The 72089-nt window shown below is 38.4% G+C and overlaps 1 protein-coding gene and 1 pseudogene across 2 annotated transcripts in view; both read left to right on the forward strand.

Annotated features, from left to right (window-relative positions):
• The first annotated feature begins 1689 nt into the window (after positions 1-1689).
• Positions 1690-58775, forward strand: LOC102425602 (annotated as a pseudogene).
• A 7846-nt stretch (positions 58776-66621) lies between these two features.
• MBNL3 (muscleblind like splicing regulator 3) overlaps positions 66622-72089 on the forward strand; it is a 126025-nt gene continuing 120557 nt past the window's right edge. Inside the window, exon 1 of one of the 2 annotated variants that reach the window (XM_023757900.1) lies at positions 66622-66712. The gene's annotated coding sequence lies outside the window, so the exon portion shown is untranslated. Of the gene's footprint in view, positions 66713-69144; positions 69390-72089 lie in introns of those variants that run through there. The other variant, XM_023757909.1, reaches the window with a different exon arrangement.

Genomic DNA, 72089 nt, shown 5'->3' on the forward strand with positions numbered 1-72089 from the left:
AAAAGTTGGCATGATGTAGTTGGGGTTGAGCCTCAGAGTTAGTCAGCCCAAGGGCTGAGCCCACACACAAACAGGACAACAGCAATTCAGACCCAATTAAAACATGAGGGCCACATAACCCACACAAGGGACATTCCTAGAGCACCCAGCTCATAAGGTAAAGGAGGCTACACCACTGGGTCTCACTACAGAAGGCCACTCCACCAAGACTGGGAGTCTTAGCAGTCTGATCCAACACATAGAAACAAACACAAGAAACAGCAAAAATGGGGAAACAAAGATACAGGCCTCAAATAAGAAAACAGGAGGAATATCCAGAAAAAAAGCTAAATGAAATGGAGCCAAGCAATTTATCAGAAAAAAAGTATAAAGGAATGGGTTTTAAAATGCTCAACAGCATGAAAAAGGACATAGAAACCATGAAAAACTGCGGTCAGAAATGAAGAATGACATATCTGAAATAAAGAATACACTGGAGGGAAAAAACAATAGGTTAGAGGAAGCAGAGGGTTAGATGACAAGGTAGGAAAAAATTACTTAATCAGAACAGCAAATGAAAGAATAATTTAAAAGCATGAAGGTAGCTTATTTCACATAGCATAATGCTTTCCAGATACATCCATGCTGTCACAAAGGTAAGATTGCCTTCTTTTTTTTTTACAGCAAAATAGTACATACATTTTTAATAGTGATTTCGGCTTCAGAGCCACTGGCCTTGGCACCTCAGGCAGCTTCAAAATCAGGAGCAGTGGGGTCTGTAATGGAAAAGAGTGAGAAGGTTATAGGTGCAGTCCATGGTCTAAGATGACAGGTTGTAAAGAGAACCACAGTCCATATGTAGAGGTCACTAGGTGAGGCCAAGTTACAAACTGAGAAGATACCTACAAAAAGTCAGAGTTGAGGATCAGAAACTAGGAGAAACAGCCAAGTCATTTTTCATCCCATGGCCATTTTGAACAGGCCATTAGCTTCCCTATGGTTATTGCTCGGATGCCTCTGAAAAACATTGCCTAGCAACTAAAATAAGGTCTCATATAACCTCAAGATTCTCTGATGATTGAACCCTTAGATGTCTATGGATAATAATGCTTTATATTTTGTTCCAAGCTTATGATAAGCACTTAAAGTGTTAAAGGAGCTCCATGTGGCATTGGTTATAATTCTAAGTTTAGAAAATATAAGATTAAAATAAGTACACATACTTAAAGTAGTGAGTCAGCCTCTAGAATAAAATCTTATGAGTTGAAAGGATGCTGGATAGCAAGGGGTGTGTAAGGGCAGGCACCTGTAGGAGGAAATACATTAAATATAGAATATTGTTTGTGAACATGTTCAGTTTCAAATTGGCATCTCCTGATTACAAAGCTGCATGTGACATTTCCTTCAAAGCTTAAACAAGCACACAGAGGACAGTATTTCAATCAATGTAAGTGTCCCAGAGCCTGTGGAATTGTTGGCAACACAACTACAGGATGTGGGGGAGCCAGAGCATTAGGTGGAGAGGAGACCAGGAAAACAACAGGAGGGTTAGAAACTCTCCCAGATTCTTCTGGATAGGAAATTCCATGGCCAGTCCTATCAGGCTTTTCTTTTTTTAAATTTCATTTTACAAATAAAGGCCCAATCTCCCTATATGTCCAAAGCATTATGCAATTAGGAGGAGCCAAATCCCTCCCACAAAGAGAAGTAATGGCAGTTCGTAGAACAGGGACAGGACCAGCAGAGCAATTGGAAGGACATCTTTCTTTCATTGCTCAGGAAATGTATTTAAGGTAAGAATTTAATAAAAAAATGAAATGGAACAGAAGTTTTCCTGGACTCCTGCTGGTTCCTCATCCTACTATCTTTGTTAGTGCCTAGTACTGGCTACATAAATAAAGGTCTTAATATGTTTGCTCCCCTTCTTGGCGCTATGTGTTTTAACCAAAGTCACCTCTCCGAGAAAGGTTGTTTCCCCAGGTAGGAATTTTTCCCTGAGGTTAGGGAGGGGATACAACCCCTTAATTAAGTGCCAGGCGGGTAGTTAAGCTACATAATCTTTACTCCCTGGAATGGAGATAAGAAACGCCCTAACCTTTGTAATAGAAATTGACAGGATTAAAATCGGCTGGTATAAATATGGATGTAACAAGACAATAAACATCAGATCCTCATCAGATCCTGATCAGTTCCTAACCAGAACTCCGACCAGAACTTTGGCTGGAGATCCTGGCTAGAGGTCCTGACTAGGCTGCTGATCAACTGATTTCATTGCTCAGGAAATGTATCTTCGCCGACTCCGTCCACAAATGAAATGGAACAGAAGTTTTCCTGGACTCCTGCTGGTTCCTCATCCTACTATCTTTGTTAGTGCCTAGTACTGGCTACATAAATAAAGGCTGGGGAAATTTTTCTTCTGACCATTGACCCACAGGGGGGAAAAAATCAATATCATTTAAGTAAAAAGCAATCTTGTTCATCTGGTTTTTAAATTAAAAGGTTATATTATATTTGCATATTATCTTTTAAAAAAACATTGTTCTATATTATAACCAATTAATGGAGGGTGGACAAAGAAGGATGAAGGGAACTAAAAATATATTAGAACAAGGATTGGGTAAGAAAGAAATATATATTCACAGGGTAACAAAGGCAGAGTAAAAAGATAGGGATAGAGATTGGCTTTTGAAAAGTTGAGCGTTTTAGCAATTTAAAAAAATTAAACTCTTCTGCATTATAAGATCATATTACTGCCTTTATTTTCAAATTTCAAAGTTGAATTTCCAAAGAATCCTTTATTTATTTTTTTTACAGGATCTTAAAGTCTTTGTATGCATGAAAAATAATGTGTTGGTTGTTTCTTTTGGAATCTTGGAGGTATTTTAAATTTACTATCTAGGCCTCCAAAGTCTTGTTTTGGGGGAAATAAATTGCCCGGTTATCTTATTAGCTTTTTTTTTCTATTTTCATTTCTTTATTTGCTTGCTTTGTTTCATTTCTAGTTGGACAGTCATGAGAAATAGTGTGACACAAAGATGAACTAAAACTCAATGTAATTACATTTAAGACCAAGTAGGCATTTTTCATGACTGGTTCCATGAACTGAAAATCTTCATTCTGATAAAGCTTCACTAGATCAGTCAACATTCATGGAACACACAACAGTTTAGAGATAGGTTAGCATCTCCTTACTACTATATCTGTCATTTAGATCAACATCTGCCATTTAGGTCACTGCCCTATTACTGACTCCTGTCAGTATAACATAGGTCCTCATAGTTCAGCTCTTCCCAGGGTTTACAGAATTGAGAAGCAAATTAAAAACACAATTTTAATTTTATTAAAAATTAAAAAGCAATCAAATGGTGTTTCTTTTCTTTTCTTTGTTTTTTTAAACCACCAATAAAAATTACAATATGGCAGTTATCTTTAGAAGTTGAATCCATATAAAAATGTAACATGAATTTGAAGATACAAAATATATAGGTAACAATTTATATTTTTTTTCAGTATCAAATATTGAACTAATTCTACCCTGGTTTTCTTTCCTTGGCCAAGCAATAGCTCCCTTAATCTCACCTTGGTCTTAAACTCAGTTTAATCCTCACAGTCTTGTCACTGTTAATCCAAATGCTAGTGTTCCTTTTTAAAAAGAGAAAAAACTTTGCCCAACTGCAGAGCATTATAACCTTATAAATGCATACTTCATCTCACTCACTTAGAGCATCATTTCTTAAATTGCCAGCTCACTCTGTCTACTCCGTGGGTCTACTGTGTGCTCATTTAGAGTCCTTAGGTTTTATGCTGTCATAAAATTCCCTCTTAACCCCACTCAATATCCAAAGAGTTATATACATTTTTAGAGAAAGGCCTGGTTTACTGATCTGCTGCACTACATGAAACATATAAAATTTATCTGTTACCAGAGAGTATATAAGTCATAAAAGAGCTTTTCAATTTTACTTTTTAGAACTTTGAAATTATTTGAACACACCAAAATATTAAAAACCATACTTTCTAGTTAATATATTCACAATGAGCATACGCCATTGTGCCTATTGGTACTTGCCCCACTGGTTGATAAAATTAAGTTAAAACTTGGATTTAATATTTGTTTTTCAATCCTTTTCCTTTATTCTGCTGATATATATATATATATATATATATATATATATATATATATATATGGCAAATTTGGTGACCCATCTAAGGAGTTGGAATAAAGGTTGACAAAAACCTCTCTCTGCATCATCTTGGTGGTATCTGATGAGCCTGTGCAGACAGGAAATCTTCCTCAGTAGTATCACTTTCTACTCATGAGAGAGTCAATATTTGCAAAGAACAGATATATTAGCCTAAACCTTAATGTGAGCAACATAACTGCCTGTGCTTTAAAGAGAATTTCAAAGTTTCTTTAGTTCCAAGGACATTATTTCCATTTCAGAAGGAAACACTCTCTGATCTATCTCAAACCCATCTTACCCATCCCATCTCATTCTTCAACTAAGAGTATATCACCCTAGAAAGATAGAATAATTTGCTGCCTTCCTGAATCTCAATCTTTGTGAAAAAGAAATAAAGAACAATGAACCCTTTTCAACTTGTTAATAGATATGTAGCTGCTTACATTTCCATGAATTTTTGAGTTGCAGGTGTTCTGAGGTGGAATCTGAATTTTTTTCTTGCTCTTTAATTGACCTGGAAGCTCATATCCTAAGGTGGTGACTGCTGTTTCCATTAAATTCGCAAAACCTAGTTGTCAAAAGAAGAATGAGGAGAAAAAGGAGAAGCAGGATAAAAAGGATAGGAAAATGATTGTTACTCCTTTTTTTGTAAACAGAATTAATTGATGCTCAGATTTTGTGTATGTTTGTTTGTTTTGGTTTTTATTTTGGTGTTTAAATTTCTGACCAAAAAAATCCCCACTATAATGAAAACTGATGTTCTTTGTCACTAGATAGTAAAGAATAGGGAGTGGGGGTTAGTAGAGGAAAGAGATGAAAACCTGTAGGTAGTGAATGCTTGGTGTGTACCACTGTGTTGAATAAAAGACTTGTTAGCCACTGTGTTAGCCACTTTTAAAGCAATTTAATTTAGATATAATGGACACACAAAAAACTGTTCATAATTAAAATGTACATTTTGATAAATTTTAGCATATTTATATACCCATGATTAAACTACTACCTCAATTGATATTATATTTAATATTGTTCAGCCCAAAAGTTTCTTCATGCACCATTAAAATCCTTCCCTCCCGCCCCTCCTCCCATCTCCTTTTGCTCTAAGCAATCATTCTTCTGCCCTCTATCACTACAGGTTAGTTTGTATTTTCTTTACTTTTATATAAATACTAGAGGCCCGGTGCACAAAATTTGTGCACTGGGGGATGTTGTCCCTCAGCCCAGCCTGCACCTCCTACAATCTGGGACCCCTTGGGGATGTCCAACTGCCGGTTTAGGCCCAATCCCTGTGGAAAGGATGGGATCGGGCCTAAACCAGCAGTCAGACATCCCTTTCGCAATCTGGGACCACTGACTCCTAACCACTCGCCTGCCTGCATGCCTGATTGCCCCTAACCGCTTCTGCCTGACAGCCTGATCACCCCCTAACCACTCCCCTCCCAGCCTGACCAAAGCCAAACTACTCCCCTGCTGGCCCGATCACCCCCAACTGCCCTCCCTTCCCTGCAGGCCTGGACCCCACAACTGCCCTCCCCTTCTGCCATCTTGTGGCAGCCATGTTGTGCCCACATGGGGTGGCCATATTGTGTGAGGGCATGATGGTCAATTTGCATATTACCTCTTTATTATATAGGATATTCATGCAATATGTGCTTTCATTTATCTGCGTTCTTTTGTTCAACATAATTATTTTGAGATTATCTAAGTTGTTGCATGTATCAGTATTTAATTATTTTGTAGTGTTTTGCCACAATTTATTTAACCATTTACCTCCTGATGGATATTAGAGTAGTTTCCAGGTGTGGGCCATACAAACAGAGCTTCTATAAACATTCTTATAAAGTCTTTGTGTGGAAATATGTTTTCACTTTTCTCAGGTAAATACCTACGAGTTGAGTGGATGGATAATATAATAAGTTCAGATTTAACTTTTTAACTAAATGTCAAAATATTTTCTAAGGTTGCACCTTTTTAAATTGCTACCAGCAGCATGTAAGTGTTCCAATTCTTCTACATTATCACTAACATTTCATATGGTCAGACTTTTTAACTTACTGGGTGTGCAGTGGAATCTTATTATGGTTAAAATCATTTACCAGCCCTGGTATTTTTGGTAAAGAAAAATCATTTACCAGCCCCCCAAAATATATTTTATTGATTTCAGAGAGGAAAGGAGAGGGAGAGAGAGATAGAAACATCAATAATGAAAGAGAATCATTGATCAGCTGCCTTCTGCAAACCCCCTACTTGGGATCAAGCCCGCAACCCAGGCATGTGCCCTTGACCAGAATTAAATCCAAGACCCTTCAGTCTGCAGGCAGATGCTCTATCCACTGAACAAAACTGTCTAGGGCTTACTTCATTTTTTTAAACAAAAAGATATTGACATTTCCAATGTTCCTTTCTTGGGGGTTAGTCTGTCTCATGATCATATTCAGGCTATACATTCTAGACTGGAATATTACATAAGTGTTGTGATCTCAGAGTAGTATATCTGAAGGTACACAATGTTCATATGTTCATGATTAATGATGTTAATGTTGGTCACCTGGACAAATAGTTGTCCAATTTCTCTCCTATATAATTACTCCCCCCTTGCAACTAATAAGCAGTCTATAGGAAGACATTAACTTCATGCAAATATCCTGCTCCTCATTAGAATTCCACCAAGATTTAACATCCAATGATTTTTATTTTATCCAACCTTTATTTTGCCTACAAAATACTGACCTTTCAACTACAACAATTCCTCTTCATTTACTAGTTAGCATTCATCATTGGACGATAGGCAAGAATTTTTTGTTTCTCCCTAGTTATTTATTATTGATATGACCTCATAATTTTCTACTTTCCCACAAGGGTTTATAATTATTACTTAATTATAATGATGCTCAAATTGTCCTAGATTTGGCCAGTGAACATACCTCCAAGTTAGTTCCTGTGTCCTGTGACATACCCCATTATTTTTTTTAGCACTGCATTGCTTTCTGATATAACAAGATGTCCCAGGCTTATCTTGTACTTTCCTTGTTCTATCCCTGGAATTAGCTATTTCTCTGTTTCCTTAGTTCCTTTAGGTGGAGAATGATGTTAGAGACCTTCAAAGTATTGGCTCAGATTTTTAAAATTTTCCAGCATTTATCATTTTGCAAATCATGAGTTTATAGTTGGTAAGTCTAAAATAGCTGTTTGGAGACTTACTAGCCTACTATGGTTATATCATTTTTCTCACAAATTATATGTTAAACATATGTTTTCTAAAATAATGTAATTTGTCTCAATTGACTGCAATGTGATCTGCAAACAGAATCTGAGAAAGCAGAGTTGTTAGAGCTTTTTAAATCTGCTACTCCATCACCTCATTTTATAGATGAAGAAACAGGCTCTGACAAGTTAAGTGTTATCTAAGATCATAAAATCAGTCAATAGCAGATATCACTCATTTATGTTTAGTGCTATTTCATGATACTCTACTACCAGCTGTATTTTTCTTTACAAAAAATACAATATTTTAAAAATAAAATATTTTAATACAGAAAATCCCTGTGAATACTAAAGTTCCATAAAGACTATAATCATAATTAAATAGCTACACACATTAGTTTTAGTCTTGGTATAGCTATCCATCAAAGGGTCAGCATTAAGCACAATTTCTTTAATAACTTTATTAATAATTTTAAAGAGGACAATTATTTATCAGGTTTTCAGCCTTTAGAAAACATAAGTTCAGAGCCAGAATTTTAATTACCTAAGCTCCACAGCATAATGTCAACTACTTCTACTTCTACCTCCATTTACTGAACAAGGTTATAAAAACTCAGAGAGCCCTGGCAAGTGTGGCTCAGTTGGTTGCAGTATTATCCATGCACTGATTAAAAGTTTGAGGGTTCCCTTTCTGGTCAGGGCATATAGTCAGGTTGAGGGTTTGATCCTCAGTCAAGGCACGCACAGGAGGCAACCGATAGATGTTTCTCTCATATCATTCTCTCTCTTTCTCTCTCTCTCTGTCTCTCTCTCTGTCTCTCTCTCTCTCTCTCTCTCTCTCTCTCTCTCTCTCTCTTTCTGTCTCTCTCTCCCTTTCTCTTCCTCTGTCTCTGAAATTAATTGGAAATAAAACAAGATCAACAGGCAAAATGACAATAAATGACATTTGATGTGAGACCTGGTGTCTCTTAATCCATATCCCTATAACTGGCTCCCTGCTGTTCACCTCTGAAGCATGAGGGTGGGGAACAGAGGCCATCCCCAGAAATGATTGCATATATTGACTCGGGGAACAGCAGGGCTGGAAAAATAAAATAAAAACTGCCTTGAGTTACTGCCTTTGGATGTGTGAGGCAGGCAGGGAGCTTAGAATGAAGTTGTTAAGTGCTGCCAGAATAGCTTGTGGAATGGGAAGTGTAAGCCTATGGACTTTCCTTTGCTGGAGGTGTTTAGGATGGGTTACATCACCCTCTCTCTGGAGTTACTTATGTATAATTTACTTGTAACCAGGGATTAGTCTAAATAACAGTTTTGCTAAATTTCTGACCACAGATCTCTTGATGGTGTTGGAGAAGTTGCCTAAAGTTACATGACTAATAAAAGTTTTCTGGATAAATAGTACATCATATTTATACTAGTGGCTCAGTGCACAAAATCTGTGCACATTAAAAGGGAATTAATTAGAGGAAATATTTTAATATAGCTATTTGCCCTTTCATCTAAGTGTCAGAGATGAAAGAAAATTAGTAAAATGTATAGAAAATCTTCCTCCTGTCAGGGTCTGGGGTGCACCACGGGACCCAGAGTCAAGTCCTCGCCCACCCACATGTATCTCAAAATTGCGTGATACCCAGACCCGGCTGCCACCCCCCTTTGAGCTAGATCCAGACCTGGCCGGTCCCACCCTTGTCCTGCTGCCAGGTGGGGGGCGCAGCCTCAAGTCCCCTGGCCCGGCGCTGGGGTGTGGGGGAGTGGCCTGAGGTCCCCCAGGCTGGGCCGGGGTGGGGGATGCGCCTTGAGGTCCCCCGTCAAACCCTGCCAGGTGGGGGGCATTGCCTGAGGTCCCCCATTAAACCCCACTGGGAGGGGGGCATGGCCTGAGGTCCCCAAGCCTGGGGCAAGGGGAGCAGCCTGAGGTCCCTTGGCCCAGCACTGGAGGGGGGGGGCGCACCTTGAGGTCTCCAGTCAAGCCCCGCCAGGCAGGGGGCACGGCCTGAGGTCTCCTGTCAAGCCTCATGGGGGCAGGGGGAGGGCGCAGCCTCAGGTCCCTGCTGATTGCTTGTTAAGGCTTGTTACGGGAACTCGGCCTCCACTGTGGGCACAACCATCTTGTGTTACGGAAACCCCCGCTTCCGCTATGGGCGCCGCCATCTTTGTGGCAGAGTGACAGTCAATTTGCATATTCACTCTTTATTATATAGGATGGTTTTATTCTTCAAATGTATCTAGATGTTGTTATCGATAAAATTGTTATTACATTCACTGTGTCACTGTGTATTTTCTCATTCAACAGATAGCAACAGTTCAAAATGTTATTAAGAAGAGTCCACAACTTTTATTAGGCGCATACTGTAAATGGCCAATGTCCTCTGGACTCTACAATAACCAAAATTTCCTTATGAAAAAGAATATTATTTCACTCATAAATTCATTTCTGGATAATTTTACAGAATCCACTTCCACCTATAATACAGCAAATAAATTGTTTGGGGATCTTCAGATCCAAAAAGATAAAACAAATTAAAAGGATTTCTGAAAAGTGCAATGGCATGATTAAATAAGAAATGGATTACAAAGACTTCTTATAAAGAAAATTGAATTGGACATGACTTTGAATCAGTATCAGCAAGGGGATAGTCAAGGAGGGGGTGATAGCATCATGATTACCTGGGGGATGTACATGCCAGGAATACAGAAGTATTATTTCTGCATATAAGCTAGAAGTAGGCTATGTGGGATTAAAGTAAGGAAGAGCAAGAAGTTTGCATTTCCCACAGGTACTTCCTTTTTCACAGTGATCATGACCCAATGAAATTCAGAAAAGGCAAAGAAAGAAATAAATAAATTCTTTGTGCACTCAATATTTGGAAAGGGGGACCATGGAAAAACTGTGTATGTCAAGAAAAAACTGAAAAGGAGAGTTTATAAGTTTAATAACTTACAGAATTCTGGACTATTTTCAAACAACTTATTGGAAGCTCAGAAAAATGTATGCTGGAGTTCAAAATTATTATATACTTGGAAAAGAAAGTTCTGTATGGCTTGATGGTGGTGAGAGATGGCCAATGCTTTCTTTTTGAAACTGTGGTTTAAAAAAACCTTTCATGAAATAAAATCTACCAACTTAATAATTTTTAAGTTTCATAGTGTTAAGTATATTCTCATCATTGTGAAACAGATCTCCGGAATATTTTTCATTTTGAAACTGTATACCCATTAAAAAACAACTTCATTTTTCCTCTCCCCTCCATTATAATGGCAACCACCATTATAATCTCTGTTTCTATGAATTTGACTACTCTAAGTATTTCATCTAACTGGAATCATACAGTATTTGTATTTTTTTCTTCTATATTTTATTGACTTTTTACAGAGAGGAAGGGAGAGGGATGGAGAGCTAGAAACATCAATGAGAGAGAAACATCGATCAGCTGCCTCCTGCACACTCCCCACTGGGTATGTGCCCGCAACCAAGGTACATGCCCTTGACTGGAATCGAACCTGGGACCCTTGAGTCCGCAGGCCGATGCTCTATCCACTGAGCCAAACCAGTTAAGGCAGTATTTGTATTTTTATGACCAACTTTATTTAGCATAATCTCCTCAAGGTTCATTCACGTTGTAGCATGTGACAGGATTTTCTTCATATTTAAGGCTGCATACAAATCCATTGTGTGTATTTACCACAGTTTGACTATCCATTCACCCACTGGTGGACATTTGGGTTGCTTCCACCTTTTAGTTGCTTCCACCTTTTAGCTATTGTAAATGGAAGCTGCCAGTATATTTACTTGTATTTGTCACAATTTTAATCTGTTTATATGAACACATACACTGTTTCCTATTCCTTCTGAAATCAAGGGATGGGGGATTAACTATTCAAAACTGATCTTTTCCCCTGCTAAGCAAACAAGCCAAAAAACAAGGAAAACAAAACAAGCAAAAAACCTCCCACCACCAACAGCCAAGCAAAAAAACAAAACAAAACAAAACAACAAACACATAGGCAAAGATAATACTGAATATTTGAGTGTTCTATCACCAAACAGAAGTAGATCTACTGGGTACTTGTTAAGATATAGGGTCTTTATTTTAAAGTATTTTTAATTTTTTAAATTGGAGAGAGAGAGAGAGAGAGAGAGATTTTCTTGTTCTACTTATTTATACATTCATTGATTGCTTATTGTATATGCCCTAACCTGGAATCGAACCTGCAACCTTGGTGTATCAGGACGACACTCTAACCAACTGAGCTACCCAGCCAGGGCTATAGGTCTTAAAGTTATGCTTTAAAAAAATGAAAGGGGCCTGTCTGCTAAAAGATAGCATATTAAAAATAATAATTACCTTGAAAATCTGTATTGATTATGAAGTATCACTTTTTTCAAAACATGGGGATAATGTAGCTTAGGTAAAATTCAGGTCGTTTGGCCATTACTTCTGTCTAAAATGGTGGTTGCCAAGACTGGTCAAGTACCAGAATCTGCTCAAGACCTTAAAACCTGTATTTCTGATTTCCACTATAGCTATTAAAAAAACAAACAAACAAACAAAAAAAACCTCTGGGATTGGGAACCACAGCTTTCATTTGATCTACAGGCTCTGATTAGAATGGATCATGTTAAATCATCAAATCATTTTGTTATCTTGGAATCTAAAGCCCTTCCAAAAAGCCTCTGGCTTCTTCTTTATCAGCCATGGATATAGATAGTTATTTTATTTCACTGTGGCTCTAATGCATTTCTGAGACTTCTACCATGTCAGCATTCCATCATTCTGGGCTTCCCTTCCATGCCCATTGCCCATTGCTCTCCACAGCCATCCTTGACTTATCATGTGACTACCCCCAATACAAAGTCCTCTGTTCCCTTCTCTGGGTCACAGCCTCTCTGATTTTCAAGATGGCAATTATATATAGACTAGAGGCCCGGTGCCGCTGAGGTGGGAGAGGCTTCTGCCACTGCCGCTGTGCTAGCCAGCTGCGAGTCTGGCTTCTGGCTGAGCAGCACTCCCCCTGTGGGAGCACACTGACCACCAGGGGGCAACTCCTGCATTGAGCGTCTGCCCCCTGGTGGTCAGTGCACATCATAGCAACCAGTCGTTCTGCCATTTGTTTGATTTGCATATTAGGGTTTTATTATATAGGATTTGCAGTGGCATCCTTTAGAGCAGCGGTTCTCAACCTGTGGGTCGAGACCCCTTTGGCAGTCGAATGACCCTTTCATAGGGGTCACCTAAGAACATCCTGCATATCAGATATTTACATTATGATACATAACAGTAGCAACATTACAGTTATGAAGTAGCAACGAAAATAATGTTATGGTTGGGTCATAACATGAGGAACTGTATTTAAAGGGCCAGAAGGTTGAGAACCACTGCTTATAGTCTCTCTCTCTCTCTCTTTCTCTCTCTCTCTCTCTCTCTCTCTCTCTCTCTCAACCTCAAAACCAGTACTATTTTTGTTGCCTCATCTAGGTACATTTTAGAATAGATGAGAAAGGGGAGGAGAGAATGATTTAATGTATTACTTATTATGCTTTAAATAATCAAATCCCTGGCCTACACACACCCATACTCAGCTACAGATGTTCTCTAAATTGTCACATTTGTCCTTCCTCCCCTCTCCCTCAAATGTTCCCAAACTAACAGGACATTAAATGAAAAAATGCCTTTCCATAAAATTTGCTTATTTTACTATTTGTCTCACTCAGTATAGCATCCTTCTCATCATTTGTAATGTGCAATCAATCACATACCCCACCCCCCTGGGAAGGTTGTTTATTGGTCATTTACATGATTAAAGAATGGAGAAAATAGACACGTCAAAGAATAGAGGTGTTTTAATAACCTCCAATTTGAATCTCTTCTTACTATGTACCCCCTACTGACATAATATAGCAAATATTATTACCTTCACCATCTCTGAAAGGAGATTTCAGATTCCCCCCTATGTGATGCAGTAATTAATTTATTAAGGGTGCTAGAAATATGCTAAGCTATTAAGCCCCATGGGAATCCTTATTCTGGCTGAAACAGGAAGATCACCATGGATACATCTCTGCTCTACTGGATGGTCAGCAACAGGTGTTGGGCTAAGCTTGGGAGCCCTTTCAGACTGCTTATCACACAAATTGCATTAGGTAAAACCATAAATGCCACATCTCAGAGTTGTAAGAATTATCTTCCAATAGCTTTGCCTGAAAGTAGAGTAGTCAACAATTTCCATAATCTCCCATACCTATTTGAAATTCCCTAATCTTCAATGACTACCCTGCTATCAATTAGATGGGTAGAATTCCTCTGTAATCGATCTTCACCTATAAGTTCGCCCAAGCATTGAGCTTAGCAGGTGGAGTAATGCAAAAAGGTGGGGGGAGGAACTACCTTCAACAGACAGCTTAGGATCCTTGCTTCTTTGATATCATATCACACATATGTATGCCTTCTGCCAAATATGCTTTGAGCTTTATAAGGGGGGATAGGGGGTAATATTAGGATAAGGACATATATGTAATAACTTAATCAATAAAGAAATTAAAAAAAGAGTGTTAGACTTGCTTTATGATTGTTGTGACCCACTTGCTTTCCAAAAATATGGTGAACCTCACAGAATCTGAGCTGAGTTGACAATCAGCAAAGAAGCAAAAGAGGTTGAGTGTCTTATAGAGTTTGGTAAGTAGTGAATTATGGCTTTATAGCATTGACAGGGAGCCCTAACCCTAGGATGATTTATTTACAGACCTCACTATTTCTGCTGTGCTTTGTTTTCCACATTTGTGACCAGCAGCCTGAGTTCTACCATAAGTGAGAGTTTCTTCTGTTGGTAAGGAGAAAAGTGGTGTTGGGAAGTGAACGTGATGGAGTTCATCTCAGAAATACCAATGAGTAACATTCTACTTTAGAGTAATGATTAAGTCTTCAGTAGTAAAGAGTGTGGTCTAAGAGTTAGAGCAGGGGTCCTCAAACTTTTTAAACAGGGGGCCAGTTTACTGTCCCTCAGACCGTTGGAGGGCCGGACTATAGTTTAAAAAATAAACTATGAACAAATTCCTATGCACACTGCACATATCTTATTTTGAAGTAAAAAAACAAAACGGGAACAAATACAATATTTGTATTTGCATGTGGCCCGCGGGCCGTAGTTTGAGGACCCCTGAGTTAGAGCAAAGGTGGAATCTGTGTTCTTTGCTATGAAGTCAAAGAAGGACAAGAAAATCTGATTTTCTTATAAGTAGTGCTCCCATAAATGGCCTTTCTTGAGAACATTACTGCATAATTTAAGTATACCTTAAAAGATATCTCCCCAGAGAAATCTTTACATGTGTAGCTTTGTACTAGACACTTCTATGAATAAGACTTAATAAAAAAAAGTTTTGCCCTAAATGGTTTGGCTCAGTGGATAGAGCGTCGGCCTGCGGACTGAAAGGTCCCAGGTTCGATTCTGGTCAAGGGCATGTACCTTGGTTTCGGGCACATCCCCAGTGGGGAGTGTGCAGGAGGAAAGCTGGTTGATGTTACTCTCTCATTGATGTTTCTAAATCTCTATCCCTCTCCCTTCCTCTCTGTAAAAAATCAATACAATATATTTTTTAAAAAGTTTTAGGGATATTACGATACATGATGGGGCAGTGTTTATGGAAATAGCAAAAGGGTAGAAAATAATAAATAAAATAAAGTTATAAACAAATCTATAAAAGAAAAGGTCAATTAAAAAACACATCAGTAGGGAAATCAGGAACACTCCTATTTTTTTCTATAAACACTGCAATCTGAATCTTCTGCAAGTGAATACACCAATGCTGAAAAACCTGTTTCAAGTGCACGATCTTAGTTGAAGATTTTCAACTAAGCCAATTTGTTAGATCAAAAGTGTAGCAGATGCTCAATCCAATTACTGAGTAATTGATGAAAAAGCTTGGGGCTGTAACAACTAAAGAAAATAACGCTATGTATGGGAGATAGGATTAATATCAAAAGGAAGTACCTAGGTTAAAATTGAGAAAAGTAGCCCTAAGATTCAATTTAAAAAAAACCTATAATCATAAACAAAGAAGAATTTTATATATTTCTTGATTAGAAAGACAGAGAAAACCTACATGCATTCTAATGTCAAAATTATTTAGCACAAACCTTAAAACTAGGATAAAGAGAAGTCCCAATGAGAGTGAACACCTGTGGAGTAGGGGTTTTATCATCAAGTTCAATGCATATTTCAGCAAGGTTTTTAAATACGAGTATCAAAGACAAAATCTGAAAAGAAGCAAAGTATAGAGATTTTTACAGTACCAAAATAAACATATTGTTCTTTTCAAGATATAGTGTAAGGGTCATTAAGAAAAGGACATGATCCCAGCCAGTGTGGTTCAGTGATTGAGAGTCAACCTATGAACCAGGAGGTCAGAGTTTGCTTCCCAGTCAGGGCATATGCCCAGGTGGCAGGATCGATCCCCAGTGTGGACATGCAGGAGACAGCTGATCAATGATCCTCTCTCATCATTGATGTTTCTATCTCTCCCTCTCCCTTCCTCTTTGAAATAAAAAAATAAATAAATATTTAAAAAAAAAAAGAGGACAGGAGATGAAAAAGGTAACAGAAATCTTAGTTACTGCAAAATGTTGAAGATCATTGGACCATTGACTCAACATAAAGGTGACATTTTATATGCAAAGTTTCCCACTCTGGGATTTTAAAATCTAGGAACAGGGACAGCTTTATGGGTCTGTGAAGTGTATAGTCACTTAGGGCTTCACACTTAGAGGGGCCCTGTAATTGGTTGAATACTCTCCTGCTGCCATCTTGAATTTCTTAATTTTTGAACAAGGGCTATCACATTTTCATGTGCACTGGGCTCCAGAAATTTTGTAGCCAGTTCTGGCTAAGAAGCTCATACCCAAGGAATTTTTGAGGATGGGAAAAAGGAACAAATGAAAGAAACATGGCCTTATAAAAACAAAATAGAAAGTTGCCATTATTTCTATGTTCTATTTTCTGTAACAGTTCTTGAAACTCCTGGTCCATGCATGAGAAATGTCATCCAGGATTAAAGACTTTATTCTGCGATTTCTCCATTCCATACCATTAGGTTGTTTGTTTGTTTGTTTGTTTGTTTGTTTTTGGTGTGCTTTTTTTTAACTAAAAGGTGAATCTGGGTTTTTTTATGACTTACTTCTCAAAACCCAGTTTCTAACAATTTTGGTACTGAAAATGGATTTACAGCCAAAGACCTCTTAATTCTTTCAGTAAATAATATTTGAGGATTTAGAATCCAAACCAGGAATAGAAATAGTGAAGATATCCTAGCACAACTAAAATTTTTCTAAATGGAAAATCTGATGTTGTGTTACAAGAAATACACAGCAAATTGTTCCCTCAGCCACTACTGAATTGTATAGTTTAAACATCAACTTATTGTTTCGGGGATCTCACAAGTAAGAGGTGCTACCATTCTAATTCCTTAAAAATTCCTATTTGATGTCCAAGGTCTTGAAACAAAGCCTGATGGGTAATTTTATTTTAGTTAAAGGCAATCTGCTAAGTAAATCATTATACAAGATGATCACTTAAAGTGCTGTGTGTACCCACAATAATTATTTTATAACTCAGTCCTTGGCAAAATTACATAAAATGTGGTGATGGGCAAAAGTTAATTAGCAGACTGTTTAATGTCTTTAATGTCCTACTAGATGCAAAGATAAACCATCTTCCTTTTCTGTCACTAATATAGAAGCAAGACACTAGTGATTCTTACTTTGAAATCTCAACTGCAGAGTACACAGATCATCTACAGGAGAGTACTTTTTTATTCAACTATCAAAAATTACTCAAGATTGTATAATATCTAACTTTTTCAGTTTGGGCATGTCTGTGTATGCTGAGGTAGGAGCAATATTGCTGGCCAGCATGGCGTGAGTCTCCTACAAGCTTTCTGGAAATAGACACATGAAAAAAGCTTAGAATGGTGGCATCATGACTCCATTTTGTGAGGTAACACAGTAGTAGTCGAGCTTTCAGCAATAATTTTTCTATCTTCACCCCAATTATACATGTGGGGTATGATGTGATATGTTTAAGATGCACTTAATATAACAAGCATGTAAAATTTCTGAGAAAAGAGAACCATTGTTTCTGGCTGAGAAGCAGGCAACTCCCTGGAGAAAGAGAATAGCAGTAGGATGTCCCCATAATTTGCCCTAATAACAGTAATATTGTCCAACATGTATGTTGTGCTTAACCCGTGCCAAATACTTTGCATAGATTATCTTCCTGAATCTTCACAAGATGACTTTACAGATGAGGAAATCAAGGCTAGGCCAAAACACACCATGAGTAAGTGGTAGAGGCAGATTTTAAAGGAATTCTGTCTGCAGCAATCTGCATTCCCTTCAACAGTACATGAGGGTTCCCTTTACTCCACATCCTCAGCAACAATTGTTGTTTGTTGGTTTATTGATGATACCCATTCTGACAGGTGTGAGGTGATAGCTCATTGTGGTTTTAATTTGCATTTCTCCAATGATTAGTTATGGTGAACATATTTTTGTATGTCTATTGGCCATCTGTATGTCTTAAAAGTGGATTTGGCTTATGAACCAGCCAAATAAACTTTAAACTCTAATTCAAAAAATATATGCACCCCTATGTTCATTGCACCATTATTAATAACTAGAGGCCCGGTGCACAAATTCGTGTATGGGTGGGGTCCAGCTGGCCCACCTCAATGGGGGCCGATCAGGAAGGGCCGGCAGGGGGGAGGGGACGTGAGAGGTTGGCCAGCCAGTCCCACCCCCAATCCGGCCTGGGTCAGCTGAGGGGAGTGGCCCCCCCATCAAGCCCATTGGCCTGCTGCAGTGTGCATCATAGCCATAGTTGTTCCGGTCGTTCTGGCATTCTGGTCACTTGGCTTTTATATATAGATAGCCAAGATATAAAAGCAACCCAAGTGCCATTAATAGATGAGTGGATAAAGAAGTTTACATGTATACAATGGAATATTACTCAGCCATAAAAGTGAATGAAATCTTAACATTTGCGACAGCATGGATGGACCTAGAGCAGGGGTGGGCAAACTTTTTGGCTCGAGGGCCACAATGGTTCTTAAACTGGACTGGAGGGCCGGAACAAAAGCATGGATGGAGTGTTTGTGTGAACTAATATAAATTCAAAGTAAACATCATTACATAAAAGGGTACGGTCTTTTTTTTTTTAGTTTTATTCATTTCAAACTGGCGGGATCCGGCCCGCGGGCCGTAGTTTGCCCACGGCTGACCTAGAGGCTATTATGCTAAGTGAAATAAGTCAGTTGGAGAAAGACAAATGCCATAGGAATTCACTTATATGTGGAATCTAGAGAACAAAATAAATGAACAAACAAAACAGAAAAAGACTTATAAAGGAAACAGACTGATGGTTGCCAGAGGGGAGGGAGACTGGGGGACTGAATGAAAAAGGTGAAGGGATTAAGAAGTACAGTTTGGTAGTTACAAAATAGGCATGGGAATGTAAAGTACAGTGTAGGGAATATAGACACTAACATTGAAATAATTATGTATGGTGCCAGTTGGGTATTTGAAATATCAGTGGGGGAACACTTCGTGAAGTATATGATTAAAAGGAAGTCTGTCTGACTCTAGAGGCCCTGTCCATTCTACTGTCTCTCATCAAATGGCAAGAGATACTGTGATAAGAAAAACAGAGCTGTATTTCCTACAAGGCAGGTAAGATTGGATCTAAGATAACTATATTTGAAACATCCATTTAAATACCTGTGGGTTTTGTCACTTTTCTGTTAAAAGAACTTTTAATTGTCTGTAATAACAATAATTTTACCTGGAATTCTAAGCCCCCTATGATCTGGCCCTAACCACATGTCTACATTAATTTCTTCCAACTCTCACATATTTTGTCTCAATCACCACCCCCTCCCCAGGCCTTCACTATTGTCTGTGTAAGAGCATAAATATATGAAATACTTGGGGATAAATATGACACTGGAATTATAGAACATTGCTGAAAGTAATTAAAGAAGACCTAAATACATGGAGAGTTATGTCATGTTCATAAGTTAGGAGACTCAATTTTGTAAAGATGTGAAATTTCTCAAAACTTACCTGTGGATTTAATGGAATCCCACTCAAACTCCCACCAGGCTTTTTGTACATTTTGACAAGTTGCTTTACAATTCACATGACATGTATATACAAGACCTAGAATAGTCAAAATAACTTTTAAAAAGAACAAAGTTGGAGGGTTAAACACTTCCTGTTTTAGGGTCTTACTATAAAGCTATAGTGATAAAAGCAGTGTGGTACTGGTGTAAAGATAGACAAATAGACCAATGAAACAGAATGAAGAATCAAGAAATAGATTTTTGACAGAACTACAAAGGCAATACAGTAGAGAAATGATAGACTTTTCAAGAAATGGTGCTGGAAAATTGGATATCCATACGCAAAAATATAAACCTTTATCCCTACATTGAAATGTACACAAAAATTAACTCAAAATAGATCATTGAAAGGAATGTAAAACATAAAACATGTATGAGGAAATATAGGATAAAATTATTGGGTCCTTATTTAGGCAGAGTTTCAGATATGATACCAAAACACACAAAACGCAAGATTTTACATATATATATATATATATATATATATATATATATATGACTTCATCAAAACTAAAAACTCTGTTTTTGAAAATAAAATGTTAAGAAAAATAAGAGATAAGCCACAGAATGAGAAAAATAATTATAAATCAAACTAGAGGCCCGGTGCATGACATTTATGCACTGGGGGCAGGTCCCTCAGCCTGGCCTGTGCCCTTTCACAGTCTGAGACCCCTCAGACTTCCCATGAGGGGTCCTTAGCACTGCCTCAGAGGCAGGAGAGGCTCCTGCCACCGCCGCTGTGCTCGCCAGCCATGAGCCTGGCTTCTGGCTGAGCAGCACTCCCCCTGTGGGAGTGCACTGATAACCTGGGGGTAGCTCCTGCATCGAGCATCTGGCCCCTGGTGGTCAGTATACATCATAGCGACCGGTCATTCTGCCGTTCAGTCGATATGCATATTAGCCTTTTATTATATAGGATATTTGCCAAGGGACTTGTATTGTGTGTGTGTGTGTGCGTGTGTGTGTAGAGAAGAGAGAGAACTCTAAAATTCCACCTAAAGGAAGTAAATAACCTTATTAAAGCATGTGCAGAGAAGATATAGGAATGGTAAATAAGACATGGTTATATGTTCAACATTGTTATTCATTAAGGAAATGCAAATTAAATATTGTCATTACAATGACAGGGATAATTTGAAATGTTAATGAAAAGGCAAGGGAAAAGAAGAAATTGAGAGGAAAAAATGAGAAAGCAGAGGAAAATCAAAGAAAGGAGAAGAGGAGAAGGAACTGGTTGGGCATAAGAGGAGATGATGTAGGCATGGAAGCACGATAACAAAAAGTCCTATTAGCACAGGTTCAGTTTGGCTTCTGGCAACACATATCACAGCACAAACTGGGTATAACTCTTCCTTATATAGGGCAGAAGTGGAGCAAACTCCTGTGCTCCTTTATCTCCCCACTGTGATTCTACTGCAGGACAATGGACCAAAATCTTTTTTGAGATTCTCAACAGCTGGCATCTTAAGTCAGTGGCCTCTAGGGTATAGCATGAATCAATCCATGTTGAGCAGTCATTTGCACTTGTTATTTTGTAAGAGGAAATCAATTTGAATATAGACAAGGTATCAAATGCCTTCATTCGATTAGACAAAAAGCTAGATAAGCCTCCTGCTTGAATTAACAATTGAGAATGACATCCTAGATGTGTGTAACTCTAGCTTATTACACATTATTTTTTCCCTTTCTCTTAAAGGCATAGGATACATTATGCTCTCAGGAAAAACACTTCCCAATGGGGACACAAGAGTGCAAAGAAAGGGGTAGAAAATATCTCTCCTTGCATTTGTTTTGGTACAATTACTGACTATTGAATTTTGGAATCATCAGAGTTTTTTTCCCCTCTCCAACCCTTCCCCAATATAGCAAATGGCAGACAAAAATCATTGGTAGGCAGCAAATTATCACAATGTGTTTGTGTTAACTCTAAGTTCTGTGGTCAACAGCTCCTTTAACTATTTTTTTAGGTACCTACATCACATGAAAGAAATTCTTTATAAAGTAACAAACAAGCAACAAGCATCAAAACTAAAAGATTCAACACAAATAGAATGCGTCAACATCAGGAAGACAATCCAACTAAAAAATGGGCAAAGCACCTGAATGGACACTTCTCCAAGAGGACATATCGCAGGCCGAGAGACATACAAAAAAAAAATGCTAAAAGTCACTAACCATCCCAGAGATGAAATCAAAATGACAATAAGGTATCAGAATGGCTACCATCAACAAATCAACAAATGACAGGTCCTGGTGAGGATGTGGAGAAAAGGGAACCTTGGTGCACTAGTGGTGGGAATACAGACTGGTGCAGTCACTGTGGAGAACAATATGGAGTTTCCTAACTCCCATTTGACCCAGTGATCTCACTTCTAGGAATAGATCCTAAGAAATCAGAAACACCAATCAGAAAGAATATATGCACCCCTATATTCACAGCAGCACAATTTACAAGATCTGGAAACAGCCCAAGTGCCCATCAATAGAGTGAATAAAAATGCTATGGTACATTTACACCATGGAATACTATTCAGCTGTAAAAAAGAAGGATCTCTCACCATTTGAGACAGCATGGATGGACCTGGAGAGTATTATGCTAAGCGAAATAAGCCAGTTAGAGAAAGACAAATATTGCATGATCTCACTTATAAATGAAATCTAAAGAACAAAATAATCTGATGAACAGAATAGGGCCAGAATATGGATGCATGGAACAGAATAACAGGTCTTTGGGGAAGTGGGTTGAGGGAGAGGGAACAGGAAGAGATTAACCAAAGAATATATATGCATATATGCAAATCCATGGACAATTGGAGGTTCAGAATCAGGGCAACTCTTGGCATGTGGGTCCTCCCAAGATTGAGTTCAAATGGAAGAGTTTATCCAGCATCCTGGGTGTCCAGGAAAACTGCCTTTGCTTCCCCAATTAGTTTCTTGTCAATCTGCTGTCCTAAAAGTGGCAGGAGTCTAATGTAGTGACTTTCAAAGTTTTTCATCTCATGGCACACATAAACTAATTATTAAAATTCTGTGGCATCACCAAAAAATATATTTTTTGCCAATCTGACAAAACAGTAGGTATGCTTTTTATTCATTTACACTGGACAGCTATTGTGTTCGCTGTTGTCATTTTGTTTTTATTTGACAACCTAAGGGAAAGAGGTCAGTAACCCTGACTAAATAGTCGGGTATTGCATGTTTTAAAAATTCTTGTGGCACACTGGTTGGAAATTACTTCTTTTTTTAAAATATATTTTTTATTGATTTTTTACAGAAAGGAAGGGAGGGGGATATAGAGTTAGAAACATCGACGAGAGAGAAACATCAATCAGCTGCCTCCTGCACACCCCCTACTTGGAATGTGCCCCAAACCAAGGTACATGCCGTTGACCAGAATCGAACCTGGGACCCTTCAGTCCGAAGGCCGATGCTCTATCCACTGAGCCAAACCGGTTAGGGTAGAAATTACTTCTTTAACGTCTTCTTGGGTTCTAGTAAGAGAGAGAGCTACTCACACACTGACCTGGCCTCAGAGTAGTCCTGGGGGGTTGGGCTCCCCTTCCCATGGATGTCACTTTAGCATTTCTCTGGTAAGCTTCTAAACTATCAGCATGTACTCTGCTCCTTGTCCTGAAAGAGTCATACAAAAGCTCCCCAGAGAACTGTCAAGAGTCAACCTATATCTGCTGCACCTGCTCCAGCAGCCTCCCTCTCAGTGGCCTCTATTATCATCTCTGGGGCTGACAGCATGAGGCCCTGGAGTCAGATACACGTGTTCTCCTGCTTGGATTGAGAGCAGAGCTTCCCAAGATTGACTGGGAGGCTTCCCATTGAGCCATACTCAGGAGGAGTACACATTGCTGTTTCCTCAATTGGTAGCCTTTGCTTACACTACTTGGGTAAAGATTGCGCACCCTAAATATATACATTTTTTATTTGTCAATTATTCCTCAATAAAGCTGGAGGAGAGAAAGAATAGATTTAAAAAGAAAAGCAGTTATTCACACCACTGAATTATACACTGAAAAATTGTGAAGATGTTAAATTTGTAATTTAAGCTCATGGGTACCCTCGCAGGTAGCAGGTGAGCGTAAATAAATTACCTCGCAGGTAATTTATTTATTTTACCAAAATAAATGTTTTTGAAAAAAGAATGCAGTTTTAAGGATAATGAAAAGCCATTTGAATTCTTCTTAGTCCACATCATTATGCAAGAGGCAGCATACTAATTGGAAATGAATTTGAAGCTGGCCATTTTAGTTTCTATGACAAATTTTACGACAGGCAAGTCACTTTTCTGTGTTTCATAATACTCACCTATAAAATGGGAACAACAATCACAACTACCTCACAACGTTTTTGTGAGCACAAAATGAATTAATAATTATGAACCACTTAAAATAGGGCCTCAAAATTCTAAACACAATGTAATTCTTAATTATTATTGTGATCTTTGGTGACTTGTCTTGATCTCTTCATGAACCTCCAAGGCCACATTCAGACTCCTCCTCCTAGGCAAGCACACACACACATACATACTCTGGGAGTTTCATACCAATTTCATTAAAAACTCTGAGGTTAAGAAACAAAGTGTCAGCCTAGAACCAAGCAACTATTTTGTTGATTCCTAATGGACATTAGCCAGTTCCCTTTGGCTGCAGCATAGAATTCTGTATTTCTCTTTTAACAGAAGGAGATTAATCCAGCCTAATCATAACACACTTAAACTGGACAGATTTACTAAACTATTTGTTTGGAAGGATGTGATCTTGTAAAACACTTACATAAAACAATTGCCCTTTGAACTTCAGACTACTAAGTTAGTGAATTACTTTACTATTTCTAGATTCTCTGATAACTGAGGTTAATGGGACAGCCATGAAAATAGATAAGAAGCTGGGTGGAAATAGAAACCCCAGATTCACAAACTAAAACAAAATGGACAGAAATCCAGACTCTATCTCCAAGGAAGATCTGCCCTTTGAATATCTATACATGTAAAGAGGTAATATGCTAATTGTCCATTATGGTGTCCCAGTAATGACAATTTGCATATTGACAGACCAGCAGGAGGCTGCACGTGCATCAGGGGGTGGGCAGCCGGAGCCAAGTTCCCGGGGGTCTGAGGACAGTGCCTGACAGGAGCCGGGACTGCAAAGAAGGAAGAGAAAGCGGCCACAGGGAGCTCTTCCAATCTCCCTACATGGACACCCTACTACAGCCCCCACATCCCAGGGGGACAGATAGACCCCCTACCCCAGCCCCCACACCCCTGGGGGGACAGGGAGGCTGACCCTTGAGGCTACAGACTCCCAATCTCTTTCCCCACCACCCCCGCCCCCAGGGGTGCCCACAACAATAGCATGCTGGGGACCACCCGTCAGCACCCCTGAGGCACCCGGGCCGCAGCCTGCCGCTGCTGGGCCCCCTCTTCTGGGGCTGGACACACCTCGCCTCCCTACAACTCCAGACCCGGATGGAGGCAGGCCTGAGCGGCCCCCCAGGGTCAGACCCTTCCCCCCACCCCCACAGAAGCAGCACCATCTCTGCAGCGGAAGCATGCTGAACCTCGCTGGGGGCGTGGCTAACCCCGCCCTCCTAGCCTGCCTGGCTCGGCCCTGGCCCGGCCTCCACCCCACTCCAGGAGATTGGAGCCCCTCCCTGAGCAGGTACAGCTACAAAACATCCATGTACAATTTAAAGAATGGCACCAAGCGGGAAGGTTTGACAGTTACTTCCCCACCCTAACTGGCTCACAGGGTGAAATTTCCAAGCCTAGAGGGGAAACCCAAGATCAGAGATTGCCACAACCCCTCAATAGCAATCTCATAGGGTGATGTTTTCACTCCAGAAAAAGTAGGTCCTTTGTCCCAGCTCAATGTAGTAGTGCAGGGACTATGCCTGGGAGCGGGGTAAGGGTGGGTTGGAGGGAGAGGCAGGCCAAGAGAGTGAAGTGCTCCACAGCTCTGCTTGAAGGTACTAGCTTTATTTGGAACAGAGTATGGAGAACTCTATGCCTGAGGGTGTTCTGGAAAACATTGAAGATCTTGGTGGAGAACAATAGTGGCTTGTAGCCAAAGATATAAGCAGAAAAGCAAAGCAGCTAGATTAAGAGGGAAAATCAGAGAAACAGTTAAGAAAAGCCCTCCTGGCATTATAGTTAAATGAATCAAATAGAAATGCTAGAGTTGAAAAACATAATTTGAATAAAAAATTCATTATAAGGATACAACAGTAGGTTTGAGGTACTAAAAGGAAGAATCAGTGAACTTGAAGATAGATCAATAGATATTATGCAATGTCCTAGTCCATTTTGGCTGCTATAACAAAACATTATAGAATAAACAACAGACATTTATTTCTCACAATTATGCAGACTGGGAAGTGCAAGATCTAAGTTCCAGTAGATTTGGTATCTGGCAAGGGCCTACTTCTTGGTTCATAGACAACCATCTTTTCACTGTCTCCTCACTTGGGGAAAGGTATGAGAGATCTCTTTGTTTTCTCTTTTATAAGGGCACTGGTTTCTTCCATGAGGGTTTCACTTTCATGACCCAATCCCTTCCCAAAGGTCCCACTTCTTAATACCAACTCATTGGGGCTAGGATTTCAACATGTGACTTTTTTTTGGTGGGAGGGCGGCATTCAGACCACAGAATGCAATCTGAGGAACAGGGGGAAATTTTAAAAAATAAAGAAAATTGAACAGACTTTAGAGAAGTGTGGGGCATCCTTTAGTATATCAAACTACTGTTGTTGTTTTTAATAATTTCTTTACCACTGTCATGTTATGCTGGTTATTTCTTTAAGAATGAGCAAGAAAATACATAATCACACATCCTAATTTCCTAAAGGAGGACGAGTTCAAACACAAATGCTTCATGACTGGCTTAAAAGAACAAGAGTGGATTTGTTTTTTACACATAGACTTGATTGCCTCATATATTTGCCAATTCATGAACTGAAGAATCAATCCTTTGTGAATAGAACTAAATTGTAGATTTCTAAAACTAGTATTTAGGAGCAAATTTGCTAAAATGTAATTAACATTTTGGAATTTTGCTAAGTCAGAAATTTAACTGTCACAGTATCTCTCACAAACTCCAATAGCTATTATGTATCTATTGTCACTTTTACAGAAATTATTTACCATGTTTAAACATATAAAACTGAAAGAATAGTTAGAATAATAATAGATCTCTAACCAAAGGAAGCAAATAGTAAAGCATAAGAGAAGCAAATTATTTCTAGACACCCCCCTATCACTTTTAGAGTCCTATTTTAATAGTGCAACCAGAGATAAGATTGCAAGTACCAGTTTCATTCAAGGCAGGCTTCCTAAAAGCTCAGTCATTTTCACAAATGGGACTGGAAACAAAATGGAAACATTATGCTCATTTTCTTGTATAAAATCATTATTCTATCACATGTGGACCACTAAGTGCAACTCTAAGGAAGATTCAGGGAGAAAAAAGTGAAATGAGAAAGTTTCCACATAATTTTACATAAGGAAGACTATCAGAATACTATCTAATAAAGAGGGAATATGCTAATTGACTGTCATGCCATTGCAAAGATGGTGGCGCCCACAGCCAATAAAGAGGGTCTATACTAATTGACTGCCCCACCATAAAAGATGGTGGCACCTACAGCCCATAAGGAGGGAATATGCTAATTGACTGCCCCGCCCTCAAAGATGGCAGTGCCCACAGCCACAAGATGGCTGGCAGGGGAGGGCAGTTTGTGGGTGATCAGGCCAGCAGGGGAGCAGTTAGTCGTCAATCGGGCTGGCAGGGAGTGGTTAGGGGGTGATCAGGCTGGCAGGCAGAAGAGGTTAGGGGCAATCAGGCAGGAAGGCAGGCAAGCGGTTTGGAGCCAGCAGTCCCGGATTGTGAGAGGGTGCAGGCTGGGCTAAGGGATACCCCCTCCCCGCAGTGCATGAATTTCATGCACCGGGCCTCTAGTAATATATCAAGGAGAAAACAAAAAAGAAGGTATAAAAATTATATAAAACCAAAAATGGTATTGTGTTAAGTAGTTAGAGACCACCATGGGATTATCACAAATCCTAGAATATTAACTGTAAATATTCTTAAAATCTGGAGAAGTGTTAGAATATATGAAATTAAAATTAAGTAGTAAAAGAAATGACAATCAACACAGCATAATGTTTAAGAATACAACTCTAGAATCAGTCAAGTCTCATAGCCTGGATCTACAACTTATAAGCTGTATGACCTTGGACTTCAGTTTCCTCACCTATAAAATGAGGTGATAATAGCATCTCCCTCAATAGGTTTGCTAGGAAGATTAAATAAACCCACATTGCTACACAATAAACATTATTAAATAATTTTAATAATGATTACTTTTTCAGAGAACATTAAGGTATACATACCACATCTGCAAATATTATCTTAGTTAATACCTTAGGGGTACACATAATGGAATATTAGCCATAAAAAAGGACTGAAATGTTACCATTTGTGACAGCATGGATGGACCTAGACGATATTGTGCTGAGTGAAATAAGTCAGTCAGAGAAAGACAAATACCATATGATTTCACTTATATGTAAAAATCCAAAGAACAATATAAACAAAAAAAAACAGGAAAATTAATTCTATTTTAGAGGTGAAAAAACTAAGTTCTAAATGTCAATAATGACAATAATCATTAACATATATCCAATATCTAATTTGTACAAATATAATACTAATATATTTATGTAGTACTTTCTTTTTTTAAAATATATTTTATTGATTTTTTACAGAGAGGGAGGGAGAGGATTAGAGAGTTAGAAACATCGATGAGAGAGAAACATCGATCAGCTGCCTCCTGCATACTCCCCACTGGGGATGTGCCCGAAACCAAGGTACATGCCCTTGACTGGAATCGAACCCAGGACCCTTGAGTCCGCAGGCTGATGCTCTATCCACTGAGCCAAACTGGTTAGGGCTGTAGTTTTTCTTTAATTCTTACAATATCTCTGCAATATAGGGACTTCACTGCATATGTATATGTAACACACATGCATATAATATATACATCACATTATATGTATACATAGATTATATACATGCATACTTATTATTTTAATATACATATTATTATGTCTATTTTTGGAACCATTTGAGAGTAAGTTATAGTCATGGTTGCCCTTTATCCCTACTTTAGTGTATATTTATTAAAGCAAAGTCATTATCTGACATAATAATAATATGATTAAAATCAGTAGATTAACATCAGCACAATATTACTTATCTATGGACCTCATTCAGATTTTGAAAATTGCCCGAATAATATCCTTTATAGAAGCAAAATACAGAAACACATGGTACCTTCTATTGTCATGCCTATGTAGTCTCCTTTAACCTGAAACACAATCTTTCTTTATGTTTTAAGACATTGACAATTTTAGCAGTACTGATTGGATAGAATACCCCTCAGTTTGGATCTGTTTGTTTACTCCTAATTATATTCAGATTATGCATTTTGGACAGGAATAACTCTGAAGTGAGGTTGTATTATTCTCTGTGCATCATATCAGGAGACACATCACTCCCATTGCTGATGATGTTAATTTTGATCTTTGGTTAAAGACATATCTACCAGGATTATTCACTCTCACATGACTACTTTTCCCCTTTGTAATTTAAATCTTTCCTATGGGGAGATACTTTGAAATTATATAAATGTCCTCCAAATTTTACCTACTAGATACAGTTGAGTCTTGCCTGAAAAGATTATTACTATTCTGATTACCAAATGGTAACCTGCAGACTACATAATTGTTTCTACATTTATTAGTTGGCTTTCTACTCTAAGAAGGACCTTCCCCTTCTCTTTTTATTTCTTATTTATTCACTTAATCAGTATAGAGTCATAGATTCTTATTTTATTTAATAGAATATAATCTTTTACTCTTGCCCTGACTGGATAGTTCAGTTGGTTGCAGTGTCGTCCTGGTACGCCAGGTTGCAGGTTCAATTCCTAGTCAGGGCACATACAAAAATCAACCAATGAATGCATAAATAAGTGGAACAACAACTCAATTTCTCTCTCTCTCTCTCTCTCTCTCTCTCTCTCTCTCTCTCTCATCAATCAATCAATAAAATTTCTTAAAATCTTTTACTCTCATTTATTTGAATGTTCAAATTATCCAGCATTTGGTCAGTGGAAGGCCCTTACAAATGGTTCCTGTTTCCTTCTGACATATCCCTCTCATGTTTTTTTTAAATTCTTTATTGATTAAGATATTACATATGTGTCCTTATCCCCCCAAAGCCCTCCTCCACTCACATGCCCTCACCCCTGCTAGTGTCTGTGTCCATTGGTTATGCTTATATGAATGCATACACGTCCACTGGGGCGGGGGGAGATCAATCCCCTCATGTTTTGAATACTTTCTAACTTTCTGGCACACCAAGATATTACACTCATTTTGTTATTTTTCTGCCTCAACCTTTAAATCATCCATTTCCTTTTTTAAAAAAAATAATCACCCGAAGATATTTTTCCATTGATTTTAGAGAGAGTGGAAGAGAAAGGGAAAGACAGAGAGAAACATCGATGTGAGGGAAACACATTGATTGGTTGCCTCCTTCACACACCCCAACCAGGGCCTGGGTCTGGAGGAGCCTACAACTGAGGTACATGACCTTGACCAGCATCAACCTGGGACCCTTCAGTTCACAGGTCGACGCTCTATCCACTGAGCAATCTGGCTAGGGCAAAATCACCCATTGCTTCAATGAGCTTAGATTCCTTTGAGTATTTAGAAACCAAGGTCTGGGCGCTAGGTGTGCCCATTACTTCTTGGGTGTCATTGCTTCTAGGCCCCTTCCACTAACTAACCTAGAAAATAGACATGTGTATTACCCATATACATCTGTATCTATTTATATACCTATATCTATATTAAAATCTATTAGGTTGCAATGATACCTCCAAATCCAATTCAACACTACAGGGTTCATTCTATTTCCCTCACTTTCTATATTTGTAAGTCTCTTCTCTGACAATGAGAAACCTGGCTGGCCTTATCCACAATATATCTACATATTTGGTCAATTCTAAAATACACAGAAAGAAATTCAGTATGACTAACTCATGCCTCTGAGGAAAAGAAGCCAGCAAACTAATGTTCAATATTTTTTGGAGTACGTCTTCTCTTAAGCCCGAGGTCATATTGTGCAGACACTGTGTTTAAAAGGTATTGAAAGGCTAGGGGAGGTCAAGGGCCCAGCATCTCAGCTTTCCAAAGGCTCTCTGCAAGCACCCAGATTGTGCCCTCTCTTCTGCTAAGGTGCCCCAGAGGAAGGTTAATTAAATTGAAGGGTTGGTGAAGGAAGAATCCAAGAGAACTATGATGTGGTCAGGTTAACCTGCTCCTGCAACTGGTGGAAGCAAAGCCCAAAAAGCATTGGGAAAGGGTAAGTCCTCAAACAAAATGGAAAACAAAAAGGGAACAAAGGTCAAACAGACTGAAGTGGCTAACCAAAAAACTAAAGATTCACCTGTAGAAAAAAGAGAACTCAAAACAGCAGAATCAAGCCTCTAATAGGTATGAATATGTATACATGTCATACCAGTGGTTCCTGTATCTCTGTAAAATCATAGGAACTTATCAACTATTTTGCAAATGCAAGCTCTTTAATAGCTCTAGAAACTATTACAAGAAGGGAATGCCACTTCATTTCATTTGTTAAGTGAAAATGCTTTTATTCATGAGGTAGAATAATTTGCTGATTGGATTCTTTTATGTTGTTTTGTTTTTAGTGCAAACAGAAAAAGGAGGGATGTTGAATTAAATGGAAGGGTTTGACTATCTTGAATGTGAACTTAGCATTCTGCATATTTGGGGAGGCAGTTTTTATATCCTCTAATACAAAGCATTGGAAAAGGCAAGTTGAAGTCATAGTCATGCATTTAATGTGTGTCCAGCATTTTAAATAACTTCTATGTTGTTGTTGTTTATTAGAATCATTGCTTAAAGAAAACCTCTCCTTGACCGTGGCTTTATCTGTCAGAAGTGTGTGCACTTTGTAATGTGTTTGGTGGTGGCAGTCCAGTTCTCTTTCGTTATATGGTGTGAAATATTGAAAATTGACCTATGTATTATATTAAATTGTGAATTAGTGAGACTTACAATGTAACAGAATATCAAACATTTGAAGGTATTGGTACTTGACACCCTCTGAAAAAAATTGCCTTCAAATTTTAAGCTGGGGAGTCACTGAAATACATAATTATAGAAGAATAACAGTTGCCTGGCTTTTTAGATTTTAGTTCATAATTAAAATTTGAACAAATTGTTCATAATATATGTGTACTGATTACTCAAAACAACATAATAATGTGTACTGATCCTCAAAACAACCAATAAAAATCTTAAGTGTGAAAAAAGAGTTACTTGAATTTGTTCTCTTTTTCTACTCTTCAGTGCAAGTGCAAAGACCTTGAGAACAAAACAAAATTGGCCCATACAGAAGGATGATGTCTCTGGAAAGTGGTGAGTATGAGGAGATAGGCAAGTTTTACATCATGTGAAGCCTTGGTGAGGATTGTAATTATACTGTAAGTGCCAGGGGGAATTTCTGGAAAATATTTAAGGACTTAAGTAATGAACTCTAAATTTATGTTTTTTGAATAACCGATGTTGGTAGCTGTCTGAAGAATGGAATGAAACAGGGAGAACAAATATGAGCCCGTTGCAAAAGTCCAGGAGATAGTTGGTGGTAGTTAGCACCAGCATGATGGTAGTAGAGGTGGAAAGAGGTAGACAGATTCATCCATCATTTAATGTAGTAAAATATGGAACAACATAGGGCTTTGCATTGGCAAATAGTGCATTATACTAGTACAACCATTTATTATAACTGCAGTGGAATTGAATTGAACTCTAGTGATAAGCAGACAATTAAACTATGACACCAGATCTACAAGAACTTTATTACAGTGGGGCCTTGACTTACGAGTTTAATTCGTTCAGTGACGGAGCTCGTAACTCAAATTACTCGTATGTCGAATCAAAAAGTGAATGAGTGAGACAGGTGATGCTGGGCTGATGTTGTGGCGTTTACTGTGACGTTCGCTGCGCCAACTAGCGGTGAGGTATCTGAAGCTGGCTCGTAACCCGAATTTTACCTCGCAACTCAAAGCAAAAAATCGGCCGAGAGACGGCTCATATCTCGAAAAACTAGTTAGTTGGGACACTCGTAAGTCAAGGCCCCACTGTATTAGCTTCCAGTATGAAATAAACTCATATAATAATGTTCATTTTTGAAACTTCATGGCTTAGGGAAACAAAAACTGCTTGGTTTTCATATAAGCAATGTGAATATTAGTTTACAAAATATAAGATATGTGAAGCTGTGCAAGCCCTATGACCCAACCAACAAGAAGTGTCTGCGACAGTGATACAAAGAGGCAGTCTTAAGGAGAGAACAGCAGTATGTTTTCATGATACTCTTTTCAGAGGGTGAAGACTTGCCCTCAGACATCACAGACTTCTCCATTTGTTATTCTAGGTGGAAAGTTCATGAATGCAAAAAATAAAAAATGTACAGTTCTCTCTTAATCATACTTCCCTTCATTCAGCTAAAGTCAGAAATGTAGGTATCATCTTTGATTTCTCTTTTTCCTTCTGTATCCACTTTCATTTTGTCCTTCAGCAAGTCCTCTAGCCTCCACTTTTAAAGGAAAAGTTGAATTCTTTTACTTTTCTCTGCTACCACTGCCACAATCTTAGGCAATTCCTTAATTCATTTTTGGCCTGGATGTCTACAAAAGGCTCTTAATGAATCTACCCATTTCCAATCATATCTCTCCACCTTCAGTGCTCAAAACTGATATCAGACATCAATCTTAAAATAGCTATGAGATTTGGCCACTCATTTACTTAAAGCCCTTTAATAATTTCCCATTAACCTTAGAACAGGGTTTCTTACCTCAGCACTATTGACATTTCAGGCCAAAAATTCTTTGTTGTGGAGGCTGTCTTGTACACAGTACAATGTTTAGCAACATCCCTGACCTCTACTCACTAGATGCCAATAGCAGCCCACCCCCAGTTGTAACAACCCAAAATGATTACAAACATTCCCAAATATACTCTGGGCAGAGCTGTGTGCAAAATCCCTTCTGGTTCATAACCACTAACTTAGAGTAAACCCCAATTCCTTACAATGGCCTATAAGAGCTTACATGGACTGAACTCTGTATCTTATTCCCCTTATGCTCCAGCCAAAATAACCATTTTCTTGCCATGGTTGTCGTTGCTCCTGGGATGTGTTCTAGCCACATCATTTTTTTCTCTGCATAGGCTAATCCTTCCTTTTGGAATGCTCTCCCAAAAACGTGTCCCTGCTTTGCACCACATTCACTCATGCTCCATATTTCAATGCAGTTAAGTGTTTCTTCATTCCCCAAACCAGTTAAATTCCTCATATATATAATCTCAGGTCATTCGTACACCGACTTCTCAGAACTTTTCCCAGTTTGTGTTGCCTGAGGGCGGGGACCATGTCAGTGCTGGCTTACAATTTATCCCCAGTGCAGGCTCAAGTATTGACTGCCTGGGGTTTTTTTTTCTTCCAGTTTTACTGTGATATAATTGACATATAGCACTGTATAAGTTTAGGGTATACAGCCTGTCTAATGACTTGACTTACATAGATCATAAAATGTTCACGACAGGATGCTTAATTCATATCTATCATCTAATATAAATGCAAAAAATAAAAAAATATATTTTGATGAGTGATGAGAACTCTGATTTATTATCTAAACAACTTTTGTATATATTATAGAGCAATGTTAAGTATAGTCATCACGTTGTACATTACATTCCTCCTAGCAATTATAACTGGAAGTTTGTGCTTTTTGACCACCTTCACCTCATTCACCCTCCCCGACCCTCTACCTCTGGTAATCACAAATCTTTTTCTTTGAGTTATGGGTTGTTGTTTTTAAGATTCCACACATAATGGAGACCATACATTATTTGTCTTTCTCTGTCAGCCTTATTTCTTTGAGCATAATGCCCTCAAAGTTCATCCATGTTGTTGCAATTTGACTGCCTGGGTTCTTGACCCAGCTCTGCCACTTATAAGCTCTCTGAGCTTGGATGTGTCACTTGGTTTATTTAAGATTTACTTTCTTCCTCTGTAAAAGGGGTCTTAATAATTACTTCATTGGGTTATTGTTAAAATTAAATGAAAATCTTTTAAAAGCATGCCTAACACATAGCAATAACTCAGTAAATCTTCATGACTATTACTAGCAATCACTATTATTAACTTTGCATCAAGATAACATGTCAATAGGTTGGTCTCAGCTATAACTTTCCAAATAATTATTTCCCCTTTAGCCCAAGAAAAACAGCTGTTTTCCTTTTAAAATATATTAGTAGATTATTCTATTTTCTGATTTAAATTATTTTACCCTTACAGAGTAATTTGAATATTTTACTGCTAAGAACAAAATAATATTTAGTCAGCTCAGCATGGTCCTTTTCTGGTTAAGAAGTTAATTTCTTAGATCTGATTACTCCTTGCTCTAATGAATACTCTCAATACTTATCTACCTGTTCTTTTTCTTCAGCAGCATCATTGGAAGAACAGAAGGCAACAATTAGGTAATGCTCAAATTATTTTCTATTAGAGAAAAATCCCAAATTAATTTTGCAAGGCCAGAATTACCCAGTTTTATTGCCCAGTTTTATACCAAAGCCAGATAAGGCTACTATAAGAAAAGAATACTGCAAACCAATGTCTCTGAAGAATATAAATGCAAAAATTCTCAACAAACTATTAGCAAACAAAATAAAATAGCACATTAAGAGGATCATACATCATGATCAAGTGGAATTCATCCCTGGGAGATGAGGATGTTTCAACATATGCAAATTAATAAATGTGTTACACCACATTAATAGAATGAAAGACAAGATCATATGATTATCTCAATAGATGCAAAAAACATTTAACAAAATACAACCTTTCATGATAAAAACTCTCAACAAATTGGGTATAGAAGGGATAAAATCTCAACAGAATAAAGGCCATATACAACAAGCCCACAACTAACTTCATACTCAATGTTGGAAAGTGGAAAACTTTTGCTGTAAGCTAAAAGATAAGACAAAGTTGCCCCCTCACCATTTTTATTCAACATAGTACTGCAAGTCCTAGCCACAGCAATCTGGGATCCTAATAAAATAAAAAGCATGCAAGTTAGAAAGCAGTAATTTTTTTTATTTGCACATGATATAATTTTATATATAGAAAATCCTAAAAAGTCAGACAAAAATTATTAGAACTATTCAATGAATTCAATAAATTTGCAAGATATAAAATCAACATACACAATTCAATTGCACTTCTACATACATTAAAAGACACCAAACGTACAGAAAATTGTATAATCACCTATTTACCTACCATCTAGATTTAATAAGAACTAACATTTTGCCATACTTGCTTCAGAACTCTTTTTTTTTAAAGAAATAAAATATTACTGGAAAATAAAACTCCCCCTCCCTTCTTCTCTAGCGTTTGGTGTATGTAATTACAGTGTATATTAAGATACTGTTATTTCACATGTTTAAATCACAAACATTTCATTTCTATGCCCAAGCCTAACTGTCCAGCCATGGAAGTGTCCAGCTAGACATTTCCATTTAGCTGCTCAATACACACATGTTGAAAACACAACACAGCCTCTCTGCTTCAAAATGTGCTCCTGTCATAAACTTTCCATTTCTATCAATGGCTCCACCACACTGTCAGTTATACAGACACAAAACCATCCTTTGCTTTGTCCTTCTTAACCACTGAGCCACCAAGCCCTGTTGATTCCAATACTTCCATTAAAAAAATCCGCACCTCCATATGGTTTTTTATTTTAGTCACTGCCATTATTATTTTAATTAAAATCCTTGTTGCAATATGCCAGGATTAATTAAGTAGTCTCCTAATCATCTTGTTTCTTACAATTTCTTTCATATCTTTGTCCTTACGCCACAAAGTTTCCAGATTTGTTTTAACATTTATTTGATCATGTCACTTCCCTGCTCACAAAACATCAAGGACTCTCTATTGGACAAAGTACAAACTCTTTGTGATGCAGTTATATCCCTGTACTTTCTGGTTCCAACCTACAGCACTTTGTTCACACATCTAAATTAGAGCCCCAATTACATTGTTGGGTAATTATCCATTAATGTGCCTGTCACTCACCCTGAACCATGAGTACCCACAGGCCAGGGACTGTTCTGTATTCACCCTGGTAACTCCAGTCCTAGCTCATATTGCATGTTCAGTCCACAGAAGTTAACTTGAATAAAATTGTGATTTTGTATTATAGAAGTTACATGAGAGTTGGTTGGGTGGTGAGGGATCCAGTATGGTACTTCTGCTTTGTATGAGGAAGCCCTTCTTTCTCACTTTTCTTCCTCTCTTGCTTTCTCAAATGGAAAACAAACTTTTGAGATATTGGTCTATAGTTTGTTTTCCTTATAATGTCTTTGTCTGGCTTTGTGTAATACTAGCTTCACAGAATGAGTTGAGATGTTTATCCTTTTCTATGACATTTTGGAAAAGTTTGTGAGGTATTGAGTTTATTCTTGCTTAAACATTTGGGAGATTTCACCAGTGAGGCTGTTTGGGACTGGGCTTTTCTTTGTGGGATTTTAAAAATAACTACTTCAATCTATTTACTTGATAAAGGTTTATTCAGATTCTCTGTTTCTTCTTGAGTACATTTCTGTAGTTGGTGTCTTTTAGGAATTTGTCCATTTCATCTATGTTATGTTACTCAATTTGTTGGCCTACATTGTTCATAATGTCCTTGTATAACCCTTTTATTTCTGAAAGTTTGGTAGTAATATTCCTTGTTCATTCCTGAGTTTAGTAATTTAGTCTTCTCTCTTTTTATAAGTCTAGCTAAAGGTTTTTCAGTTTTCTCTGTAATTGCAAAAAACAGCTTTTGGATTTGTTTATTTTTTAAATTCTTTTTATATTCTTTATTTCATTAATTTCTGCTCTAATTTTTAATATTTCATTCTTTTTGCACATTTTGGGTTTAGTTTTCTCTTCTTTTTCTAGCTTCTTAATTTGTTCTTCTTTTTCTAGCTCCTTAACTCTAAAATTCTTATTTATTTTAGATTTGTTTTGTAAAATTAAAGTGTTTATAATTCCCTCTAAGCTCAGCTTTTGCTACATTTCATATGGTTTTTTTGTGCTTTCATTTATATTCATTGAATAGTACTTTCTTTTGTGATTTCTTGTTTGACCCATTGTTTATTCACTGTGTGGTTTAATTTTTACGTATTTGTGGTTATCCCAAATTTCTTTCTATTATTGATTTATATTTTCATTCCATTGTTGTTGGAAAATGTGCTTGTATGATTTTAATCCTCTTGAATTTATTGAAATTTATTTTATTGTCTAGCATATGATCTATCTGGGAGAATATTCCTTGTGTTCTTGAGAAGAATGTGTATTCGGCTTTAGTTGGGTGGCATGTTTTATAAATGTTTGTTAGTTCTAGTTGTTTGCAGTGTTGTTCAAGTCTTCAATTTCCTTGTTGATCTATCCATTATTGTTCTATTTACTTATCCCAGTTGTTATAAATATGATTGCAAGTGGGAAATTAAAGTCTTCAACTGTTATTGAACTATTCCCCCTCTAATTTTGTCAGTATTGCTTTATGTATCTTAGGGATCTCTTGTTAGATGCAGATATGTATATAATTGTTATATATTCTTGAGGGATTGTCCCATACATCTTATGAAATGTCCCCTTGTTTCTTTAGTAACATTTTTTTTGTGTTAAAGTCAACTTGTCTGATAGCCATTCTAGCACTCTTTTGTTACCATTTAGAAGGTATAATTTCAGAGTTCCACACTCTGCCATTTTTTGCTGATGCCATTTCTTGACTCATTTTATAAAGACATTTAAATATTTTCTTGAGTGTATCAATGTTTGAGAGAATTTTGTTTTTAATTTCTGATATTGTATTGTGATCTTAGTGCCTACTCCATATTGATAACTTTATTTTATTAATTGATGGAAGTTTTTTTTTAACTTGGAATTTTAGAATTAGAAAAAACTATAGTTAACTGAAATTTAAATGAAAAAACTATTTTAATTGCATTTCTTGCTGAAAATATTTCTTATGTATATGAATTACATTTCATGATTCACTCATGACACAGACACTAATGAATGCAATAGAATACTTCTATGCTGGTTGAAGATTTTTCTCTGTTTAAGGGTCATCATTCAAATATGTGCTTTGGTGTTAAAATGACCTGTATTCAAATACCAGTCCTATTACTACTATGTGATCATGGACAAGTGACTTGACTTCATGTTCTTGGACATGTTACATAGCACCACCAATCCTCAGTTTCTTCATCAGTACAATTAAAATATATGACATTTTTACAGGGTTATTGTCAGGATTAAATAAAATTGCAGATGCTCAGAATGTCTGGAACAGAAGAGGTGTGAAGGAATAAATTTAAAATATTAGCCAGGGCCGGATCACAGAGATGGATGGGTACATAGGAAGTATTTCCTAAACATGTATTGCTTCCTCTGCTTCCTTATATAGCTTTCATAGAAAAATTGCAGGAAACTGGGCCCAATGTCAAATTAAGACACTCTTCCTCCAGAAGATTTGGTTTTTGTTAACTACTAGTAAAAGTTAATAATGGCGACATTCCAGTAACTTGATAGTTCTAATTGGTTGAGTGCTAATTAATTGAGTTTTTAATCTACTACTAATAACTGAAAGTTAAGTTTAACTAGAGAAATATCCTCATGATCCTTTGAGTGTATAATTTGAAAGGAAAAGTGACAAAGACAAATAATGTAATAAATTCTCTATTTGACTATTTTAAGGGTTTTGAGTGTCATCAAGTATTATATTTGTGAAAAAGGAATTTAGTCCAATAAAATTTTGTTCAAGTGAATTAAAATTAAGCTTCTCTATCCATTCATTTAGTTTCTTTTAGTTAAATGTATTTGGGGTTGAAATACCAGTATAAGAAGGGCAAAAATCTAAAGTCAATTTGGGAATAATTAGGCACCATTAGCAGTTACTGAGAATTCCTCTTTCATTGTATTTAAATGTAGTCCTCTTTTTGAGGATTTAACCTTTTTTAACTGCACATTTGGCATTAAGATAAGAAAAGTGAATCATTAGGAAAATTCAAGTCATCCTATTGTACTCTTAAAACTGTATTCACTTTCTACTCTTTTAATCCATCTGAATTCAACTGTTGATTCCTTTCATTTTCATCCTCTTTAACTCTTCCTCATGTTTCCTGTATAGATAAAAGACAGGAATATAATAGCATTTATTTTATGTACTGTGTAGATATGTGCATATACTTATATTTACTTATCTACATACACATGCATCTTACTCTTGAAGGTCCACTTTGAGGATTATAAAATATATCCATATATCTCATTTATTTTTATCACAATAGCCCTCTGAATTCAGTGTTTTCATCCCCGTTTTTATATTTAAAAACGAGAAAGCCTACATTTATTTTTTTATTTAACCCTCACCCAAGGATATGTTTTTATTGAATTCTAGAGAGGAAGGGAGAAAGAAACATCCATGTGAGAGAGAAACATTGATCAGTTGCCTCCTCACACACCCGACTAGAAATTGAACCCGCAACTTTTTGGTGTATGGGATGATGCTCCAACCAACTGAGCCACTATAGCTGGGCACACCTTATCCAATATTTAAATAGCATTCCATGTTTTAAATATAAAAATAAGTGCTATCTCTTTTGGGGCCATACAGTTATTCAGTGGGATTCACAAGCTCCTAACATGTTGGCCCACTTATTTGAAAACTGCCTTGAGAACCTATTCTCATGACCCTCAATAGTTAAAAATTTGGTATTTTGAGAGTGAATTTACTTTTTGGTAAGGGCATACAGTCTCAAAAAATCCAAGTCTGATGAGCAGTGGGGGGGGGGGGCGCGGAGGGAATCAAACTGGGTAATGCTGTTTTTGTTCAGGGACTAGGTGTGGATCTGACTGAGATACTGGCTCTAATGGCATTTCCCTAGGAGGAGTTCCAAAATGTGAAGCAATGGTATTGAAGAGGCTAATTTTGGAAATAAAAAGTCACTTGGATGTTTTAAATACTGAGTTTTATTGAAACAAAGTAGTCTCATTGTTTTTTAGGCAGGCAGTGGTCATTACAGGGTAGAGGACCAGCCTGTTCTCTGAGGATTTAAGTATAATTTCACTTTTACTGACCACACCTTTGGTAAAACAAAGCCTTTAACCACTCAGCAGGAGTCACTTATTTTGAAAACCCCAGGCCCCGCCTACTTAAGTAACACTTAGCCCTTAGCAAGCATTCCTTTAGGATCAAAAGGAAGAATAAATTGAATGTCTTGCTAATGTAGGAAACATCTTAATGAAGTAAAGTGCCTCTGTTGATGGGATGGAGGAATCTCAGAAGTTAGATAACTTACTCCAAATATACCAAATGTAAAGAACAAGGTTGCATGTAGATTGTACTGTGCTCATAGGAATAGTAACTCAGTTCAGGACTAAGAAACAAAGACAATTGGCAGCATTCAACATTCTTTTAATTCTGGGTGTCCATGGTGTTAAAAGGGACTTTAATCAAGGGTCCAGTAACAGTAGCATGCTGAGAAATATATAATAGTATTCAGGAGTATTAAGGAGTAGTCACAGTTCTGTGGTGTCTTTCTTCTTTACCACTGAAATTCAGCCAACTCTTGGTGGCAGGGCATGCAGCCGAGTTGCACACACACAGCACATGGCACAGCAGGAATGGGACAAAAAGAAGAAGAAGAACGTTCAGTGTCTTTCCAGAAGGTCACCAAATTTCCATACTTCTGTGAAGGAACCTTTATGCCTCTCCTTATAATGCTTTCTCTGGAAAGAATATGCATCTAGAACAGGGGTCCTCAAACTTTTTAAACAGGGGGCCAGTTCACTGTCCCTCAGACCGTTGGAGGGCCGGACTATAGTTTAAAAAAAAACTATGAACAAATTCCTATGCATACTGCGCATACCTTATTTTGAAGTGAAAAAACAAAACGGGAACAAATACAATATTTGTATTTGCATGTGGCCCGCGGGCCATAGTTTGAGGACCCCTGATCTAGAAATTGACCTTGGTTAGGGATCTTGGAAGCTACAAACCCAAGGGAAATTTTTCCCCCACAACATTATGCATTTGCACAGTCAGGGGGTACAGTTCTTTGAGCATTATGCAGTATAGGAGCACAGAAGTACTCCTTTAAGCTGGGTAGGTACTTGAAATATTAGGGGGGGCCACTATGTAAAGTATATTATTGTCTAACTGATACAGTTGTAATAATCTGGTTATTATTTAACAGGAAAGGAGTAAAGGGGAAACTGGATAATTGAAGCATGCCATTTATACAGCTTTGCCAGGAACCTTCAGTTAACAATCTCCAACTCTGTTCCCCGGTGATAGATGTGGGAAAGGACTGGACAAAGGCAGTGTAGATGCATACCCAGTAAGGTCTGAGTGATATGGGAAGTTGCTTACTTGTCATTCACACCTGGAAACAAGTCAGTGGCCAGAATAGGTATGGCTACTGCAAGGGCATGAAACCTGAATATTTAAACTCATGGACAAAGGAGCGCTCTCTCTTGGCTCTCTCTCTCTTGCCACTTGTCTGTGCTCCTGGGGCGGGGGCACGCTCCCCTATATGCCATGAGCCATGTGGGACCCACACTATGAACTAATGGACTATGAGTAGCTTAATGCTGTACCCAGCTCTGCCATGGAATGGACACTGTGGACACTGGCCCTTCTTTTGGCTTTGCTGAATCCACAGCTGCCCCTTTTCCAAGACTGGATTAAGGAACATGGAACTTTACAACCCAAGGAATGTAACTCCATGTAAGTAAAGTCTTCAATCACATCTCATTTTCCTGTGGGGGCCCCTGGAAACACTTATTTCAGCGGTGGCCCAATAAGCCCACTCCGATTGACAATGTAGGAACAACCCCCCCCCCCCCCGTGTAATCCTCGGATAACATAACCACTATGTTGTACAATTGAAACTAATACAAAATAATAGTGAATATAAACTATAATAAAATGAACTTTAAAAAGAATATCCATTTGTGATTAGCATTTGCTACAGTGGCATGTTTCCTTAAAAGACAATGAGCCCTTCTTTGGTATTGACCAGGGAGGGCCAACTTTAATGTATGTTTTGACTTTTGACTTTTACAGGCAAGGCTGGACTGCTCTTTTCCTTTGGGCTTTGATTTAAGCCTTAGTCATTCATTACACATTGTTATGAACCATCGATTTAAATTCCACTGCCTTTCCTCATACTGTCCTCCTTGTTCTGCTGTTCTAGGTCCATTAAAGGAATCATTTCATAGAAACCATATTAAGACAAACCAACAGTCTTTCCAACTTTCCATCCCCACCCCCTCTGAAAATCACCTGCATTATGAGGTCTTATATTTGTACCTGAGTGTTTGGACCTTTTAAATGCCAGAAGCATATAAGAAAAAACGTTGATAAATGTACTACTTAAGTATACTACATTTTTTAAAGTTGTTTTTTTCTCTGACCTATATAAAATGTAAAGGTCTAAATGTAATTACAGTTACACTCCCACTTAATTGTCACCAGGGCAACTAGAATCTTCAAGCAACTGGCAGCAGTTACAGTTGCAGGTGAAATCTGGGGAAGCCTACACTGCCCAGGAGGCCTGCACTCCAAAGCTGGATGCCTAGGTCTTCCCACATAGGGATAAAGCGGTTGAAGTTGCTCAGAAATATTTCATATACGTAAATTGCAGACATCAATGGTTTTGGAAGTGAAGGGATTCTTTCACTGTGTGTCTTTGATTTGCTGGTTGTGGCACATTACTGTGCGTGTTCTTTTTGTATGTGTGTGCATCTGGGAGAAAGGGTGAAGGTTATTATAAAAAGGTTGCATGTACCAACCGTGACATATACTGTCCCATATATTTATTTTCTCTAAGGAGCTAGAATGTTTTTGTTGCTTTTAGAATAAACTTTGATACAGGCTAGTGGAGAAGTGCAAATGTAAATTTTTCTTTCTTTGCCTTAAAAAAGAGGACAGCAGATCTTAGGCAAGGGGATGAAGGAAACAAACATGGGGGTGGGGAACTGGGAGAGGCTGCATACGAAATGAGATAGTTAATACACTTGTCTATAATTTCCTATGTTCTTCTGAATCATTCTGTTATCTAATCTTAAACCTAAACAAAATTGGGTTTTAATTGGAGTGAGGAGGTATTTGACCTGGAGTGGGGAGCTCATTTGTTCTTTTCTTCATTCATTTATTCATCAAACATTTTTGAATGCTCACCAAATTCAAATAACCATAATGCAAATATAAGTAAAATATAGTTTCTGTTCTGAAAGCACTCACCACATAGTGGGGGAAGCAGAGATGTAGCAGCGTGTTAGCAGACAGAGGAGACAGTGAGGGGATTGGGTTGGGTCCAATGTACAGTGAGGGCACCAAAGGGAGGATGATCACATTTGGCAAGGTAATTTAAAAAAGAATAATCCAAAGAGCAGGTCACACCATTACTGATGAAGAAAACGCAGCCTGGAGAAGGGAAGTGAGCCATATAAGTCCTGTGCCAGAATAGGTATGAAACAAAGTAGTCTTTGATACCACCTTGCCCTGTCATAAAGGTCTTTGGTGTCACACCTCAGCACAGTAACAGGTTGACCTTGTCCCAGTTAAGACTTAAGGATACCTCAATCATTTACTCAAAGAACTTTACAAAAACAGAATTACATTTTCATGTGGAACATGAGAAGATAGAATGGTTTGAGAAAAATATTCAGTGCTCTCTCCCCTTTTACCTCTCCTCAAGGTTATTCTGCTCAGCCAGAGCCACCCAAGATAACCTAAATTTAGGAACTGTATGAGCCACTTTATAAGTGAAATGCCACCAGGGTTGATGATGTCAGTTGGTAAAGAGTTGGATTTCTAAACATCCATAACTAAGAACTTAGATGAGTTAGTGCATATGTCACCCTCATCCAGGAGTGAAGAGGAGTTTACTCTGCTGGCACAACATGAGTAGGGGAGGGTTTTATAGCATAAAGAAAAAAGAATCATTTCTTTCCCCCCATTAATCTGACCACTTCATTCCCCAACCATGCCACCTTCTGAAAATGTTACTGACAAAATTCAAGATGCCCTTTAATCAGAGGATTTTATTTTACAAGGTTGAACATTAAGAAAAAAATAACAGACCCAGTATGATAATCTGTTTTTATCATTATTTGTTAACCCATAGACAGAGACAATAGGGTGATGAAGGCCTGGGGGGGGGGGTAGGAGAATGGGAGATGGCAATGGGGGAAAAAGGGGACATATGTAATACTTTCAACAATAAAGTTTTTTTTAAAAAAATATAAGGGATAGTATAAAGAGTATTAGTTCATTTCCTTCCTTGAACATTTAAAGCATACTTGTGAATTGTCCATATTCTTTTTAGAGAGAATATATGTATAGCAGAAGGAATAAGATGGTGGATAATTTATCAAAGAATATGTTAAAAATCAATAGTGCTGGACGCAATGATACAGACTCTCAAGCCATGATTTAAATTTTTTGGGGTCATATTACAATTAGAAAGTAAAAATGTGTGTGGAAAAAAATGGAAATGAATATGTGTCATGTGTCTATATTATATAGCTAGCCAATGAGAGTAATATTGTACTACAAAAATTTCTTTTTACAATTCAAGATGGTGGTGGTGTAGGTGGATGTTGCACTCACATATTCCCAGTATCAAACTGGAATCACAACTAAAATATAGAGCAATCAACATGAATAGCCCACTGCAGACTAGCTGAAGAGAAGTCTTATTACTAAGGATTTACAGAAGAAGCCACATGGAGACTGGTAAGATGGTCAGAGATGTAAAAAGTGCTGCCCTTCTCCCATGGGTGGTGGCTGAGATGCTGGAGAGATATCTCAGCTACAAAGGTTCCCCCTGAGAAGCATGGGATCTCAACTCTAAGCCAGCCTCCCCAGCTCAGAGTACCAGAGCCAAGAAAAGGCACCCACATAACATCAGGCTCTGAAATCAGTGGGGATGATGTCCACCAGGAAGAGATGGGAGTCCACTAAAGACACAGGCATCCTCTTAAAAGGCCAATGCACAACATTTTGATCACAACTGTTAGAGGCACTTCTCTTGGACACCAGAGAGGTGTTACCAAACACCTCTTTATATTTCCAAACACCGCTTTAGTATATTGACTTTTCACAATGCAGTCAAGGTCTCTCGTACAAATGAATTTATATGAGAGACCTTGACTGCATTGTGAAAAGCCAATATATTAAATCAATTAAAGCACGAACCTTTATTGAAAAAGCAAAGCAAGTAAACCTATACATCTGGCTTATGAAGCACAGATGAGCTCTCAGGGAATCTGAAGAGTGAGTTGGGTGGGGTCTGAGGTTTTTTTTTTTTTTTATTCATAAAAACCTTGTTTAGTAATAAAAAAAATTGCTTTGTTTAAATATGAATATTATAGTCTGCTTCTCATGGTTAGGAAATAATAGTCTTTCTGAAAAGCAGGTGCCTTCTCTACTACAACTCCATATCCTGGGCCTCGTCTTCTGAAATCTATACCCTCCTGTCTATAGATTTCAAAGTTCTTTTGATGATTATTTTGGTACAGATTAATTCTCAAAGTCGCTCTCAAGTGTCCTTGGCTGGGAAAGATAATGGCTTGTTACAAGCTGGCTGCAAATTGCCCACACTGGCCTTGTTTTAACTTTCCCGTCTCAGTTTTCCTATTCCTTCTGGCCTGAAATCTTGTAACAAACACTCACTCTGAGCTCAGGTGGATGTGGAGAAGACTAGAGTTCTATAAGGAGACTGGGGTTTGTGGCTCTGGGGAGAGAGTTGAAAGGACAGCTGCCAGAATCCCTAAGCTGAATTCCACTCCTACACCTCATATGCCATATTTCTTGTGTGGAGCACTCCCCTATGGCATCAGCCAGAGGGAATGCAATAGCCTGACCCTCTGGACTCCCTGTCAAGCTTTCACCCTGTTGAGGAGTCAGCTGCCTGGGCCAGGGTGTAGAGGTCTGGGCAGACTTAGAGGGTGCCAGTGTCTGAGTTCTGTGGCTTTAGAGCAGGGGTCATTCCCCCCATTTTTCCCTGAACATAACTTGTGCCTTCCCCTCATGGGAGACTCATTAGCCTCACTCTCTGAGCACCCTGCCAGCCCCCACCTCGTGACTCTTGGAGTATCTGCCTTGCCAAGATCTGGACAGAATCTGGGACAGACTGAGTTGTGTGACTCTGGGGCAGAGGCCAGTCCACCACCTCACCCGAGCCTCATCAGCACCTCCCAGTAATGGGAGATCTACTAGGCCCATCCTCCTGACTCCCAGAGGTCCAGCTCTATTGAGATTTGGCTCCAGGCAGAATTTGAGACCCACTGAGTTGTGGAGGTCTAGGATGGGGAACATTTTTCCCTCGCACATTTGAGTGGAGCAAATCCTCCTTTCACGTGGGCAAATCTTGGTCTGTTTGGGCCTGATAAACTCTGCTGGCCTCACCTGACAAATCCCCGAGACCTCGCTACAAAGGTGTGTAAGCACCCAGCAAGTGGCTGTTAGACTTGGTATATTATAGGACATTTGCTGAGTGACCTCAGACACAGCACTGATACCGAGTTTGAAACCTGTATCAACCTGGTGAACACCACTGGCCCCTACCTGGTGATTCACTGAAGATCTACCTCATGCAATTTAAGTATCATCAGAGATTCTTTCAGTGCCCGAAACAAACAGGCAGCCAGCAGGCAGAAGCATGGGGAGGCACATTTTGGGGTGACTTGGGACTTTTGCTGACCTGTCCTTGGGACTTGGGACTGGTAAAAGCCAGCCTTGGTGCACAGCTTGGTCTTTTCTATTCACAGGCAGGCCAAGCAAAGGCAGCCACAAACTGTGTATGGCTCCAAACAGGTTGCCCAGGGCCAGTCACAGGCAGTGTCTGATATTGGCCTGCATGAGAGTCCCTACCTAGAGGCCCCCAAACCAACACACACAGTGACCAGATTCAGACAACATGAGAGTAGGATCTAATTAGCTTCACAAGTGGCACATCCAAAGGGAGATCTTAGTAGGCACCAGACCAATTCTGCTTCATGTGTTGGCACCTGCACAGCAGCTCATACACTATGGTTGAGGTCCGCCCACACAGGCAGCCAGCTTGAGAATTGATGATGCATGAACGGGCCAATAGCAATCAAAACTCAATTACAACAGGATAGACCACATAACTGACTCAAGGGACATTTCTGGAACTCCCAGCTCAGGTGATCAAGGAGACTGCACCACTGGACTCCAAAGAACTTCTACTACATAAGGTACCCTACCAAGACTGGGAGACATAGCAGGTATACCTCATACATAAAAAAAATAAAAACACAAAGAGACAGTCAAAATGGAGAGATAGAGAAACATTCCCCAGGAAGGGATGTGCAGGAGGCAGAAGATCGATGATTCTCTCTCATCATTGATGTTTCTATCTCTCTCCTGCTCCCTTCTTCTCTGAAATCAATAAAAATATATTAAAAAACATTTAAAACTAAATTTTGTAAGCACATTTAATCCTCCAACTACCCTTTGAATTATGTAACATTATATGCCAAATATACAGATATTAAATAAGTTTATTTTCAAGTTAAAATTTGTTAATGAAGGTAAAAAGCAGTTATGCGTTTATCTTCTATAATTACTCAAATAAAAAAAATTCATTTTCATTTTTCTAATTAAAATTATTAGATTCCTAATATGTGGAAATTAAGCAGTACACTTCTGAACAACACCGGAAAGAGTAAAAGTAGAAATAAAAATCATGAGACAAATGAAAATGAAAATGCAACACACCAAAACTTATGAGATGCAGTAAAAGCTGTTTGCAGATGACATGCTTTTATATATAGAAAACTCTAAATACCATAAAACTATTAGAATTCATAAACAAATTCAGTAAAATTGCAAGATACATAGTTAACATACCTAAATCATTTGCATGTCTATACACTAAGAACAAACTATCTGAAATATAAATTATGACATTAATCCCAGTTGAATTAGCATCAAAACAATGAAATATTTGGGAATAAATTTAACCAAGGAGGTAAAATATTGATGAAAAAGTTAAAGTAGATACAAATAAATGGAAAGATACCCTGTGTTCATAAAATGAAAGAATTAATATTGTTGCCCAGTCAGTGTGGCTCAGTGGTTGAGTATCGATCCATGAACCAGGAGGTCACGGTTCAATTTTCAGTTAGGGCACATGCCTGGTCTGCAGGTTCCAGTTCCAGTGGCTTGTGTGCTGGAGACAGCCAATGGATGATTATTTCTCATCATTGATGTTTCTCTCTCTCCCTCTCTCTTAAATCAATAAAAACATTTTTAAAAAGAATATTGTTAAAATGTCCATACTTACCCAAAGCATCCAATGGATTTAGTGTAATCCTATCAAAAATTCCAATGGAGTTTTTCACAGAAATAGAAAAAAATCTTAAAATTTATATGGAACCACAAAAGTTCCTGAGTAGCCAATGCAATTTCTAGCAAGAAAATCAAAGCTGGAGGCTTTTAAATTATGAATTATAATTTTAAATTATATTACAAAACTATGGCAATCAAAATAATATGGCACTGGCATTAAAAACAGATACAGATACCAATGGAACAGAATAGAGAGCCAAGAAATAGGCCCCCACATACATAGTCAAAATTGTTCAGCAATGTTTTTGGGAAAACTAGATATCCACATGCAACGGAATTAAATCTTATACTACTAGAGGCCGCATGCATGAAATTCGTGCAAGGGGCTCAGCCCTCTCAGCCCCGGCTTCGTCCAGAAGGTTGTCTGAAAGGTAGCATATTATGCTTTTATTATTATAGATACACTAAAATCAACTCCAAATGGATTAAAGACTTAAACTGAAGACCTGAGACCATTAAACTCCTAGAGGAAAACATAGGGGTAATGCTCTTGACATTGGTCTTGGCAATTATTTTTTTTTTTATGTAACAGCAAAATAAAAAAATAAACACTTGAGATTGCATCAAAATAAATAAGTTCTGTAAATTAAAAAAATCAATAAATGAAAGACAATTTACGGAATAAAAGAATGTTTGTAAACCATATATCTAATAGTGGGTTAATATCCAAAATATACAAGGCATTCATACAACACAATTTCAAAAAATAAATAAATAACCGGATTAAAAATTGATGAAAAGACCTGAGTAGATATCACTCTAAAGAAGACATATAAATAGCCAACAGATATATGAAAAGGTGCTCAATATCACTAATTATCAAAGTAATGAATAATAAAACCTCAAACTGTTAGTATGTGCTATTATTTTTTTTTAAATCATCTAAAGATATCGTGTTGGTGAGGATGTGGAGAAAAGGGTTCCCTTATGCACTGTTGGTAGGAATGTAAGTTGGTACAGTCACAATAAAAAGAAGTATGAATGTTCTCCAAAAAGTTAAACAATAGAACTACACTATGCTCTAGCAATCCCATTTCTGGATATAAATCCAAAGGAAATGAAATCAGGATCTTGAAGAGATATGTGCATCATCACATTCATTGAAGCACTATTCACAATAGGCAAGATATGGAAACAACTTAAATGTACATTTATGGATGAATGGATTAAAAAAAAGGTTATGCCTTGTGAAATAAGCCAGTGAAAGACAAATACCATATAATCTCACTTATATGTGGAATCTAATGAACAAAATAAACTGACAAACAAAATAAGTCCAGAAGCATACAGACTAACAGCTGTCAGAGGGGATGGGGGTGGGGCGGGGAACTGGATGTAAGAAGGTGAAGAGATTAGCCAAAGAAAATCTTATATCATAAAAAGCTAATATGCAAATTAACCAAACAGTGTAATGACTGGTCGCTATGATACGCACTGACCACCAGGGGGCAGATGCTCAATGTAGGAGCTGTCCCCTGGTGGTCAGTGCCCTTCCACAGGGGGAGTGCCACTCAGCCAGAAGCCTGGTTCATGACTGGCAAGCCCAGCAGCAGTGGTGAGAGCCTCTGCTGCAGGTGGGCAGTAAGGAGCAGTGGGTCCTGGACTGTGAGAGCCCTGGACTGCAAGAGGGATGTCTGCCTGCCCAATTGGGCCTAAGCAGGCAGGCAGACATCCCCTGAGGGGTCCTGGACTGCCAGAGGGTATAGGCCTGGCTGAGGGACCCCCAGGCTTCTAGTATATGCATAAGCCATAGACACAGACAACACTGTGGTGGTGGTCAAAGGGAAGCGGGGGGCAAGTGTCCAGGGGATGTGGGCAAAGAGGGAAAGTGGGACATCTACAATAGTGTAAACAATAAATATAAAGTAAAAATAAAAGAAAATAAAAATTATAATAAAACATACATGTCCTGAAACATTTCACAAGGCTTATAATAAAGGTATATTTAAGAAGACACTAAAAAAGTTCTAATATTCTTTCAGTGAATAGGACACATATAGGTTCTATAATGAGTTTAGGAAAGTCTTTTTTACAAGGCTTCTGAAAAAAATGTTTCTGACAAGATAACTAAAAGCAGTTTTAGCAGTGTCCATTTAAAGAATAAATGTAATAATCAATGGAATATAATTCAGCTTTTAAAAAGGCAAATCCTGCCATTTATGCCAAAATAAATGGACCTGAAAGACATTATGCTAAGTTAAATAAGTCAGACACCAAAGGACAAATACTATGTAATAACCCATTCCATATATGAGGAATCTAAAATACTCAAACTTATTGAAGCAAAGACTAAAATGGTGGTTTCAAGGGGCTGGGGAGAAAGGGAAATGGGTAGGTCATAGTTACAGGTTACAAAGTTTCAGTGATGCAAAATAAATAATTTCTGAATATACTATACAGAATAGTGCCTATCGCTAATAATACCATATACTTAAAATTTGCTAAGAGGGTAGATCTTATATTGTTTTCTTATCACCAAACAGCAACAACAACAAATAAGAAACAAAGAAGTGGTGTATATGTTTATGGCCTTGATGGTGGTAATGGTTCCACAAGTGTATACTTAACTCATCAAATTGCACATATAAAATATGTACAGCTTTTTATGTCAATCATAACTCAATAAATTGTTTTATTAAAAAGAAATATCTCCCTAGCTGGTTTTTCTCAGTGGTTAGAGGATCAGCCCATGGACGGAAGGGTCATGGGTTCTATCCTGGTCAAGAGCATGTACCTCGGCTGCTCTTGATCCCAGGCTCTGATCAGGCTTGATCCCAGGCCCCTGGTCATAGCATGTGTGGAAGGCAATCAATCGATGTCTCTCTCACATCAATGTTTCTCTCTCTCTGTCTCTCCCCCTCCCTTCCACTCTTTCTAAAAAATGAAAAATATCATTGGGTGAGGGGTATGTCCTTAATCCTGACTTATCTCCATCCACACCCTTCTCTCAGATAATCAGATGGTACTATCATTGCCTTTTTGAAAGAACACCATAACTACGGTGTAATTACAGACTATGACTCAGGAGCAAAGTGGACTTGGGGTCTTTGTTCCATGGCATACCAGATCTGAATGTTATTTACAGCCCTGTATTCTCTTTCCCAAGACTTCTGCTGTCTCGTTAGCTAATTTAAGCTATGTGAAGGAGAGAAACTGATGGATCCAATTGCCAAGGCAGACAGAGTGTGGACATGCAGTGCCAGATTCATGCCGTAACGGTGATCACACCTCCATAGAACCTTACAACACTTCTTGTTATCCCAGCTGGGCCTCCCCTGAGAAGAGACAGCAATTATGTGTAGAAGTTTTTAGATGTAAACAAATGTTCATGGGGGACTGACATAATCAGCCAAGTCATTTCATTTATGGCTTGCATCAAATTGGAATGAAGGTCTCTGATCAGGGAAATCATGCACATTCATTTACTCTTATCAAGTGTTTTCAGAACTTAGGTAACTTTCTGTTTTCCTTTAGTGATATGACTGTACAGTATATTTAAGGCTCAGAAAGCACTTTAGAAATAAAGTGTATCTTAAAAATAACTCTACATCTCCTTTTGTACTTAGCTCAAATACACCAGTGTGCATCTGGCCTTTTTCCATTGCTGTTATTTCTTATGACTCAGTGCCATATGCCTGGAAAGGAATAATATAGAAATTTATGTTTTCCCGGGGAACTTTGGTGGTACTATATTGATTCTCTGAGGGAACTGAAGAACAGAGAGGTTAAATTACTTGCCTATGACCACTCAACTAATAAGTGGCAGAGCCAGGACTTAAGCCCAAATAGATTAGGTCCAAGTCTGTGCACTAAGTGATTTCAGTATGCTACTTTTGCCTAGCTTTTCTGATGATTAGCTGTCCCACTTATAAAAAATAGAGACAATTACTGTTGGCCCTATTGGGAGGAATACATTAGATAAGATCAGTGAAAGTGCCTGACACAAAGAAGGCACTCAATAAAAAAATTACTTCTTTTCTTAATTTCCTCTCTCTTGGAAACTCAGCTTTCTCCTGGTTCTTGGGATCAATCTTGCCTAGCCATTTTCTTGAATGTGCACCACCTCTATGCTTGGATCTTCTACCCCTGTTTGATTCTGGAGTGCCCATCATTATACTCCACTTGTTTTTTGAGTACTTTCTTAGTACATGCTTTGTTCCCAGCCTCAAGTGCTTGCCTCACCCTATGAAGCAGGTCAACATCCACTATTTAACCCTCTCTAGTCAGTAGTTTTTTTAAATTTTTATTTATTAAATTGATTGGGGTGACATTGGTCAACATGAACATATAGGTTTCATGTGCGCATTTCTATGTTACAAGATCTTTGTATTGCACTGTGTGCCTAAAACCCAAAGTCAAATCTTCTCCTCATATTAGAACCCCCTTCTCCCTCCCACTTCCTTCCCTCTGGCGACCACCACTCTGCTGTTTGTGTTCATATGTTTCAGTTTTATATCCCACATATGAGTGAAATCATATGGCTCTTAGCTTTTTCTGTCTGACTTATTTCAGGTAGCATAATGTTCTCAAGGTCCATCCATGTTGTTGCAAATGGTGCTATTTCATGTTTTCTTATGGCTGAGTAGTATTCCATTGTGGATTTGTACCACATCTTCTTTATCCAGCCCTCTATCATGGGACACTTTCCTTGTCTCCATGTCTTAGCCACCGTGAATAATGCTGCAATGAACATAGGGGTGCATGTATCTTTGCAAATACATGATTTCAAGTTTTCCAGGTATATACCCAGGAGTGGGGTTGCTGGGTCATTTGGTAGCTCAATTCTTAATATTTTGAGTGAGGAATCGCCAGACTGCTTTCCATAGTGGTTGTACCAGTCTACATTCCCACAAGCAGTGAATGAGGGTTCCCTTTTTTCCACAACCTCTACAACACTTGTTATTGCTTGTCTTGTAGATAATGGTCACTCTAACAGGTATAAGTTGGTATCTCATTGTAGTTTTGATTTATTTCCCTAATTGCCAGTGAGGCTGAACATCTTTTCATATATCTATTGGTTGTTTGTATGTCTTCTTGGGAGAGGTGTATTTTCAGGTCCTCTGCCCACTTTTTGACTGGATTGTTTGTTTGGTGTTGAGTTTTAAGAATTCTTTATATATTTTGGAAATTAAACCTTTGTCAGAGCTACTATTTGCAAATATCACCTCCCATCTGGTTGGCTGCTTGTTTGTTTTGTTTTGTCTGTTCCTTTTGCTGTGCAGAAGCTCTTCAATTTGATATAGTCCCATTCACTTATTTTTTGCCTTTACTTCCCTTGTCTTTGGGGTCAAGTCCATAAAATGTTCTTCTCTATGACCCAGGTCCATAAGTTTGGTGTTTATATTTTCTTCTATGTAACTTCTTGCTTCAAGTCTTATGTTTAGGTCCTTGATCCATTTTGAATTAATTTTTGTACATAGGAACAAACTGTAATCCAGTTTTGTTCGTTTGCATGTGGCTTTCCGGTTTTCCTAGCACCATTTATTGAAGAGACTATCTTTACTCCAATGTGCATTTCTGGCTCCTTTGTAAAAAATTATCTGTCCATATACATGTGGTTTTATGGCTGGATTATCTATTCTGTTTCATTGATCTTCCTGTCTGTTTCTCTGCCAATACCATGCTGTTTTAATTATTGGAGCTTTGTAGTATAATTTGAATAAAATACCTAGGAATAAACTTAGCAAAGAATGTGAAATACCTATATACTGAAAATTACAAAGCATTATTAAAAGAGATTGAAAAAAAGGTACAACAAAATGAAAAAATATCCTGTGTTCATGGACTGGAAGAATCAACATAGTTAAAATGGCCATATTACCCAAAAACAATATACAGATTTAATGCAATACCCATCAAAATCCTAATGTCACTTTTTAAAGAAATAGAACGAGAAATCAGCAGATTTGTATGGAACCACAAAAGACCCCAAAATAGCCAAAGCAATCATGAGAAAAAGGAACGAAGCTGAAGGTATCACACTACCTGACTTCAAGTTATAGTACAGACCTAGTTGGTAGTTTTTTGTGTGCAAGATAGAATATCCCTGAAGCGTTTGGAGACTTCTGTCCACTACAGGTACTTATTTACTCAGCAGGTACTTCATAAACATCTGCTGATTGTGTGCCTGGCCCTACACTATGTGATGTATGGAATATGAAAAAAATAGAGAAAATAAACCATGCAGATGCTGGTTTTGCCAGGCTTTAGCCCTCAGCAGCCCTTCAGATGCCCTTTCCCTCTTTCCGCTCAGCACCATTTAACTTTCCTTCATCTGCTGGCTTTACGGTCAAGCTTCCTGAAGCTAAGTAATCTGATCAAAGTAATCTGCTAAAGTGTTCATCCAGCTAATGGGTTAATGTGTTATTCTTCCTGGGTAATTTGTTCATTTCTAGAGGGGCTTTTCTGAAGACATTAAAGCATGATGACAGAAAATTTCAAGTCTCACTGCAGCCTGGAGAGGAAGAGTGCCCCTACACAACCCAGGATTTCAGGATTAACCTCTGTCTGGTTTCTATAGTCATTTGCAAAGTCTCTCTGGTGTCAATGCCATTGTCTTATGGCTTTTGTTATGCCCCACCCAAGCTAGGATCAGAGAGAGAATGCCTGATACTTCTCTTTTGTATATGGGGATGTGTTCTCTCTGGGCCCATGAAGAAGATTATTCTGATCAAAAGAGAAGCTGATAATGGAATATTTGTACATGGATAAAAATAGGCAGCATTCATGATCTGGTAGGCAACATTCTAAGTGTTTTACATAATGTTATCTTATTTAATTCTCACCACAAACCCCATGAAGGAGGTACTATCATTGTCCCCACTTTTCAAACAAATAACTGAGTCACAGAGAGGGTCATTTGCTCAAGGTCACACTCCTAGTAAGTGAACGCAGGCAGTGTGGCTGTAGGATCTGTGCCCTTAACATCTGTGCCCTTAACCACTATATTATACCAATCAGCATCTCATGTTTAAGTTCCACCTTCTTATATAGCATCAGCAGATAGACCTGACATAGCCATCAGCTCATAGACTCACCATTGAAGAACACATTCTCATTCTATATCCAGAATATTTCAGCCATGTCCCTGTTTGAAAGGACAGAGACAGATCATTGATCCAGCACTCTGACCTTGCTAATAGAAGTCCAAGTTACTGTGGAGCTGATAACACCTTCTTTCTTTCTGTGTTGCACACAAGATTGACAAGGAACTGCCTCTCACACCCTCCCTCCCTTCACTCCAAAAACGAAAGGGATGTTTAAATCTGGTGGCTACTCTGAAGACTTGATGAGGTATAGTTGAAGTGTGACCAATCCTATTTTCTGTAAGTAAAAAGAAGATTTACTAAATTCACTCTCCAGCACAACTATAGCCAATATCTTCTCTTTCCCTGACAAGCCCTCTGAATTCCTTCCTCTAAGCCAATGTGCACAGTGAGCCTCCAAATCTGCAATGTCCTCCCCCTTTGATGAAGTGCTAACTATGTGCCAGGCATTGCATGTGCTTAAAAACCTTGTTATATTTAATCCTACAATACACAGGCATACCTCAGAGATATTGTGTGTTTGGTTCTAGACCACCACAATAAAGTGAGTCACATGAATTTTTTGGTTTCTTAGTGCATATAAAAGTTATGTTTACACTATACTATAGTCTACTAAGTGTGCAATAGCATTATGTCTAAAAATTGTGCATACCTTACCCGGCCAGCATGGATGAGTTGTTGAGTGTCGATCGATGAACCAGGAGGTCATGGCTTGATTCCTGGTCAGGGTACATGCCCAGGTTGTGGGCTCAATCCCCGGTGTGCGGGGGAGGGGGGGGATGCAGGAGGCATCTGAGCAATGATTCTCTCTCATCATTGACGTTTCTATCTCTCTCTTCCTCTTCTTTCCTCTCTGAAATAAAAAGATAAAAAAATAAAAATATATATTTAAAAATGTGCATACCTTAATTAAAAATATTGTATTGCTAACAAATGCTAACCAACATCTAAGTCTGTTGGAAAAATCATGCCCAGAGACTTGCTCTACTCAGGGTTACCACAAACCTTCAATTTGTAAAAACAAAACAAAAACAAAAAAACATTATCTGCAAAGTGCAATAAAGAGAAGCACAATAAGATGAGGTATACCTGTATGCTACAAGAAACGTTCTAGAATTGTATGCATTTTATTTATGAGGAAATCGAGAGAGATTAAGTTGTCCAAGGTCACTACTATAAAAGGGTGAGGTGAGCAAAAGTATGTTTATAGTCCTGAGTAAACAAAACACAGAGTTTATTCTTGAATTTATTCTTGTATTATATATTTTTCCATACAAACAACTGTATACCTAATTTTGCCCACCCCTGTATTTCCAATAGATTTTTAAAAATCTATTGCCCATTTGCTGCATTTGTTCATTGTGAATCAGTATCATCTCAGGTATTATGATTAAGGACACCTGTTCATACTGTTCATACAGATATTACATTCACAATATCATGAATGCAAAATACAAGCAAGATTGTAATTATTGTATTAACATGTTTCATAGAGGTTAGAGCATGTTTTTGCATGACTAGAAATCAGATATTTGGAAAATTGAAAATTGGGATAGCAACTGCAGTTGTGGGTGATCAGGCCAGCAGGGGAGCAGTTAGGCATCAATAAGGCTGGTAGGGGAGCGGATAGGGGGCATATTTATGTTCATTCTTTCTGTGATGATAAATTCATTGGAATTATGATATGAAGTCTTTCCACTTGATATAGTTTACAGCTTTGCAGAAGCATTTGATTTGGCCTTGGCCATGAATATATAATTAAAATATAATTAAATTCAGATGCTTTTAAAAAAGAATTCAAAAGTAATTAATTCAGCTTATTCACTTTTAAATGAACAAAAGCAATATTTTCTTCAACAGATAAAATACATTTCTGTCCCTATTTTAACCACTCAAAGAACAGAATCATACAAAGAGCTAAGAAGTATAAAAGGGGGGAAAAGGTGAAGTAGGGGGATAGGAGAAGAGAAAGAGAGACATAGCTGGAGCTAGCTGCTGTCTTGCGTCTCAGCATGTGTGCACTGTTCTCAGCTGGTCTGCTCAAGAGCCTGCTGAGCACCAACCCTGTCCCCCATGTGGCCTCTGTTTCCTCTCCAACAAGATAAAAGCAACTATCACGAACCAAGAGAAACTAGCCAAACTGTAGGCACCAGTGTATGTTGGTGAGAAAGGAACTGCTCACAGAAAGAAGACTGTGGCTCACAGAACAGCTAGAGCAGATGATAAAAACTTCAGTTCTCCTTAAAGAAGATAGGGATAAACAATATCTCTGGTATTGAAGAGGCGAATATGTTCACAAATCAAGAAACAGTGATCCACTTTAACAACCCTAAAGTTAAGACATATCTGGCAGCAAACACTTTCATCATTACAGGTCATGCTGAGACAGAGCAGGTGACAGAAGTGCTACCCAGCATCTTATACCAGTTTGGTGCAGACAATCTGACTAGTTTAAGGAGAATGGCTGAAGCTCTGCCCAAACAATCTGTAGGTGGAAAAGCATCAGTTGCTATGGAATAGGATGAGGATGATGAATTTCCAGATATTTTGGTGAATTTTGATGAGGCTTCCAAGAATGCAGCAAACTGAATTGTCAAATTCTGAAGAAGATAAACTTAAGTTACTGGGAACTGCTATTTTATATTATGACTGCTTTTTCAATTTTTTAAAATGGATCTGATAAAATCAAGATTGCTAATATTTTTAAGCCTAAGCTCCTTGGACACTGCAGCTCTTTACAGTATTTACTTATACACAAGTTACTCTTTGCAGCTAATGGAGCTGAAGAAGCCTGGGAATAAAGTTTGAAACAAAGGTCAATAAAGTTCTTTGCAAGGGGAGGGGGAAGAAAAAGAGAGAGAGAGAGAGAGAGAGAGAGAGAGAGAGAGAGAGAGAGAGAATAGAGAGAAATAAAGAAAAAGACAGAGGACCAAAGACATATCCATCCTCTATAATAAAAGCCTAGGTGGCATCACGCCCTTGCGCGACGCCCTCATGTGACGTCATCGCAAGATGGCCACCACAAGATGGCCACACAAACAGTGGAGGCAGGGCCCAGTGGCCACTCCGCATGGTGAGGCCTGGGGATCCCACAGCTCTGCGAGGCGTGGAGGAGGCTGGTCCCGGCAGAGGAGGCGGGTTGCAGCAGGAGAGGGCAGTTGTGGGTGATCAGGCCGGCAGGGGAGCAGTTAGGCATCAATAAGGCTGGCAGGGGAGTGGTTAAGGGGCAATCAGGCTGCCAGGCATAAGCAGTTAGGGGGCAATCAGGCAGGCAGGCACGCAAGTGGTTAGGAGCCAGCAGTCCCAGATTGTGAGAGGGATGTCTGACTGCCGGGTCAGGCCTTAACCGGCAGTCAGACATCCCCTGAGGGGTCCCAGATTGGAGAGGATGCAGGCTGGGTTGAGAGACATCCTTCCGTGCATGAATTTCATGCACTGGGCCTCTAGTAGAAGATAAAAGATCAGATATTGAGACATGCAGGGGAAGATAGATAGAAGTGGCAGAACATGAGAGAAATACAAGTAGTTTATTTAAAACAGAGGTCTGATTCTCACATTAAAATATTTCTTCAACATAATAGTGTTCTTCAACATAATAATTAAACAGATTTTGAAAGTAGTAAAAATTTAAAAACATTTCCCCAGTATTAGCTTTTTTTAAAAAGCTAAATCTTGCCGAAACCGGTTTGGCTCAGTGGATAGAGCGTCAGCTTGCGGACTGAAGGGTCCCAGGTTCGATTCCGGTCAAGGGCATGTGCCTGGGTTGCGGGCACATCCCCAGTGGGAGATGTGCAGGAGGCAGCTGATCGATGTTTCTAACTCTCTATCTCTCTCCCTTCCTCTCTGTAAAAAATCAATAAAATATATTTTTAAAAAAATAAAATAAAAATAAAAAAGCTAAATCTTTGGGTTCTCCTGATCATTATCCTTATGAATACTCTTGGATACAATCAAAGTGGAAAAAAATAATTTTGCATTGTAACCTCCAATTAATGTTATCTCTTATACAATTTTCTGTTTTCCTACAGTGTTCAAATTATTTCATTGAATAAAAGGCTATATAATAAAAGGCTAATATGCAAATTGTCCCCACGGGGTGGGAGCTCAACTGACCAGGAGTTAGACCGACCAGGAGTTAGACATGCGCTGACCATGAGGGGGCGGCGTGGAATGCAGCGCTAGCAGCAGGCAGCAGTGGAGGCGCTGCTGGCCCCAGTGGGCCCCCTATGAAAGCGGGACCGTAGAGGGATGGTGGAGCAGGTGAGTGGGTGGTGTCAGGCCAAGGTGGGTGTGAAGGGAGGCCCTGGCCAGCAGATGGCAGCCACTAGGGACCCTATCCATGCATGAATTTCATGTACTGGACCTCTAGTATATAATAAATAGTTCTATCATTCCCCTCTTGTTGGACATCTAAGGCTTTTGATATTTAAGCTAAGGCTTCTTTTTACCTTTTTTGAATTATTACCCAGAATTGGGACCCTTGGTTCCAGCACTATGAATATGTTTATAATTCTTGACCTAGTTCGAAAAGCCATCAGCAACTTGAATGAGCCTGTTCTTCCAGAACCTTACAATTTTGTTTTGTAAATTGTTGTTTTTGTCAATGAAATTAAGTATCAAATGGTGCCTCCTAGTTAGAACAATGTCTATTTCTTCTAGCTGTGATGATACCCTTTGACCATCCATCTCTTGGAGATCTAGTGATGGTCTTGTAAATTTGCAGAACCTGTGCATACAGTTTAGATGCTATTTATTTATTGATAATCTTCCTAATATTTCCAATATTTAATCTTTGTTTTGAGAATGATTTTACATTTTTGTATTACATAGTACTCTCTGACCAGTATTTCCTTTGCAATGTTTTCTGTTACTTCAAAACTTTAAAAATCGCCAAGGTTATGTTAAATACTCCAGTCTAGTTTTAATATATTTTTTAGTTTCACTTAAATAATTAGGTTTTTAGTTCATGTAGAAGAATCATTTTGTACCTCCTCTACATATTCATGAGCAGTTATTGCAGGTGAATTTATGTAATAATCAGAATTTTCCCATTGTTTTCCTGCTTTGTTCATCAAACATTCAATTCTTACTTTTACTAGAGTCTTTTCCTGGCCTAATTATGCTGTTTAATAATCAATATTTCTGATTTGCATCAGAATCTGCCATTTCATCTATTGTTAATTTATATATATTCTAGTATTTGATATTCTTTTAAACTTTTGTTTCCCTATATATTAATGTACAATTGCTACTACAAATTAGTATGATATAATTTTTGAAATAAAATTCATTAAAACTATCTACATTTCTTCATTTGAATTGTCTACATCTCTAAGTCAACCTGTGAAGAAATATCAGTTTCATGCCATCTGTGCTCCCATTCAGAAATGAAGTATGACTACATTTATTCAGATTTTTCTTTGTTTCTGCCTTTAAGTTTTCAAATTATTTCTTTTGCTCACACTTTTGTGTGTATATTTACTTATTTCCAAACACTTTAATGTTTTTTGCTTTATTGTAAATGTTACCTTTTCTCCTTTTGATTGGCTTACTGGTAGATATTTTATTGGTTTTCAAACACTTACTTGTATTTTTTAAATTTGCTGTATGCTATAGTTTTGTCTAATCATTTGAAGTTGATTCTGTGGCTTTTCTAAGTATATACTACTGTGTTGTCTGAAAATTATCTTTCTTTAATTTCTTACTTCCAAATATTTAATTCTAATTTATTTGCATGCCTTACTACCAAAACAAGAATTTCTCAGAAACACTAAATTTATAAATGAATAAAAGTTCCCTGTTTTGGTCCAGTTTTTATGGGAAATGCCTTTGTTTTCCCAATAGGTCGGAAATTAGTTCTATGTTTTTTGAATATACCTATTTTATCATGCTAAAGAATAGTTCACTAATTCTATATTTAAAATATGTTAGCCATAAAAAAAGTTGGATTTTATCAAATGCCTTTTTGCAATTTACTAAGATGATTATACATTTATCCACAATATTGATTGGTATTTTTTGTCTGAAATCATCTTTACATTTCTGGGGTAAACAATACTTGATCAATACTTAAATTATTTTAATACATTTCCTCATTTTATTTGTAGAATTTGATTAAAATGCCCATATCAATGAGAGGTAGTGTGACATACTAGAAGGAGCAAGTGTTTGAGTTCAAATCCAACTTGACCACATACTACCTGTGTTTAGTATTATGTAGTAGTTAAAAGCATGGGCTCTGCCTTCAGAGACAACTAACTTTGAGTCCTGGTTCTGCCACTTAATAGCTTTGTTACTTTGAAAGAGCCTCACTTTCCTTTTCTTAGCATAGAAACACAATAATACACACCCTATAGAGATCATTGTGAGAATTAAAAATGAGTTAACTTGGGAAACTGCTTCTTAGTACAGTGTCTGACATGTAGTATTTCCACGTCAGGCATATTCCTAAGTGATAATAGGTTATGTTTTTATTATTTTAAATATATTTTTATTGATTTCAGAGAGGAAGGGATAGGGAGAGAGAGACAGAAACATCAATGTGAGAGAAACATCTATTGGCTTGCCTCCTGCAAGTCCCCCACTGGGGATCAAGCCCACAACCTGGGCATGTGCCCAGATGAAACCAAACCTGTGACCTCCTGGTGCATAGGACAAAGCTCATCAACTAGCCCAAAGTACAATAGGAGAACAAGTATTCAGAGACTATAATGTACATACATTATTTTAGGAACTCATCTAGTGGATCAGTCACTATACAACTCAATTTTCCTTGGGTCATGCCCTCAATCATGCCAAAGAGGAAGAAAAGGAAAGAAAAAAATGTTAGCTAGCTCTAACCACTCTACTAAAGTGGAAAGTAATTCCAAGGTGAGTCCACCCCAGAGAGCAAATGAGCCCTTTTAAAATGCTGAGGGGAGGGGACAGCAATTTCCTACCATCTCTGAAAACTCTCTAGTGACCTGTTGCATGGAAATTTACCTAGCTTCATTTGTGCAGGTCATACCTCCCTGGATAAAAGGAGGACATTTACGAGGCTAAAATTTGTTTATAAGGTTCCTCTCCCCTCCAGTGTGAAAAAGGGAATAATAAAGTCTCATTTGCAACTTTCACTGGTCAGAAATTTCAATCAAGACACAATGTTAAGGCTATGCTATCCTGAGAACTAGCCAATTGGCCTTAAATTTCTGATCAAACAATTATTTCAACAATCTATAACCAATCCAGTTTATATGGGATTAGGGAAACCCAGAGTGTCCCAGAGGAGATGGTGTTTGCAGTGGTGGACAGAGGTAAGAGAACTGGTGTTGACCCAGGTTAGGCTTAGTATAAAGACTCCTTTGTTGACTCTCTGTGATAAGAGTTCCTCATTTGTTAGATCATTGGGAATAATGTTATATAATTCAGCTTTGCCTTTCTCTCCAGACTACTGTGGTAGCCAACACCTCCTATTTTATCTGGTAGTTCCTGGACTGCCAAAGCTACTTCCTATATGTCAGCCAAATTTGACTTTTAGAGTAGTGCAGGTAATTTGGCAAGTTTGAAGGGAGGTGGGGAGAGGTGGTTTCGAATTAGAGCCTTTCTTATCCCTGCCCCCCCAAATGACCAGAAATTCCTGGCTTCTGTTGAACTTATACTAAGATTCCACTCAGTAATACAAACATATCAGACACTGTCCTGAACACTGTCCTGATCACTTTCACAGTGCATGTCAAACACCACGAGGTTTTCTTCTCAGGTTTTAAATTGTGCCAGTGTTCTCCTTCTAACCATTATGACCCTGCTTCTATTATCTCGCATTTAACAAACAGAGGTTGATATCTTGCCTAAAATTAGCTAGAAATTTCTATTTCGATTAGTCTGGCAGAATGAAAAAAATATAATTAGCCTGAGAATTCACTCCACTCCTCAATCTAACTGCTGCTTAAATACCTCCTGTGATGTCTTTGCACTTTCTGCGGAGCATCTAGACACCTCTGTGAGGGTGAAGCAGTTCATTGCAGGAAAGCAGCCCAGGCACTGCTAAGCTTGTCACTGAGACTCCTGCAAATGTGTGTGTTATCAACTATGATTGTCCTGGTAAAATTAAATAAAAGCATGCATTTATTATTGTAAGGCTCCAATTAAGAGACAGCTGGTGTTCCTATTACACTTGCATTAAGTTGAAACCTGTAATTTAGTTGTCCAGATGCACACTTTTTAATCAAAATATAAAATTGCATTTGCATTTCTTATTTCTTATTCAAAAGTATCTGGAACTCTACCTTAGGGCTCCTCCTACCCTTCAAACTCTGTTGAAGAAGGGGAACTATTCGCACATATCAGCATTTCCCTCTGTGAGTTTCTTAGAGGGAAATAAAGGACTGAACAATTTATAGAAGAGAGAGGACCCAGAAAAGCAGCTGGTGAGTATTTTCCTTTCCCCTTTCTTTTCCTTCCTTCCTTCCTTCCTTCCTTCCTTCCTTCCTTCCTTCCTTCCTTCCTTCCTTCCTTCCTCTTTTCTTTTTTCCTCTTTCTTTCTTCCTTTCACTTTCTTTCTCCTTTCCCTTCCTTCCTTCCTTCCTTCCTTCCTTCCTTCCTTCCTTCCTTCCTTCCTTCCTTCCTTCCTTCCTTCCTTCCTTCCTTCCTTTTCTTTCTTTCTTTCTTTCTTTCTTTCTTTCTTTCTTTCTTTCTTTCTTTCTTTCTTTCTTTTTCTTTCTCTTTCTTTCTTTCTTTCTTTCTTTCTTTCTTTCTTTCTTTCTTTCTTCTTTCTTTCTTTCTTTCTTTCTTTCTTTCTTTCTTTCTTCCTTTCTTTTCTTTTCTTTTCTTTCCTTTTCTTTTCTTTTCTTTTCTTTTCTTTTCTTTCTTTCTTTCTTTCTTTCTTTCTTTCTTTCTTTCTTTCTTTCTTTCTTTCTTTCTTTCTTTCTTCTTTCCTTCTTTCCTTCTTTCCTCCCCTTCCTCCCCTTCCTCCCCTTCCTCCCCTTCCTTCCTTCCTTCCTTCCTTCCTTCCTTCCTTCCTTCCTTCCTTCCTTCCTTCTTTTTTTCCCCTGCCTTCAGTGAGCCGATATATTTATTGACTAAAGCCATTTTTTAAAAAAGAATTACCTATTTCACCTTACCTGTATCTGAAATGTCTATAAGACTACAGCTTTGAATCACACTGCATTTCTTATTGGCATTTTAGTTCCCGAGGCTATAGAAACTTTGCTGCCTCCCACCTCCACCCCATGTGTGCAAGCTGTTTGTTTTCGCTTTTGTAAAACCTGAGCTTATGATTTGCCCCCCTTCCTTTAATAATGAAATGACAAAGAGCATTTGCAGTGGGGGCTGGGCCGCCGGGTTTGGGGCAGAGGCGCCACACCCCCTGAGAATAAAGCCCGCGCTGCACTCTCTGAGAACCGTGCACGTATGAACGGAACCACACAAAGAATATAGTTGGCGATGAAACAGCGCCCTACAGGAAGAAAGTGCCCGCACTAGGAGCGTGATCAGGAGCGCGACTTTTTGGCGCTTTTTTGGGGGGAGCAACGAGCAGGAGGCAGAGGACGGACAGCTAGAGGGTGGGCGCGGGCGCCCGGGCGGCACGCGGCGACTTCCCACCAGTCCAGTTGCGGGAACCAGGTGAGGGTGGCGGCAGCTGTGCGGGGTGCACCGCGCTACCTGGACGGGTGGGGCGGGGCCGGGCGGCCCAGGGCGGCCTGGGCTCCAGTGCCCGCTCGCAGCTGGGCTACTGGGCAGAGTTTCGCAGGAGTTGTCGTTTTGGCACCCGAAGTCCCCCCCACTGGCGCCGATCCCTTGGCGGGTCTGCGGGGCTTGGAGCACCGGGAGGGCGGGCGTGCTGGGCCGAGCTGCTGGTGTCGGCGGGCTCCGCCAGGGGACAGCTGGTGGAGGGCACGCCTTTGGCCGGGGCGGGCGGGGTTTGGGTCGGGGTTGCCATGGCAGCCGCTTGCCAGGCGGGAGCCCCAAGCCAGCCTGTAGCCGGGAGGGCGCTGGGGAGCTCCGACGTGTGCTCCAAGCGGACTGAACCAAGAGCATGCAAGAAGGGGGGAGGCCGGCCCGTGGCCCCTCTTCCCCCCAGCACGCCGGATTGCCCCGGGAAAGGGCCCCCGTGTTTTGGAGAAAAGAAAATATTATTTCTTCTGGGCCTGAAAGTAGGCTTGCAAGTGCTCAGCGGGGTAGAGGGCAGAGGGGAGCGGAGGGATTATCACCTCCGTCCGGGTGCCCTCGTGTCCGCGTCTCTTGGCGTGACATTTTATACCCCGCAGCGGCGGAGTTGGAACCGGGTTGCACGTCCCAGCCATGAAGTTATGTAGGTGGGGCGGGCTTTAATTTGCTTATATCTAATGATTTCAGAGCCTCGCTTTAAAATGGCGGCATTCAGTATACACCCCTGCTAAGGGCTCTCTGGGCACCTGGGCCACCTCGCGCAGCGCTGCTTTTGCTTCTGTAGCTAACAGATGGCATGTGCCGCTGTCGCTGTCGCTGCCACTGCCTCTGCCGCTGAGAGCAGGACCTCTTAACCTCAGGGTTTGCTCTCGCAGCATAAGGTAAGGCTGGAGATGAGTTGGGGTTCCTGAGAGTGGCTACCTTCCTAGGACGCCAACGAAATAAAATGCCTTTTAAACTTTATTTTTTCCAAATGGCAAAAGAAGGCAAATTAACCCTGCAACTTTGTTGCAATTTTAGGGCTTTGATCTCTCGTCCTCTTGTTCTTCCTTTCCCTTTTTTTCTGTTTTCTTTTATTCATATAAATTATCTATTACATATAGTAATTTAAAGAAACTTCTTGCATGGCATAGCATCAGCAAATGCGTTTAACAACTAATTTCGCTCATGGTCATGCTACATCAGGAGCAATGCCACAGCTTCCTTTGCAGCCCTTGCCTTTTCCCGCTCTAGATCAACGCATTTGGGCAGCTTCCTTGTACTACCTGCATCTGGAGGGCATGACGGTAGATTTTAGGAGACTATTCAAATTATTAAACTATGAAAAACTTTAGTTTTCAGCATTTACACAATAGGCTTTTATGGTAAGAAAACGAAATTAAATCAAGACGAGTAATGAAAGTTAACATTAAGTGATTCATTTGTATCGTTTTATCATTACTGTAGTAGATCTATGTGTTTTTCTGACTATTACCCATTGATCTGGTATAGAGCGAGACAACCGTGAGGGTGAATTTATTGTGTTGCTGTTTGATTAAGGGAATATGTTTTAGAGGAGTTCTTTTTTTCTTAGATGTTCTTAAATTGCTAGTGTTTGTAAATGGGCACCGATCCCTTACATGTATTGTGTGCATGGGAAAGCTTCAATTAAAACAAATCTATTCCAAGATTTAATTTTGAAATGATTGCTGATTTTTCACTATGTTGACTCCCTAGTTTAATCAATAAGTCTTTGGCTGATTACTGATATAATCGTTGGAAAGCAGACTGTTGAAATACTTATACAAATGATTAGACATCAATTCTTCATACAATTCATCCATGAGGGGTTTCCTCCCTCTAATAAAGGCATGTTAACAATAAAGTTTACCAGAGACCTCAGATTTCTCTGATTATATTCACATTTTCTCTTTTGCCTATGCAAATGTTAAATACTTTTAAAGTTGTTTTAAATTTTTTTCCAATATGCAATATTTTGGGGGGATGCCTTCATATTCATAGAAACTTTCTTAAACATTGCCTAAAGGGACCTTTGCCCATAGCCCAGGTAATATAATATCTCTGTCTACTTTTTACTTCTCCCCAAACAATAGAAGCTACTTGGCTGGCACTGTCTTGCAATTAAATTTAGCAAGCTTCTGGGATGTGGGGGGAAGGTATTGTTTACCACCTATTACAGAACAGTGCAGTTTCCCTGCCCAGGTGCTAAAGTGCCTAGAAAGAAAAAAGTGAACTGTGGAATTTACTATATAATAAATTTTGCATCTGTTTTTCGGATGATTGTTGAGAGGAGTGTATGGAGCAATCCATTGCTTCACATCTGAAAGAAGAGTTCCTGCAGGTAGAGCAATAGATACTTGCAGTTTTGCAAGGGGTGGAGCGAGAGGTGACCAAAAGCAACTTCTCTCCTTTTTAGTGATTACATATTTAGATCCCAGTTCAGCAAGCTTTGCTTCCTCATGTGCTTGCTGCCTTGTTTGCTGAAATACTTCTGACTAAATGCATCCTTTGGGGGGTGGGGGGAGTGAAAATACTAAACCTTGAGGCCAGAATAGACAAGTTAAACTAGTGTCAGAAACCTTAGAAGGAAATTTTGCCAGTATCATCTGCAGCTTCATATAATGATGACATTGAAGACCGTGTATGAAAACATAAGTGAAGGAGTTTGTAAAAATAATATTTTGAGAGATAATTGATATATAGGGTGTCCCCAAAAATGTATACACCCTTTATAGCTGATAGCTCAATTGATGTTTCTTTTTTTCAGATTTAACCCATTGGAATTAATAATTATTCAAAGTGTGTATACATTTTTGGGGCACCCTGTACTACTGGGCTAGAGGTGGAAATTGCATGTTTTACTCTACTTCTAAAAGCTAATTCATTTCTCTAATTTCCTTCGCTGCTTTTAGCACCCATAATGATTCCCAGGATTATTATAAAGTACCTTTTTTTCCTCGACTGTTTACACCAGGCATTTCATAACAGCTGCCTTTTAAGGGAGATAAAACCTCTGATTATGAGCTGGTATCCAAAATATCTTTGGTATTCCCTTGCACCCACCCTTTACCTAAGCAATACTTTGCACAAAGAAGGTGCTTAATAAATGTTACAGTAAAACAAAACAATGAATCATTTGTAAACTCACAATGGAGCAGATTTTGTGCATAGCTTTTCATTTAAACAGAAGACATTTTTGTGTACTTGCAAGAACCTAAACATTTAAAGTAGATTAGAATGTACAGACCCTAATTGCTTGAATTCTATTTGCCTCAAAAAAGGTTCTCTCGCTTTTCATTGTACTTCCAGGCACTAGTGTCATTTATCCTTTTGACCAGTAGTTGCATTATTATTGGCCCAGCTCTGCAATATGAAAAAATAATCACAGCAGCTTGGGGAAAAAAAGGTTTTGTCTGTTGAGGCTGTACAGTACTACACTTGTTGGGACAGTGACAGTCTCTCGGCTGCTATGCAGATGCTGACAATATAGTTTGAAGTACAATTTTGTTCTTCGCCCACTTGTATTCATATGTGAGATGGAGTGGAAGGAAGAAAGAGGTGAGAAGATTTTCATTCCTAAAATTGTATACTTTTCCTGCTCATAGCACAATAAATTCAGGAAGGTAGCTGAATTTTTCTGTTTTGAAATAAATAATGTTGTCCGGTAGGATTACAAACAGGGATTGGGCAGAACAGACAAGAATAAGTTACAGTACATGTTTGACAAGTAATTTGATTCTGTAATTAAAGTCAGATAATGGTCGCTGCTGTGTTAAAACTATCAAGTGTCTGAAAGAGCATGCAGACTATGATCACCTTTACTTCATCAAGGTGCTTCCCTGCTGTTAAGTTTTCTTATAAAAATGTTTAGTAGGTTGAAAAGATGGATTTTCCCCCATTACAAATGTATGTGATGTCAAGAAATTATAAATCAGAAGTCTTGTTTCTTTGTGGGATTTGTATTCCTATCACTTCAAAAATAGAAAGAAACCTCTGTCTCAGATAAAATGAGGTGGGCATTTTTCCTCTATGAAAATATTTGGGAGCAAAAGGTTTAATTGCCAACCAACCAAACAACAAACAAACACAATTTATGACCAAAAGGAAAGAAATTAGATCTATATTAATGTGGACTTTTAGATCTTAAGGAAACTAGGGGTCTCCATGGCATCCTACTCTTTCTGAATGGTTGTATATTGCCTCACGATAGCCAAATAACAATATTGGAAAAGCAACTTTGAGAATTAGGATAAAAAAGGTATCAATTACGTTATCAGGTGTTAATAATATCCATGTGACCTAAAATAGATCAGAAATGATATTTTCCCAGATGATTCTAGTACAGACACAATAGAATATGTCCCCCCAAATGTTATACACACGTTTTGAATAATTGTAAAGGCAGTGTTTATTAAAGTACATTTCATTTTCAAAACTGAGCTATCAGCTATTAAAATGTGTATACATTTTTGGGACACCCTGTATAAATCCATCATTTAGTTCTACTTTGTACTATATTGAGCAACTCTTTTTAAAAGACTGATGGGCAAAGTAATATAAACTGAGAAGTATTTTTATTTGAGAAATAAAGGTACTCCCAATTTGTATGGGCACATATACACAAGCACATACATGTGCATGTGTGTGCAAATTAGTTGTCATGTTAGAACATTTTATACAGCTATGCATTGATTTCTCCCTGGAGGTTTATAGGAAAACACCTATCTTTACAGCATTTCTCCCATTTTAAGAATGAAAGAAAAAAGGTTCACAATAAACTATAATTAATTTTTGTATTAAGTGATGTCGGCCAGGCTCAGAAATAGAGCCAGGACTCTGAATGCTCAACTCCAGGCAGGTAACTTTCACAAAAAGATTACATTGCTCAGAGCTCAAAAAGAAGCAGGAATGAAATGAAGCTTAATATAAGTGTGTGTATGTGTGTGTGTGTGTGTTGTATGTATGTGAATATACAAAATGTATATTTTGTATATATGTACATTACATGTTCATGCATATACATATGTATTATGTGTATATATAAACGTGTATATTTATGTAAGTTTGCATACAGAAATACATGACATATATATATGTATATATTCTCCCTCTGTATGTATATGATACTTTTCAAGAAACTCAAGCATGTAATCCCAGAACTCTTTATTCTTTATAACAGCCATAAGAACAAAGTGTTAAGGAAATAAAAGGAGTCTGATTAGAGTTTTAGGAATCAATTAGGCATGCTTGTTAAAATATTATGTCCACTCTCAAGCCCTATTTCCATCAGCATTAAGTTGGCTCATGAGTAGAAGTGATTTGTTTCCAATTTTAGGCAGGAGTTGTGTGTGTGTGTGTGTGTGTGTGTGTGTGTGTGTGTGTGTTTTAATGCTCACAGTGGGTGAACTACAACAGCTCAGAAAGAAAAGGCTTCCAATTGAGAAAAGCGGTCTGAACAGAAATTCAGGGGCTTCCCGCAAGATAATTGATCTCCTTAGAGGCTTAGAACATGGGAGCATCCTAGAGACAGGCAGTTTGCTGGATCTTGTTTTCCATTTCGGATCACTGAAATTCGCTTAAAATTATCTCCATTAGATTCTTTGAATCCTGAGCTCCTTGGCATTGCCCAGAATTGGTGTGGAAATTTGAGAAAGGTTTCCCCGAATATAGGAGTATATCCTTATTAGGCAGGTTACTGAGTCTCCTTAGCTCATGGACCCAGTGCCTGGCACATAGTAGAGTCTCAGTAAAAGACTGTTAAGTAAATAGAATAGTTTTGTCTTTCTGTTTGCTTGTGGTTTTTTTTTTTAAGAACAACCATCCCGTGATTTCAGGTAGCAGTATCTATTTTTTTAACAAAAAAAAAAATCAACAACAACAACAACAGCAAAACAGACTGAACACTAGGTTGAGTGTTGTCCTGCTTGAGGCCATAATAGCAACTAACTAACAAGTTCAGGGAAAAGCAAGCAAGAGACCTGGAGGATTTCACCTCTACATCGTATATTTCTTCTACATCCAAGGTAAATCAGTCTTCAGCTAGAAGTCATGTAGAAACAGTTCTTTAAACAGTTTCAGCAGATAAAAAGGAACAAAAATACGAAGTACTGTGACTAAGATGCCTCATGTCATGTATAGTTTAGAAAGTGATGAAGTCACAGACGAAAACCAAAAACAATACTGGAAGCTGTCTCATTTTCAGTCAAACACTGATTGCCCATTTAGAGGTTGAATTTGCATAGGTTTTTATTTACCAAG

Source organism: Myotis lucifugus, unplaced genomic scaffold (genome assembly GCF_000147115.1).
Source record: "Myotis lucifugus unplaced genomic scaffold, Myoluc2.0 scaffold_2, whole genome shotgun sequence".
NCBI lineage: Eukaryota > Metazoa > Chordata > Mammalia > Chiroptera > Vespertilionidae > Myotis > Myotis lucifugus.